This window comes from Lactuca serriola, chromosome 5 (assembly GCF_051521515.1).
Source record: "Lactuca serriola cultivar US96UC23 chromosome 5, Lser_US96UC23_V15, whole genome shotgun sequence".
In the NCBI taxonomy this organism is placed as follows: Eukaryota; Viridiplantae; Streptophyta; class Magnoliopsida; order Asterales; family Asteraceae; genus Lactuca; species Lactuca serriola.
In genome coordinates this window covers 349140982-349212581 of record NC_136412.1, presented here as the reverse complement: position 1 = coordinate 349212581, position 71600 = coordinate 349140982, and the positions used below count along the sequence as shown (strand labels likewise).

Sequence of the window (71600 nt, the reverse complement as noted above, 5' to 3'; positions counted from 1 at the left end):
ACAAAAACGCATTGGTAACTCGATGTTATAAAACGTGTTTTTGTGTATAATTCAACAAGTAGTAGAGCAAACATATGAGTCGAAGTTTATCTGTTCCTTCTTGGATTAGAAGCTGATATCTGGGCCCCTCGATGATTTTGTTTTGACCTATGTACCGGGACCGGTCAGAACTAAGTTGATGTGTTTAATTAAGTTCTTTGTCAAACAAATCGGAAATCGGGAAACAAACTGTTGGACAATAAGTAAAACATTGTTCCATGTATTTGTCCGGCTGATATCTAGAACAGAGGATTATATGATCACTTATCTTAAATGGTGTACCATCATCTTCTCAGTTCCGCAAGACCTTGAAAGAGCTACGATTGTTGATCGGTTCCTGAAGTCATACTTGCAGTCTATGCAGTCAATAGCGGTGCTATAGCGGTTAGCGGAGGTAAAGAAACGCTATTTCAAAATAGCGTTTTAGAATAGCGGTGGCGCTATTAGCGCCACGATTTACTTCTATTTACCACGATTTTGGTCACCGCTATAGTGGCGCTATAATCGTTATTTGAATAAATTCCATTTGGGCTATTTTACATCAAAAAAATAAATTTTTTTATGCCATTCCATTGAATAAGATTGTTTTTCCTTATCCCAAACCAAAACTTGTGTCATTACATTAAATAAAATTGTAATTTTGTGACTATCATGACTTCCATTGAAACCATGTATGTGTTGTGTTGCTAATTGTGTTGAAAACTTGAAGTACTACATTATGATTAACTATCAAGTTACTTAATCATTTTATTTGCTAACAGTAATTGTGTTAAACTATGATAAAATTATAAGTATCGCATATGTTTTCTTGATGATTGTGTTAAAGTATGATTAATTGTGACATTGGTAACCGGTTTATGAAGTATGATTAACTAATTATGATATGTGAGGTATGATTAACTAAATATGATATGTGAATTATGATTTACTGATTAACTAATGAACTGGATTAGGTTGAACTTTGATGTATGATTTACTGATTAAAACTCTAATATATATAAATTCTAAATAATATAGAAAAACGCTATAACACCGCTATACCGACGCGAGAACCACGATTTCAAATAGCGGTCGGTGACCGCTATTATATTTTTGACCGCGATAACTACTTAGCTTGTAGTTATAGTTATTAGACTTATCTAAGTGGGAGACTGTTGGATAAGATGTCTAAGTCCATAACTATTTCTGGTATGTACTTGACCCGACCCGCCATGGTCCATTTGGGTTGCATGACATCATGCATTTGGATAGACTAAATGAGAGAAATAACACTTGTGGTTTATTAATATATTATAAGTTCTAATATATTAATAGTATTATTTAATTAGTATTGATCAAGAATTAATTTGGAATTAATTAAGTGATCAAAAGATAACTAATTAAATATGTGGGTTGATTATGTAAATCATCCATAACTTGTATAGTGGGCTAGAAGGCTCCATGGATTATCAAGTTGGGTTAAACCCATAGGATGCTCCATGGATGCTCCATGGGAGTTACAAACACATGGGTCATGGAAATGAAGAGTCATGACACATTAGGGTTTACATGGTGTAACCCTAGATGTGTCAACACTATATAAGGAACATCTTCTCCACCAAAATCGGCTACACAAGAACAAGTGAGGGCTAGGTCGGTTTTAGAGTGTGTGTATTCTCTCAAAGGTCATTCCAAAAGCATTTGGTGTTGTGTGAAGCATTTGAGGCATCACGCTTGGGGTGCTAGGCTCACAAGGTTTCAAGGAATCAAAATCAACTACAATGTATGTATTTCTAGTCATCCTTTTAAGATAAACTTCCCCATGTATGCTAGATAGGATTATGAACCTTGGAAACCAAATTTTGCATGTATTTAGACAAACATAGATCCAATGTTTATTAGGGTTGCATGTACACTTAGGAAGTGCTAGAATGCTCAAAGCCCATCAGGATTCCAGGTGGAGAAGGGTGCAAGGGCAGCCAAATACTCAAAAATGGCTGACAGATGGCTTGTGTCCATAGAGAATCTCATATGGTGTTTTCATATGGGCTTTGTTGATCAGGACACGATTTTGAACGTAACAAGCTATGTTGATCGCCTCCGCCCAAAAGAAAACTAGAAGTTTAGAATCACAAAGCATCGTCCTTGCGGCGTCTTGTAATGTATGATTCCTCCGCTCAGCAACAACGTTCTGTTGTGGCGTCCGGACAGAGCTAAATTGACGCACGATCCCTTTCTCAGCGCAAAAATGATCAAGAACAGCGTTCTTGAACTCTGTTCCATTGTCTGTACGAAGCGCTTTCACTTGGTTGTTGGTCTGGTTCTCGATCATCACAATGAACTTCTTGATAAGATCGACAATCCCAACTTTGTTGGACAGAAAGAAGACCCACGTAAAACGAGAGAAATCGTCTATCACAACGAGACAATACGAATTTCGGTTGATGCTGAGGACGTTGACTGGACCAAACAAGTTCATATGCAACAATTGGAGCACCTGACTGATGGAGTTGACCTGCTTTGGCAGATGTGGTTTCCGATGGTGTTTGCCTTGAGCACAGGAAACACATTTTTCAAAGGTAATAAAATCTCTGACGGGTAGACCGCGGACCATTTAGTTCTTAGCAAGACGATTCAGATTCTTTCCATTTGCATGGCCAAGTCGACGATGCCACAACATTGCGTTTTGTTCTGAGACTTTGGAAAAGAGACAAGTGACTTCATCGGGTACATTGTTGTTCATGTCGATAATATAGGCATTCCCAACCCGCTTTGATTTTACGAGAATCCACTCCTCCGGGATGACAATGCCCGACTTTAAGACTAGACATTCTTTATCGGTGAAGTGTGTTGAGTAACCCTTGTCACATATTTGAGAGACGCTCAGTAGACCGTGCTTCAGCTCAGGAGCATAATTAACATTCTCAAAACTGAGCACTCCGTTGGCCACCGTTCCCTTCTGCGTTATCTTTCCACCTTCTTCGCCCGCGAAGGAGACATATCCCCCATTAAATGTCTGAATGTCGCGCAGTTGGGAGATATCTCCAGTCATGTGTCGGGAGAAGCCGTTGTCGACATACCAGGGTCTGACGACATTCCTCCGCAACTGTCCCTGCATGATGAGCGGAATCATTTAGATTTGGGGACCCAAGTCATTACAGTCCTGGATTGACCCTTAACTTTCACATATTCATCTTTCAATTTTTCTTTTGATTTTTCTTTTTCAACAGATACAGAGGAGGATGATGACTGATCAGATTTTAATTTTGGCATCCATTGATATTTAGGTTTTGAAACAATTTTCTTTTCAGTTTGCCTTGAGCAGCTGGATTTTCTACTCGAAGAGTTTGAAGATCCAGACCTACTCTTTGACGAAATCGACTTTGGCTTAGCTTGAATCGATTTTGGCAAACTGTTTGTGAATTTATTGAAAACCTGTTTGTTCTTTTGAAAACCTGCCATTTTCTTGTTTTGATTTGTTTTCTAGTCATCATCTCGAGAGCAGGTTCTGGAGGATTTTCTAATTAAAGATCGTCCTCTAGACTCATTCTCTCCCCTTTTTGACATGTGATGCACAAACCACTGGTTTAAACAATTTCTGGCAATATGACCAGCAGTACCACAATCGAAGCAAATTTGTTTATTATCATTGGATTGAGTACTACTGCTCTTGTCAGATTTCTGGTTTTTATTATATTTTCTAGCATTTTCACATTTGCAAGAACAAGCACTAGATTGTGCAGCAAACGTGGAAGATGTAGAAGCATTCAAATCAGATTTAGCAACTTTATCAGAAACAACACCATTATTTTCAAAATTATCAGTGTGAAGCAACACACCACCAGAAACAAAAACTTTAGTGTTTGAATTTAACACAGATTCATCACAAAAATCAACACCAAATTTGGACACAAAATTATTCGACTCAGACTTTTCAGCTTCTTGCTCCCTCTGAACTACTGACTTATCTGCACTTGAGGTAGAAATGTTACTATCCAAGGCTTTTTCATTAGATCGTGTTGCTTGTTCAGAAGTTGATTTCCGATAAACCATGAAAGGTTCTTTGTCAATTTCTTCTTGAGACAAGGGAATAGCAGTGTAATTATGATTGAAGGGAGGGGGACACTCTCAAATCCTAATCCTACTTTTATCTGATTACGACAAGTAATATCCTTCCACTGCATCTGTCCTTCTATCATTTTTGCAACTACTTCACTTGATCCATCGAATTTGTTAAAAATAAATTCAGCATTTTCAAGACGATTTTTCAATGTGTCAAGTTCAACGGTTACAGCAACAAATTTTCTTTTGAGATGATCATAGTTCTTGCATTTGTTGCTATAATCCTCTTGCAATTTCTTAAATTCCTTTGTTTTATTTTCTAATTGTGTCTTTAAAGGCTTTTGATTTTTCGTAAGTGTGTAACCCTCATATTTTAGGTCCTCGTTCTCTCTCTTAATTAATTCAATTTGGTCTCGCAAAAATTTCATAGTTTTAATACAAGATTGAGAGCAACCAAATTCACTAACCTCGGGTTTGGCAGGCTCTGGAGTGGTTTGCACCATGAATGCAAACTGAAGATTCATCATCTCTTTTTCAGGACCCTTCTCTGTTTCTTCTTCCACACCATTCTTGATCTGGGCAAGATGTGCATTTTCAGGTCCTGAAATATTCAGAGCCTGAATTTGGTCTTCCCAGTTAAAGGATTGGGCCACCATCGCCAAGTTAGCAGTCTGATTGCTTGAAGAAGATCCCTTGTTGACATAGGTCACCGACACCATGGTTCGTTTAGAATTCTCTCTTCAATCTGGCTTTGGACATTCCCTTACAAAATGCCCAGGCTCATGACAATTGTAACATCGCAATTTTCCTTTGTTGAATCTCACTTTCTTGTCATAATTCACACTCCAATTGTTCTTTCCTGTTTTCTTAGAGAACTGGTTTGCCCTGAAAACTGCCATGGCCATCTACCATGTAATGTCCATCTCTTCCACATCCTTAGGATGGATCTGGTCTAGGTCAGCAAATGAGAGTTGTGGGGAGAGTTCTCCGGCCACAAAAGCATTGTAGCAGTTTACCAAACCAGCGGCGAGGGCCAGATTTTCTTCCTTTTCATTTAAAGATGAAGCTTGAGGACTGATTCCATGAGATTGAACTGGTGCAGTTGTGGATGAACCAACACTAGAACCAACTTGTTGAGCTAAATTTTGAGGTTGAGGAACTTAAATGTGTTGCATTTGAGGTATAACGTATGAGGTGGGCTGATGAGTCACATAGGGTTGGACTTGAGGAACATGAACTTGAGGAGTAGAAAAACTTGAGAAAGCAATGTTGTTGGTGGTTTGGATCCCAAGATTTGTTGTGGAGTATGAATTGACATAGTTAATCTCCCTTTGCTTATCATTGAGATCACAAGCCTTGATGATCGCCATCATTTCATCCAAACTTAAACGGTTCAAATCTTTGGTCTTCTTAATCACTGAGACATTCATATCCTAGGATTTTGGCTGAGAGTTCAACAACTTTTTGTTGATCTCCGATCTTGTAACCATCACACCAGCATAGCTCATTTTTGTGGTGAGTGTGATAAACCTTTGCAACTGATTCTCAAGTGTTTCTCCTAAGACATAGTTAAACATATTGAAATTTTGTCGCAGCATGTCTTGGCAACTCTGTTTCATGTCTTCGTTGCCTTCATAGACTTTTACCAATGCTTCCCATAAGGCCTTTGCTGATGTATACTCACGGAAACCTTGAGCGATTTCCGGATATAATTCCATGGTAGGTTTAGCAAGAGCCTATTCCTGCTCCTCGACTCTCTCAAAATCATCATCGGTGTAGTTCTCAACTTGCTTATCAATTATTGTTCCATCTTCCAATGTAGTTGTAATGCGGATTGGACCTCTAAGAATGCCTTGCCATATCTTGAAATCCTTCATTTTGATGTACTTCTCGATCCGATATTTCCATTCTGGAAATCCTTCCGCAGATAACAGTCGTGGAATTCGAGAAGTGGTTCCCATAATCGCATCCAATTCATGGTGAGTTGACATGCTTTGAGATTCCATTTTTAAAAAAAAAAATTTGTTGCTTTTGAAATTTTTAATAAAAAATTAAATTGAAAAACAAATAAAAAGATCAAGTAAATAGGTTTTTTTGAGTGGTGATAATTGAAAAATAAGGTTTTCGGTTTCTGAAGTAAAAGGAGGTTTTCGGTTTCTGAATGATAAGGGGTTTTTGGTTTATGAAGGATCAAGGGTTTTTGGTTTCTGAAGATTCAAATGTTTTCAATTGAAGAACAGTTTTCGGTTTCTAAAGATTCAATAGATTTCGGTTGAAGAACAGTTGTCGGTTTCTGAAGATTGAACCGAAAACTAATAGTTTTCAATGAAAAACTTAAATTTTCGATCCGATTTTGATTTCCACACACTTGAAACCTCAAACACAGCTTCCAAATAGCTTAGATATTGAACAGAAATCAATTGAAGATATGTTTTCGGTTGATGAAAATCAAACCGAAAACAATAAGATTTCAACTGAAAAGCTGAAATCCAAGCAGATCTCGATTCCACACGATGCAAACTGTGATCTGATCTTCAAAAATCGAGCAAAAATAGGCTTCAAGATACCAATAACGTGAAGAGCACGACTGTGAAGCAGAAAACTGACTAAACACACTTGCTTGCCACCGGTTTGAGCTCTGATACCGACTGTAGGGTCCTAGATGGAAGGATCTTCACCAATGATCAATCAAGCATAAGAAAACAAAGAAGAAATGGAGTAAAAGATGAATGAAACTGAGCTTGCATATGATTAAACACTTGAAACCGTCTGATACAACTCAGGGATCGAAAACTAGCAAAGTACAACTGCTGCTCTACCCTGACAACCTGACATCTATATATACTGACAAGGACCGAAAACAGTTTTCGGTTAGCAGACCGAAAACTGGTTTTCGGTTACACCTTAACCAAAAGCTTCCTTGACCAAAAACATCAAACATACTCAAAACAACTCCAAAATACATTGACAAAATCCCTAACTTATCCATACATTGATGACTAGCCCAAACCATATATATTGGCCCTTCAGTGTACTCGATGATTTTTTATGGGATCTCAAACCAGGACACGGGGCATTCTTGCATGTTGCGTGTGGCGTAACTGTAACTTTTCCAAAACTTAAACTATGATTTAATCCTTTAAGTCAATTGCATCCAAACCTCGGAAAACCTTCAATATAAGTCCTTAACTAATAAAGTGGGCAACTTTATCAGTTTGCGTATCTTAATGGGACCCAACTTTCAAATATAACCATTCAAACCCATATAAAGCACCTTAACACATGTATGGTCCTTTCTTAAACATCAAGCAAGCATTTTTATGAACTAACAACATCATAAGGGGCCAGATTTATCACTTAAAGCTCCTGGAGTGGCTCAAACTCACAAAGAGAACTTAATACACCATAAAAGTCGTAATCTTGCCCTAAACTCAAACTAGCATAAGAAGAAGTCAAGATAAGAACTTTCTGAAGCTTCCCAAGAGTGTGAAGGTTCTGGATCCACAACCCTAAGGCCACACCAAGCTTGATCACCAAGATCCACTTGCTTGAAGTAACACCAAGAACCCTTCAAAATCACCTCCAAGCTCAAGAATACACCACCAAGGGAATTAGGGTTCGAATGAGGCTCTAAGATCAGTGGTGGCTAAGAAAATGAGAGAACTTTGAGCTTATAAGGATGTTTAAATAGTGCATAATCCTTGAAAATTAGGGTTTGGCACTCTGCCTGTTACGTTGGGCGTACACAACCAAACACGCGCCTTCATTCCTTGCATGCATGGGACCAACTTGCAAACCTTTTCCAATAAGGGCCATATCTGCCAATTATTTAAACAGCCATAACTCCCTCGTCTTAGGTTTGTTTCCTACGAACTTTATATCCACGAAAGGTGACAAGAAGCCCTACACTTCTGTCAACTCACCTTTGCCATAAAACTTCCCGAACAGAAACCCAAATTCATAAAAGCCCGAACTAACAAATTACGATCATACAATTGGGCTCTGAATCGTCATCGAACACTCGTATCACTTAAACTGTAGCATCTAACATCCAAAAGGGCCAAATCCTTTCTCCCATAAGGCCCTAAGCCTAATGACAACTGATGATTGGTCAGCAACCCCGGATAATGAAGTAACTCGAAACAAGTGTTACAATGGGTAATCCAGACTTTTACCTGTGGACCCATTGCATGCTGTTATTGTATACTTATGTTATTTAGATATGTGTTGGTATTTTGGGGGAACTCACTAAACGTTGGCTTACAGTTTTGGGTTATGTTTCAGGTACTTCATATGACCACGGGAAGGCGTGACCGTATACATCCTCATGTTTTGGACTTATGATTTTGGGGACTCTGATGGTGAAATGCTTTTAAAACTATGTTTGTAAACAATTTGTGAAGTTGGTTGTTTTTTTTTTAAGTTTGAATTTATCATGATTTTTATGGGTGTTACACTTGTGCTTTCAAAGCTTTTGACGATTGGTCCTTATTGCTAACTCTGTTAAGTTTTGTCCGTTAATTAAAGAGCATTTTTGTTATTTCACTACCACGGGGACCATTTATGATATTTTGTCTTATTAAAAAAAATTAAATATAATTATTTAATATATAACGGGTCTCGTCCTCTTTTTTTTCTCTCTATCTCTCTCCAAACTACCTTTCATCCCCCTTCTTTCAAACCTCAAATCCATGTAAAATCTGAGACCCAAAAAATCGTGATACACATATACACCCTCCAGAAAATCAAGGTCCCTCTCCCCACTTACAAGAACATGTCTATGTAAAAGGATCAAATCGAAGAACATGTGAGAGTTTTTCTTGAGTTTGATTCTTCGGGTGGGTCAATGAAGAATGCATGTATATGTTTCCATGTTGAAATAAATGGATTAAGAGCATATTTTATCTAAACAATAGGATGTATTTCAAATTTCTCTCATGTAAAGGTCTATCATTTGAATCAACATAAATAGAAGAAGTCACCGTGCTAAATCCACCACCCCACTGTACCCAGTCCCTACATGCTCAAAAACCGCCAGATCGATGTTGATTTCTACATCTCAGGTGAACATATTGTGGCGGTGGTTGATTCCTTCGAACATACCACAAAGAGATAGTGAAGGAACTGAACACTGGATCTTGTAGATCTGACTGCAAGGTGGAATCCGGGCGACCTTATAAATCTGACTAGACTGTGGAATCAACGTCATATACCTGTTGTTGTGTGTAGGGAAAAGTCGCTCATGATCCCCCTTTTCACGAAGGTTTACCTCGTTATGGAACAGAAGCAAGGATTAACCTGGTTAGTTCATCGACCTGGAACTATCTTCGTTTTTCGCCTTATAGCATGATGAACATAATCAATACTTTATGTACATACGCTACAATCTGTAAATACAAATGGATTCCATTGAAATTCCTAGGGACTAAGGAAGCTTGAAATCATTACTCTAATGTTTTAGATGTCGATTTCATAGTTGAGCAACATATATAGGTCGATGATGATGGACCGAAAGAAGAAAGGAATGAACAAAGGGGAAAGGAAGAAGGAGGCGTTGGGGTGAGGTTAGAGAGAGAGAGAGAGAGAGAAGTGTGAGACCCTTTATATATATATATATATATATATATATATATATATATATATATAGAGAGAGAGAGAGAGAGAGAAAGAGTTAGGTTTAAATGTTTTCACTATCTATTGTGTGCATGTATGGTTGATTCTGGACCAATCATTTTAGTTATTTTAAGAAAGTAATTAATGCATATTAAATGCTGAAGATATAATTAATATCCATTATATCTTCAACATGTAATACACATTAATTACTTTCTTAAAATAACTATATATATAACTATATATATATATATATATATATATATATATATATATATATATATAGGGAAAAGTGAATATACCCTTAAAGGTATATAAGATTAGGTACCCAAATTCACCATACAACGTCGTTTTGTATCATATATATATATATATATATATATATATATATATATATATATATATATATACATTGTAATTGTCTAATGTTCTTATAATTCATCTTCTAACTTGATTTCATTCAAAGATTTTTATAAATTTCACATTTATTTTTCTTTTACATAATTTTCATTTTCAACTATAATATATATAGCCTAATTGATGTTCGTAAAAAAGATGTGATGTAAGTGGAAGATAATAATGAAATTTTGAAAAATCTTGAAAGTAAATCAAGTTAAGGATTGAAGTTGAAGAACATTATAATAAATATATCAAACAAAATGACGTATTATGGTGAGTTCGGGTACCTAAGCTTATATACCCTTAAGGGTATATTCACTTTTCCCATATATATATATATATATATATATATATATATATATATATATATATAGGTTCAAATGTTTATAACAAATATTGTGTGCCTAAATGCACCAATCAAAAGTTAGCAAAATATTAAATAATTCTTTAATTCAATAAGAGTATTTTGGAGATTTTGTATTCTCAATTAATGGAAGCTTTTAAATGAAATCTTATAATTAAAGAAAGAAAATAAATATTTGACCTAATCTTCCTTTTATATTACTGGAACTTCTTATCATCATTGATACACGCCTCCCTCTTCCACCTCCAACATCAGATCATTGTCTTTACCCTCTCATCTATGTCGCTTTTGGATGGTGCTGCCTCCGCCCCCATCGTGTTTATTTCGTGGGTTTATATCAAGATCGTGTAGATGTCTCCTCTATTATGTGGTGTTATAAATTCAAAATTCAATTCAAGTACCTTCTAGTAAATGGAACCGACAATGAGGAAAAAATATTCAATCCATTTGGATGGTGGAGTTGTTGGTAATCGACAACATGGAAAGCATCCACACAGGTAAATTAATTTTTTTTCCTAATCGCATAAGCATTATCTTTATTTATTGTTTTGAAAATCTAGACATGTAATTTAGTATCTATTAAACAATCCCAAATCTCAATTTATTTCTCAGTTCAAGATTTCCATGGATGATTATTGGTTTATGTGAACTATCGATATTAATATCAAATATAAGTTGAAGTATAAAAAAATATTAGTTGTCGTATTAAATTCCATAATTTACAAAATGCAAAATACTAGAGTTGCATGGTTGCATGATACTTTTTTTATATATTATGTAATTCAATCTTATTGTTTGTCAATGTATTCTAACAGAATACTAATTTTTTTAGGAAAATTAAATAGACAATATAGTATATTCTATAAGAATATATAACGTTTTGTGAAGTGTATTCTCTTAGAATACACTAAATTTTTTCATATTTGAAAGTTGATTATGTTTTCTTTTTGGATTTAGGTTTTGAAGAAACTATCGTCGATGTAGAAAATGAAGAAAACATGGAGAATGAGAGTATTTTAGTATAATATATTATGCTAGAATGTATAAAGTGTTTCTTAATTATAATATTCTTTCAGAATGGATTAATATTTTTTTCTTTTTTAACCATTCTTAGTTTTAATCTTTAAGAATAAATGTAATTCTTAAACCATTATTAGTCATATTTTTTTTTTCAGAATGTATGTAATAATCGTTTTATAATCTTATTTTTTACGAATTTATGTAATTAGTGATTCTTAAAGAATAAAATCTGTATTCTTTAGAAAATATTATTTTTGATAATATGTTGTATAATTCTTTAAACATGTTAGTTATAAAAAAATATATTGGATGGAACTATATTCTGCAAGAATAAAGTCAAAATTATAAGGTAATTACTCAAAAATATCTGAATTGGAACTATATTCTGCAAGAATAAAATCAAAAATATGTTTACTACTTAATTGTTGGCATTTTATCATTCTGACAGAATAAATTCGCATTTTTAAATTTGAATTAATTTAAAAAGTTCATATTTTTAAAAAAGAATGGAAATAATTATCCCTTAAAAATCCGAAAATTTCCTTTTTTAATATAAGTTAATGGACCAAACTACCATTATGTTAAAAATTGTGTGATTATTGGTACATGTTACCCTATAGTAATATCATAGACTCTCAGATCATGACCACTAGTTCTAATCCATCCGTTGGTCCAGATTTGTGCATAAGGGCACACAATATATGCTATGAACAATTGAACCTAACCCTATATATATATATATATATATATATATATATATATATATATATATATATATATATATATATATATATAAGACAAAACATCATAAATGGTCCTTGTGTGTAGTGAAATGATGAAAATGTCATTCAATTAACGGATAAAACTTAACGGAGTTAGCAATAAGGACCAATTGTCAAAAGTTTTAAAAGCATATGGACCATCTATGATGTTTTTAAGCCACGGGTATATCCTTAACGATTAATTTTGATCTAACCATCCACCTTTAGTTATCGGGAAACTATAAGTTTTCAGCGGATCTCATATGTATATATATATATATACATATATATATATATATATATATATATATATATATATATATATACATACATACATACTAGCCGTAGACCTGCGCAAAGTGACGGAGAAAAATAGTTTTCTCATTCGGCAATAAGTTCTCTCTCTCTCTCTCTCTCTCTCTCTCTATATATATATATATATATATATATATATATATATATATATATATAAGTTCAATAAAGAACCATAATTATGGGTTCTTCAAAGAACCAAATCTTTTTTTCAATTTCTAGAGCTTATTCTTTATCGAAAAAAATCTAAAAATATCTAAATTCATATATTAACATTGTGAATGTGAAAAATATTTTTCGGATTCACCGTCTGAATCCGGATTCACGTTGTGAATTTCGAAGATTCACGTTGTGAATTTTCGAAGTTTCACATTGTGAAAATGACGTAAAAAAAATTCGAATTTTATATCATTGTAAAAATGATAAAAAGTTATGAATTTCTGTATTTTTAGTTTTTTTTATATAAAAAATAAGTTCTAAAAGTTGAAAAAAATATTGGTTCCTTGGTTCATTAGTTAATTATGGTTCTCTATTGAACCTCACCATATATGTAACACCCGCAGATCTGGGCTAGTCAAATTAGATGCAATAGGGGTCAAAAACGACTTTTCGACAAAAGATTATTTAGAATAAATAATCTTAACCAAGTTCTAGAGTATGTTACAAGGTTTTCGTACATATAAAGAACGCCGAAATCCGAGTTATAACGAAGAAGTTATGACCCGTTGAAGTTTTGCGACGGAACCGGCACGATACCGGGAAGCGTAAATAGTGAATTTATGATAGAGCGGGATTTAGCCTTAGCGATCTAAACGGAAGTCGTAGAATATGTTAAACTAAGAACATCGATAAAAAGAACGCCCAAATCTGACTTCGTATGAAGAAGTTATGATTTTTCGAAGTTTCGGTCTAGCAGTGTACAGCCCGAAATTTGAATATTTGATCGAGCGGTTTTTAGCCGACATGACCTAAAAGAGAATCGAAGATCTCGTTGAGAGTAGCGTAACGAGAAAAAGATGGGCGAAAACGGATGTCGGATGAAGAAGTTATGAGGATTTAACGGACCAATCGTGTCCCGGCTCGTTAATAATATAAAATTTAAAATCGAGCCAAAATTTGCCGACGAAGTCTAAACGAAAGTTGTAGAGTATGTTCCCACCTTCGCGTGGATATAAAGAACGTCGAAAACGGAGCTCGTATGCGAAAGTTATGATTTTTAGAAGTCGAGAATGCAATTTGCGAAGGCTATTAAGGAGCTGATGACGTGGCGCATTGTGGGCCGTCCATCGCTGATCAGATCTCGCTTCGGATGAAGAACACGTCGCCCTTCGCATACGCCCCGCGTCCGAGGTCAGTACGCCCCGCGTACCCTCGCCTTATCTCTTCCGATGTTGCGAGCCAGCTGGTGCGAAGCTGGCACCCTTATCCGAGTTACGCGCCGCGTCCGAGGCTACGCCCCGCGTAGTCCGAGGACCTCCGGCCTATAAATTGAATGCGAGATTTCCCGGATTTTCACACCTTTCTTCACTCACTCTCTCTAACTTCTTTCTCTGTCTAAGTGTTCTAAACACCCCCAAACCCTAGGGAACCTCCCTAGCACCCTAGGGAAGCCCCGAGGCTCCCGGAGTCCCGAGAAAAAGGAGTTTTTCGGTTTCGAAACGCTGCTCCAATTAAGTTCCGGGTTTCGATAAAATTCGCTGTAAGTATGCTACGCTTACGCAATTTTTAATATAGCTTTCAAATAATTATAGGAATGTTATTAGGTCCTTAAAATAATTATTTGGGCTATTATTATGAGTTATATTGAGCGTTATTAACGCTTAATAATAGTCAGACCATTAGTTTGTCGCGGTTATCATTAGACTAAACCCTAGTGGTATTGATACTAGGTTTTATCGAAGGAAAATCGTTTGAGAGTATCGAAGCGCTGTCCGAGTGCTAAGACACCACCTACTCAGGTGAGTGCATAGTCCCTTTCATCTTACACATAGATATGAAGTATTTTAATATAAATTACGTGCTATGTGTGCATATTGTTTGAATACTTGTTGTCTATGCTGGATGAATGATTTATACATGTTTTAAATGATTTAAAGTGTATATTTATTTTATATCTGCAAATGTGTTGGGATAAAACATGGGTAGATGAAATAGTTGGCGAGTGATGAAATAAAATAATGAGAGATAGGTGATGATAGGAAGGTGATGATAATTAGGTGAGGATAGATAGGTGATTATGAATCGGTGATGTAGGATACTACAACCTTGTCCGACAATTTGGAGATGTAGTCATCTACCAGAGTATAGATGGCGACCACGGACTATTATAGACAACCCCGTGGAAACACCAGCAGACTAGTAACCTGTAGGTGATGAATTACGAGCTCAGGCGATGTTGTAACTACGTATTCATGCGATGATAGTCTAACCCTTATTATGAATTACGAGTCCAGGCGATGTTGTGGCTACGTATTCATGCGATGATAGACTAACCTTTATCATGATTTACAAGTCCAGGCGATGTTGTGGCTTCGTAATCATGCGATGATACCCTAACTCTTGCTAGACACATATTGAGGGAGTAATCCCCGGATAGGTATTGTCTATGCAATGTAGGCGATGATCCTTAGGTAAAGTTCGTAGGAACAATCATATAAGGAAATACGATGTAAGGAGATGAGAAGTAAATATGATATAGGAGATGACCCTTGAGATAATATCTTTAGGGAAGACTAAAAGAAGATAATGGGGATGGGTAATTGGGTTGATTATTTGATTGTTTAAACATAATAACTATATTATTGTGGGTTGAAAACCCTATGTACTCACCAGGTTTCCCAACCTGACCCACTCAGTTTATTTACATCACAGGTGGCGATATGAAGTGACATAACACTGAGAGATTTAAAGAGATGTAGATCACTAGTGTAAATAATTGTAAGTTCTGTTTATGCTTATGTTTCTGTATTAACGATGACATCCCAAACGTTTTAAGATGAATAAAAATACGTTTCTTCGAAAATGTTTTAATAACGTATTTACCATGTTTTTCTGGGAACAAATTCCGCAACATTTTTATGAAAAGAAGTACTCTGGCTTTTACAAAGCATAAACAAAATCGGTCTTTTCTGGCCGTGATTTTAGGGATGTCACAGTTGGTATCAGAGCATTAGTTTAAGCGAACTAAGAATATGGATTTATTTCTAGACTTAAACTTAGAATGCTAAGCGATGATTGTGAGGTGTGATCACTAGCTTATTTTAGGAATTGTGCCTAAAATGCTTTTATGTGCTAAATACTTGTGCCTGATATGCTGTTAGTTGTTCGGATCTATGGTCTGTTGTCGACCGGATCTGGAAACCTTATGTGTTTAGGATTCTAAACGTATGACTACGATATTAGAACTAGCATGTAAATGTTTCGGAGTGATAAGGATGATTTAAACGTCAATCCTAAGTAAAGGTCTAGATTCACCTTATTCGGTGTATAGATCAAGATGGCAAGAACCCGTAGCGGAAACGTGAATGCAAATGGGAACCGAAACCAACCCCCAGTGATTGAGCAAATACCGGTTGTGGTAGCCGCTGCTAAGCCAATAACGATGGCCGGAGTGCAAGCGATGATCCAGGCAATGTTGGATCGTCAAATGGAGGAAACCAGACGTTTGATCCAGCAAAATCAAGAGGAAGCGACTATTCAGATCGAACGGCCCGAGTTGAATGAAGGGCTGACTGAGGAGGAGAACTACAGTGGGACTGTTGGTCAAGTCAACCCACCAATAGTTCGACAAAACAACCAAGATGACGAAGTCGAGAGGAATGGATGCAAGTATAAGGATTTTCTGACTTGCAAGCCATCGACTTTCACTGGAAAAGAGGATCCGATCGGGGTCATGGATTGGATCTCGGAGATGGAATTAGCTTTCATGATGAGCGGTTGCAAGGGAAAGCAACAGACCACATTTGCGGTGCGTCAGTTTCGAGGAGGCGCTGTACGTTGGTGGAATACCTTGGGGAAGACTCTGAGCCCCAATGAGCCCCTGCAACTGACATGGGCAGAATTTTTGGTGCAATTCAAACGAAAGTACTGCTCAGCTCAAAACCTACTTGAGCTAGAGAACCAGTTTCTAACCCTGAAGAAGGGAAGCATGTCAATCGATGAATACACCAACAACTTCACAGAGAAGATGGAGTTTTCCTTGCGCCTTGTTCCGGATGAGATGACGAAAATCGACAAGTACGCAAAGGGACTTCCATGGGAGTACGCGGTGCCAGTGCGTCAGGCACCTACTCTGGAGGCAGCTATATGGGCTGCCAAGTCTGTGGAAGATATGATTAAGGGAAGAGATGCCAACAAGATTGATGTTGGTGAAAAGAGGAAGTTTGAGGAATCTACGAGGCCCAATAAGAAGATCAAGTCTGGTTCAAAGGAGTCTAGCGGATGAGGAAACAAAGTGAAATGGTGCGAGAAGTGCAAGAAGAATCACTTTGGGAAATGTAGCGAAGAAGTGACTTGCTACAAGTGTGGGAAGACCGGACATTACGCCAACGAGTGCAAAAGGGTGTGTTATGAATGCCGTGAAGAAGGGGATGTTGCTAAGGATTGCCCGAAAAAGAAAGAGGCGGCAAAACCAAACATTCCGCCAAAACCAAAGGCAAGAGCATTCCATATGATCCTAGACGAAGCAGATGACAATGTGAGGATTTAGGAATGACGGCTTGACATCCATGGATCGAGTTATAAAGTAGCCATAGAATCATATGATGTAGCCTGTTAGAGGCATAGTCTAGGGTGAACTTGAACACCTATGTAATCGTTTCAAGAAATAATATAAAACCTTTGTTTTGTTATCTGATGTGTTAAGTTGTTGTGTGGTTTTCTTGTATGGTGACTTGGAAAAACTGTGGGACAATACTTGGGACGAGTATGAGTAGGTGTGAATGGTAGTAGAGGCCTATACTACCGGAAGCACAGGACTCACACTTGGATCAGGGAAAGTCACAATGTTACCAAGAAGCTAGTAATTGATTTCGTTTTATTCAAGTGTGTTGTTACCATCGTTTCGGTAATGACTAAGAAGATTGTTGATATTCCGACCCTAGTGGTTATATCGAATCGAGTCCGGCAACGATGAGTATGTTGTGTGGTTCAGAGAACCAAGTTTGATGTAGCGTCCGACTTAAACCAAACGGTTGAAATCAAAGCGATCAATAGAAGTATCGCACTGGTTGTTAAATAAGTTGGTAGCTAGAAATGCCAAATGTTAAAGTGTGATTATATTACATTAGAACATGAAGGAAGGCATAGTCTGTTTTAGAGTTTAACTCTAAGAGACTTAAGTCTAAGTGTTGCAACGTATGATGATAGGTCATTAGAATATGACACATCGATCCATAGTAGTAGTAAAAGAAATCATCTCAAGTTCGTATCCAGTAAGGATCAATATTGTGACTTGAAGGTCATAATTGGGAGTCTAGCCTGAGGTGGAGAGCAGGTGCACGATCAAGTACTACTTACAGTCAATGAGTCTAAAAGGTAGACTTGGAGGAATATAGAAGTTATAATTATTACCTAGGATGAAGAGATGACGTATGGAGTCATTATACGACCCTGATTCGTTGATGATTCCGGGACGTAATCATCCTAAGGGGGAGATAATTGTAACGCCCGCAGATCTGGGCTAGTCAAATTAGAGGCAATAGGGGTCAAAAACGACTTTTCAACAAAAGATTATTTTGAATAAGTAATCTTAACCAAGTTGTAGAGTATGTTACAAGGTTTTCGTACATATAAAGAACGCCGAAATCCGAGTTATAACGAAGAAGTTATGACCCGTTGAAGTTTCGCGACGGAACCGGCACGATACCGGGAAGCGTAAATAGTGAATTTACGATAGAGCGAGATTTAGCCTTAGTGATCTAAACGGAATTCGTAGAATATGTTAAACTAAGAACATCGATAAAAAGAACGCCCAAATCTGACATCGTATGAAGAAGTTATGATTTTTCGAAGTTTCGGTCTAGCAATGTACAGCCCGAAATTTGAATATTTGATCGAGCGGTTTTTAGCCGACATGACCTAAAAGAGAATCGAAGATCTCGTTGAGAGTAGCGTAACGAGAAAAAGATGGGCGAAAATGGATGTCAGATGAAGAAGTTATGAGGATTTAACGGACCAATCGTGTCCCGGCTCGTTAATAATATAAAATTTAAAATCGAGCCAAAATTTGCCGACGAAGTCTAAACGAAAGTTGTAGAGTATGTTCCCACCTTCGCGTGGATATAAAGAACGTCGAAAACGGAGCTCGTATGCGAAAGTTATGATTTTTAGAAGTCGAGAATGCAATTTGCGAAGGCTATTAAGGAGCTGATGACGTGGCGCATTGTGGGCCGTCCATCGCTGATCAGATCTCGCTTCGGATGAAGAACACGTCGCCCTTCGCATACGCCCCGCGTCCGAGGTCAGTACGCCCCGCGTACCCTCGCCTTATCTCTTCCGATGTTGCGAGCCAGCTGGTGCGAAGCTGGCACCCTTATCCGAGTTACGCGCCGCATCCGAGGCTACGCCCCGCGTAGTCCGAGGACCTCCGGCCTATAAATTGAATGCGAGATTTCCCGGATTTTCACACCTTTCTTCACTCACTCTCTCTAACTTCTTTCTCTGTCTAAGTGTTCTAAACACCCCCAAACCCTAGGGAACCTCCCTAGCACCCTAGGGAAGCCCCGAGGCTCCCGGAGTCCCGAGAAAAAGGAGTGTTTCGGTTTCGAAACGCTGCTCCAATTAAGTTCCGGGTTTCGATAAAATTCGCTGTAAGTATGCTACGCTTACGCAATTTTTAATATAGCTTTCAAATAATTATAGGAATGTTATTAGGTCCTTAAAATAATTATTTGGGCTATTATTATGAGTTATATTGAGCGTTATTAACGCTTAATAATAGTCAGACCATTAGTTTGTCGCGGTTATCATTAGACTAAACCCTAGTGGTATTGATACTAGGTTTTATCGAAGGAAAATCGTTTGAGAGTATCGAAGCGCTGTCCGAGTGCTAAGACACCACCTACTCAGGTGAGTGCATAGTCCCTTTCATCTTACACATAGATATGAAGTATTTTAATATAAATTACGTGCTATGTGTGCATATTGTTTGAATACTTGTTGTCTATGCTGGATGAATGATTTATACATGTTTTAAATGATTTAAAGTGTATATTTATTTTATATCTGCAAATATGTTGGGATAAAACATGGGTAGATGAAATAGTTGGCGAGTGATGAAATAAAATAATGAGAGATAGGTGATGATAGGAAGGTGATGATAATTAGGTGAGGATAGATAGGTGATTATGAATCGGTGATGTAGGATACTACAACCTTGTCCGACAATTTGGAGATGTAGTCATCTACCAGAGTATAGATGGCGACCACGGACTATTATAGACAACCCCGTGGAAACACCAGCAGACTAGTAACCTGTAGGTGATGAATTACGAGCTCAGGCGATGTTGTAACTACGTATTCATGCGATGATAGTCTAACCCTTATTATGAATTACGAGTCCAGGCGATGTTGTGGCTACGTATTCATGCGATGATAGACTAACCTTTATCATGATTTACAAGTCCAGGCGATGTTGTGGCTTCGTAATCATGCGATGATACCCTAACTCTTGCTAGACACATATTGAGGGAGTAATCCCCGGATAGGTATTGTCTATGCAATGTAGGCGATGATCCTTAGGTAAAGTTCGTAGGAACAATCATATAAGGAAATACGATGTAAGGAGATGAGAAGTAAATATGATATAGGAGATGACCCTTGAGATAATATCTTTAGGGAAGACTAAAAGAAGATAATGGGGATGGGTAATTGGGTTGATTATTTGATTGTTTAAACATAATAACTATATTATTGTGGGTTGAAAACCCTATGTACTCACCAGGTTTCCCAACCTGACCCACTCAGTTTATTTACATCACAGGTGGCGATATGAAGTGACATAACACTGAGAGATTTAAAGAGATGTAGATCACTGGTGTAAATAATTGTAAGTTCTGTTTATGCTTATGTTTCTGTATTAACGATGACATCCCAAACGTTTTAAGATGAATAAAAATACGTTTCTTCGAAAATATTTTAATAACGTATTTACCATGTTTTTCTGGGAACAAATTCCGCAACATTTTTATGAAAAGAAGTACTCTGGCTTTTACAAAGCATAAACAAAATCGGTCTTTTCTGGCCGTGATTTTGGGGATGTCACAGTTGGTATCAGAGCATTAGTTTAAGCGAACTAAGAATATGGATTTATTTCTAGACTTAAACTTAGAATGCTAAGCGATGATTGTGAGGTGTGATCACTAGCTTATTTTAGGAATTGTGCCTAAAATGCTTTTATGTGCTAAATACTTGTGCCTGATATGCTGTTAGTTGTTCGGATCTATGGTCTGTTGTCGACCGGATCTGGAAACCTTATGTGTTTAGGATTCTAAACGTATGACTACGATATTAGAACTAGCATGTAAATGTTTCGGAGTGATAAGGATGATTTAAACGTCAATCCTAAGTAAAGGTCTAGATTCACCTTATTCGGTGTATAGATCAAGATGGCAAGAACCCGTAGCGGAAACGTGAATGCAAATGGGAACCGAAACCAACCCCCAGTGATTGAGCAAATACCGGTTGTGGTAGCCGCTGCTAAGCCAATAACGATGGCCGGAGTGCAAGCGATGATCCAGGCAATGTTGGATCGTCAAATGGAGGAAACCAGACGTTTGATCCAGCAAAATCAAGAGGAAGCGACTATTCAGATCGAACGGCCCGAGTTGAATGAAGGGCTGACTGAGGAGGAGAACTACAGTGGGACTGTTGGTCAAGTCAACCCACCAATAGTTCGACAAAACAACCAAGATGACGAAGTCGAGAGGAATGGATGCAAGTATAAGGATTTTCTGACTTGCAAGCCATCGACTTTCACTGGAAAAGAGGATCCGATCGGGGTCATGGATTGGATCTCGGAGATGGAATTAGCTTTCATGATGAGCGGTTGCAAGGGAAAGCAACAGACCACATTTGCGGTGCGTCAGTTTCGAGGAGGCGCTGTACGTTGGTGGAATACCTTGGGGAAGACTCTGAGCCCCAATGAGCCCCTGCAACTGACATGGGCAGAATTTTTGGTGCAATTCAAACGAAAGTACTGCTCAGCTCAAAACCTACTTGAGCTAGAGAACCAGTTTCTAACCCTGAAGAAGGGAAGCATGTCAATCGATGAATACACCAACAACTTCACAGAGAAGATGGAGTTTTCCTTGCGCCTTGTTCCGGATGAGATGACGAAAATCGACAAGTACGCAAAGGGACTTCCATGGGAGTACGCGGTGCCAGTGCGTCAGGCACCTACTCTGGAGGCAGCTATATGGGCTGCCAAGTCTGTGGAAGATATGATTAAGGGAAGAGATGCCAACAAGATTGATGTTGGTGAAAAGAGGAAGTTTGAGGAATCTACGAGGCCCAATAAGAAGATCAAGTCTGGTTCAAAGGAGTCTAGCGGATGAGGAAACAAAGTGAAATGGTGCGAGAAGTGCGAGAAGAATCACTTTGGGAAATGTAGCGAAGAAGTGACTTGCTACAAGTGTGGGAAGACCGGACATTACGCCAACGAGTGCAAAAGGGTGTGTTATGAATTCCGTGAAGAAGGGCATGTTGCTAAGGATTGCCCGAAAAAGAAAGAGGCGGCAAAACCAAACATTCCGCCAAAACCAAAGGCAAGAGCATTCCATATGATCCTAGACGAAGCAGATGACAATGCGAGGATTTAGGAATGACGGCTTGACATCCAAGGATCGAGTTATAAAGTAGCCATAGAATCATATGATGTAGCCTGTTAGAGGCATAGTCTAGGGTGAACTTGAACACCTATGTAATCGTTTCAAGAAATAATATAAAACCTTTGTTTTGTTATCTGATGTGTTAAGTTGTTGTGTGGTTTTCTTGTATGGTGACTTGGAAAAACTGTGGGACAATACTTGGGACGAGTATGAGTAGGTGTGAATGGTAGTAGAGGCCTATACTACCAGAAGCACAGGACTCACACTTGGATCAGGGAAAGTCACAATGTTACCAAGAAGCTAGTAATTGATTTCGTTTTATTCAAGTGTGTTGTTACCATCGTTTCGGTAATGACTAAGAAGATTGTTGATATTCCGACCCTAGTGGTCATATCGAATCGAGTCCGGCTACGATGAGTATGTTGTGTGGTTTAGAGAACCAAGTTTGATGTAGCGTCCGACTTAAACCAAACGGTTGAAATCAAAGCGATCAATAGAAGTATCGCACTGGTTGTTAAATAAGTTGGTAGCTAGAAATGCCAAATGTTAAAGTGTGATTATATTACATTAGAACATGAAGGAAGGCATAGTCTGTTTTAGAGTTTAACTCTAAGAGACTTAAGTCTATGTGTTGCAACGTACGATGATAGGTCATTAGAATATGACACATCGATCCATAGTAGTAGTAAAAGAAATCATCTCAAGTTCGTATCCAGTAAGGATCAATATTGTGACTTGAAGGTCATAATTGGGAGTCTAGCCTGAGGTGGAGAGCAGGTGCACGATCAAGTACTACTTACAGTCAATGAGTCTAAAAGGTAGACTTGGAGGAATATAGAAGTTATAATTATTACCTAGGATGAAGAGATGACGTATGGATTCATTATACGACCCTGTTTCGTTGATGATTCCGGGACGTAATCATCCTAAGGGGGAGATAATTGTAACGCCCGCAGATCTGGGCTAGTCAAATTAGAGGCAATAGGGGTCAAAAATGACTTTTCGACAAAAGATTATTTTGAATAAATAATCTTAACCAAGTTGTAGAGTATGTTACAAGGTTTTCGTACATATAAAGAACGCCGAAATCCGAGTTATAACGAAGAAGTTATGACCCGTTGAAGTTTCGCGACGGAACCGGCACGATACCGGGAAGCGTAAATAGTGAATTTACGATAGAGCGAGATTTAGCCTTAGCAATCTAAACGGAAGTCGTAGAATATGTTAAACTAAGAACATCGATAAAAAGAACGCCCAAATCTGACTTCGTATGAAGAAGTTATGATTTTTCGAAGTTTCGGTCTAGCAATGTACAACCCGAAATTTGAATATTTGATCGAGCGGTTTTTAGCCGACATGACCTAAAAGAGAATCGAAGATCTCGTTGAGAGTAGCGTAACGAGAAAAAGATGGGCGAAAACGGATGTCGGATGAAGAAGTTATGAGGATTTAACGGACCAATCGTGTCCCGGCTCGTTAATAATATAAAATTTAAAATTGAGCCAAAATTTGCCGACGAAGTCTAAACGAAAGTTGTAGAGTATGTTCCCACCTTCGCGTGGATATAAAGAACGTCGAAAACGGAGCTCGTATGCGAAAGTTATGATTTTTGGAAGTCGAGAATGCAATTTGCGAAGGCTGATAAGGAGCTGATGACGTGGCGCATTGTGGGCCGTCCATCGCTGATCAGATCTCGCTTCGGATGAAGAACACGTCGCCCTTCGCATACGCCCCGCGTCCGAGGTCAGTACGCCCCGCGTACCCTCGCCTTATCTCTTCCGATGTTGCGAGCCAGCTGGTGCGAAGCTGGCACCCTTATCCGAGTTACGCGCCGCATCCGAGGCTACGCCCCGCGTAGTCCGAGGACCTCCGGCCTATAAATTGAATGCGAGATTTCCCGGATTTTCACACCTTTCTTCACTCACTCTCTCTAACTTCTTTCTCTGTCTAAGTGTTCTAAACACCCCCAAACCCTAGGGAACCTCCCTAGCACCCTAGGGAAGCCCCGAGGCTCCCGGAGTCTCGAGAAAAAGGAGTTTTTCGGTTTCGAAACGCTGCTCCAATTAAGTTCCGGGTTTCGATAAAATTCGCTGTAAGTATGCTACGCTTACGCAATTTTTAATATAGCTTTCAAATAATTATAGGAATGTTATTAGGTCCTTAAAATAATTATTTGGGCTATTATTATGAGTTATATTGAGCGTTATTAACGCTTAATAATAGTCAGACCATTAGTTTGTCGCGGTTATCATTAGACTAAACCCTAGTGGTATTGATACTAGGTTTTATCGAAGGAAAATCGTTTGAGAGTATCGAAGCGCTGTCCGAGTGCTAAGACACCACCTACTCAGATGAGTGCATAGTCTCTTTCATCTTACACATAGATATGAAGTATTTTAATATAAATTACGTGCTATGTGTGCATATTGTTTGAATACTTGTTGTCTATGCTGGATGAATGATTTATACATGTTTTAAATGATTTAAAGTGTATATTTATTTTATATCTACAAATATGTTGGGATAAAACATGGGTAGATGAAATAGTTGGCGAGTGATGAAATAAAATAATGAGAGATAGGTGATGATAGGAAGGTGATGATAATTAGGTGAGGATAGATAGGTGATTATGAATCGGTGATGTAGGATACTACAACCTTGTCCGACAATTTGGAGATGTAGTCATCTACCAGAGTATAGATGACGACCACGGACTATTATAGACAACCCCGTGGAAACACCATCAGACTAGTAACCTGTAGGTGATGAATTACGAGTTCAGGCGATGTTGTAACTACGTATTCATGCGATTATAGTCTAACCCTTATTATGAATTACGAGTCCAGGCGATGTTGTGGCTACGTATTCATGCGATGATAGACTAACCTTTATCATGATTTACAAGTCTAGGCGATGTTGTGGCTTCGTAATCATGCGATGATACCCTAACTCTTGCTAGACACATATTGAGGGAGTAATCCTCGGATTAGTATTGTCTATGCAATGTAGGCGATGATCCTTAGGTAAAGTTCGTAGGAACAATCATATAAGGAAATACGATGTAAGGAGATGAGAAGTAAATATGATATAGGAGATGACCCTTGAGATAATATCTTTAGGGAAGACTAAAAGAAGATAATGGGGATGGGTAATTGGGTTGATTATTTGATTGTTTAAACATAATAACTATATTATTGTGGGTTGAAAACCCTATGTACTCACCAGGTTTCCCAACCTGACCCACTCAGTTTATTTACATCACAGGTGGCGATATGAAGTGACATAACACTGAGAGATTTAAAGAGATGTAGATCACTAGTGTAAATAATTGTAAGTTCTGTTTATGCTTATGTTTCTGTATTAACAATGACATCCCAAACGTTTTAAGATGAATAAAAATACGTTTCTTCGAAAATGTTTTAATAACGTATTTACCATGTTTTTCTGAGAACAAATTCCGCAACATTTTTATGAAAAGAAGTACTCTGACTTTTACAAAGCATAAACAAAATCGGTCTTTTCTGGCCGTGATTTTGGGGATGTCACAATATATATATATATATATATATATATATATATATATATATATATATATATGTCAATAATCATTATTTATTTCTCAAATAAAAACATTATTATGACGCATGAATTCACTATTAAATAAATAAAAACTGCTATTATGTATCAAATTAAATAGTTATACTTTATTGGTATTGATAAAGTTAATAAAATGGGGAATCAAAGTTAATCTTAACAACCCGGTTTGCTTGATACATATAAGTCTAAACGGATATATCATATTATTCACTTTACTATCTAAAGTTTTAAACCGAAAGATAATAAAATTAATACAACCATATTTCATGGAACATGAATAACAAATGGAATACTAATTTTCTATTAGTCATAAATCATACATAGATATTTTTTCTTAATATTGAACAAAGTATTTGATTTTACAACTGACTGGTCAATTTCGATTAGAGGACATAAATAATAAATAAAGCTTAAAAAATTACAAATAAAAGGGCCTATATAATGGATTATTTGTTTTATTTTCATTAGATAAGAGATCGGGTCAAATATTTGGAAGAGATAAGATTTCAAAGGTAATCAAATTAAAATTTAATATTATTTTATTCATAATTAGTTGTACTTTACGTTTAGAGAGTTGAACGTCTTAAAAAAATAATATTATTTTATTGGATCTATTTATAGAAATAGTAGGATTTCTTTTATAAGTTAGTATATATATATATATATATATATATATATATATATATATATAACTGTTGGTGGAAGTTAAAAGATTGAAAAAAGTCAAAAACTATAACTTTTCAAAATTATTTGTAGTAGTTTTTAAATTATAAATCTTCTATTTAAAATAACAGTTTTAGTTTTGTACTCGTGAACAATTTTTTTTACTTTCATTTTTAGAAGCCAACAACTTTTAAGAAAACTCTTCACCAAACACACCTACAATGAATGATATTTTATGATAATTTCCTAAAAATGTCATGAGACTTTCCATTTTGTTATTTTAGTGGTGATTCTATCAAAATCTCTATTGTTTGGAGAGGAAGACCGTAATTAGAAAAGAAAGGGTAGACAAATAAAAGCATAGAGACAAAAAGTAAAAATAAAAGGGAAAGGACAGAGGAAAAAGCAAAACATTGACGCCCTGCTTTTCTTTCTTCTTCAACATCCTCCTTACATATCCATCGTTCCTTTTTCACCTCTCTCTCTCCCCTCATTCTTCTTCCGTTTCACGTTTCTTGAATCTTTACACACATACACACATTATAGTCATATAAAAATACCATTTTTTTTTATATAATTCTGTTTCTCTCTCATCGCATTTTTACTCTCTGCATCACAAATCAATCGTATTATTATTTCATAAAATCTTGGTTTTTTTTTTCCCCGTTATCTAATTCCTCAATCTTCGTTCGTTCGTCATCCCAAGAAAACACAGCGAATAGGGTGAACCCCTGTAATTCTTGATTGCCAAACGTTGATGATGGTGCCAAATTTTAGCGGGTGTTAAAGAATTAGGGCTCGCAGATTGATAATGTAGCTTTCATTGCAATTACGATTAGGGTTTGTTCGTTTTATTGTTTATATAATTCGGAATCTTCATTTTTTGGTGCATGGGATGATAATCGGCTATTGATTTGGCGAATTTTGTGGAAATTGTTAAGTTGGGTAACTTTTCTTGGACCCTAATTAAGGTCTTGTTACGTATATATAGATCTGAGTGGGGATTGAAAGTTAATTTGAAGAAACAATTATGGATCATATTGTTGGTGGAAAGTTTAAGCTTGGTCGGAAAATTGGCAGTGGATCCTTTGGTGAACTTTTTTTAGGTATAATCATAATTGGGAGATTGATTTTAGGCGTTATCTCCATATACATATATACGAGCATACACGTATACATATGCGTGCATGTTTCCTTTGTTGATAATCTTCTTGTTTGATGATATTGCAGGTGTTAATATTCAAACTGGCGAAGAAGTAGCTGTTAAACTGGTATTAACTTCCATCTGTGATGATTTCTTTAGTGTTTATGATTGCTCTTATCATAATTTCTGTTACAAAAATTAAAATACATTTTGACGTATAGGAATCTGTCAAGACAAGGCATCCACAGCTTCATTATGAATCAAAAATATATAGGCTTCTCCAAGGAGGAAGTGAGTTTTTCTCTAAAGTTTATACATTTATCTCAATAATCACTTTTTCTAATAACTTATAATGAATTGGTGTATTCTTGCGAATTAATCGGTTAAATTCATTTATTTGTGCTGTGAATGAAGCGGGAGTACCAAACCTGAAATGGTTTGGTGTTGAGGGGGAGTATAACATCATGGTTATTGACCTTCTTGGACCAAGTCTTGAAGACCTTTTCAACTATTGTAATAGAAAATTTTCCTTGAAAACTGTCCTAATGCTTGCAGATCAACTAGTAAGTGTTCAAAAAAGCTATTCCCTTTTCTTATAAATGATAAATCGTTTCTCATTCAATCATGTCAACAATCTTACACAGTTAAATAGAGTTGAGTACATGCATGCAAGGGGTTTCCTTCATCGTGACCTAAAGCCTGACAATTTTCTTATGGGCCTTGGTCGTAAAGCCAATCAGGTAATTTAATAATTTTTGTCCCATTGACATCAGGCTCAGTCTCGCTTCAATGAATGAAAATTTAATAATCTTTTAATGCTCCTTTTTATGACAGGTGTACGCGATTGATTTTGGACTCGCGAAAAAATATAGGGATCTTCAAACTCATAAACACATACCATACAGGTAACGTCTATTTTCCTCTCATGAAAGTTGCAATGTTTGATTGGCAAAATGGGTGGGTCGGGTCGGGTACACAGGCGGGTCTAATCTTGATTGGGAACTCATTTGTTAGGGAAAACAAGAATCTCACGGGTACAGCTCGTTATGCAAGTGTCAACACACACCTTGGAGTTGGTGAGCGGTTTATATTTTATAACTTCAATGTTTTGAGTATAAAAATTTGATCTTTTTGATAGTTTATAAAAATTGAAACATTTTGTGGATTTTGTAGAACAAAGTAGGCGGGATGATTTGGAATCTCTTGGTTACGTTCTTATGTATTTTATAAGAGGAAGGTGAGCACAAATAAAATGTTGGATTTTTGTAAGTTGTTTAATTTTAGTTGTATTTTACATTTTTACCCTTTAATTTTAATGATTGTCTTTGTGTTAGCCTTCCATGGCAAGGACTGAAAGCGGGAAACAAGAAGCAGAAATATGACAAGATTAGTGAAAAGAAAATGTTGACTCCAATTGAGGTACTGTGGTATATGTATAGTGCTAAGTGCAAGAAATAGCAACGTATTTTCATTCAAAGCAATTTTCATTTCTATGATATAGTAAAATCTTCTTAGTATAATGTATGAATAACAAAACAATAGAAGTACAATGCTATAATTGGGTAGATTTTTCAAAATACAGCGCCTTGGTAAGAAAAGTTTTGAAAGTACAATGTTGTAATAGAAAAAAATTGAAAGTACAATGTTATAATACACAAATAAATGTAAGTATGTTGTGCTTTTCAATATTTTGTCCTTGAAATTTACAAAAAAAATGTTTGATAGGTGCTATGCAAATCATATCCATCGGAGTTTATATCATACTTTCACTATTGTCGATCATTGAGATTCGAGGATAAACCAGACTATTCATACCTCAAGAGGCTTTTCAGAGACTTATTTATTCGTGAAGGTTGTCCCTTCAAATCTCTATATACTCACTCATCTTCAAGAACCCAATCGATCAAAGTTTGTTGATCATTTTCTTTCTGTTTTATGTTGGTTATGCAGGCTATCAGTTTGACTATGTCTTTGATTGGACGGTATTGAAGTATCCTCAAATCAGTGCCAGCTCCAGAGCACGGGTAAGTATAGTGTGTGTGTGTGTGTGTGTGTATATATATATATATATATATATATGTTGGTTTTGAAGAGTGTGTAGTGATATATGGCGTTGTTTTTGCAGCTTCCGGGTAACACGGGGATAAATGCTGGAACATCTATGGAAAAGCAGGGAAGAACGTCGGGTATTACTTTTAGCCAGATAACTTTTACATTTTGTCTCATTCAGACGGTTTATTCAGTCCCTTTATGTATACATTTTGTCTCATTCAGACGGTTTATTCAGTCCCTTTATGTATACATTTTGTCTCATTCAGACGGTTTATTCAGTCCCTTTATGTATACATTTTGTCTCATTCAGACGGTTTATTTAGCCAGATATACTTGTCGGTATACATTACACGCGTACATGACATGTTTAAATTGTTTGTGTTGTTAAACAGGTGGTCAAGATTCCCGTGCACTAGATGCATTCCCAAGAAGAAATATAGCAACCGGCGGCCGCTACGACTTTTCAAGACACCGGACTCCCGATGATATGACTTCCTCAAAGGATGTGGTAAGATTATATCTTCATGGTGAATCCACATTGAAATTGAAATTGCTACACTGTAGCTGCGGAGACTCGAACCATTGACCGTTTTCTTGTTTACAGCAACCTGATTCTGACAAATTGCGATCTTCTCGAAACGGGAGCTCGTCAAAATATGCTGCAGCCTCAGGCACAAGACCAAGTTCATCGGGCGAACAAACACCAACTGAAGGGCAATCATCGAGCCGTATCATGTCAAGTGCTGGGGGACGCACGTCTACTACTCAAAGAGCATCGTTTGGTTTAGGTTATGATGCCAAGTCATCGGGTTTTTCTCGTCCAGCTAAAGGTGGTCGTGAAGATCCGCTCAGGAGCTTTGAGTTCCTTCAAATCAGGAAGTGAAAGGTAAAAAGATTACCGTTATTGTAAAAAAAAAACAGGAGGATTTCTGTTTTTCGGTTTTCTACTTTTGTATTTTTAGGAGATTTGATTTGGATGGGTCTGTGTATTTGTAATGGTTATAAACACTAAGGTTATACTTGAATGCTATGGTGTCGGTGGTTATTTCTTCGATTATTTTGCTTATTGCGATTGATGATTATGAGAGCGATTGTTGTGTTGTTTGATGTGAATGTTGGTCACCTTCAAAGATTTTATCCCATCCATGATCAACAACGGGGATAATGGTGGTTGTTGAACACGAAAGCATTCCTAGCTTTCAATGTGGTAATGATCCAAAGGGAAGAATAGAATATCCAATTGCGTCCCTATAATTTGTGCTTCAAGTCTCAAGGTGGAGGCATACGCATGACTCAAGGAGAGATGTTGGAACTTGGAAGTAGGGATGTGCTTTGAGCTGGAACCAACCCGAAACCCGAATTCAATGAAAAGTTGGAACCGAAACCCGGATCGATTATTACTAATACGGGACCGGTTCGGTTTAGACAATACAAGTTTTGGTTCGGTTATTAACCCGAAATGACCGAAATAACATGTACACTATGCTTTTGAATCGAAATAACCCGAATAATCCAAATAAACTTGAAATAACCCGAATGTCCAAAATAAGGAACTTTTATATCTAGTTCAAGAAAAAAATATTAAACATTGATAGGGCAACGACTTTAGTAGTTTTTTTTTTTTTTTTTTTTTTGTAAACTTCGATCGGTGGGTACGACAATAAACAATACGCAAGAGATAAGAGGGATCGGTCAAGTGACATTAGTTTCTGGGCGGTCATTTTAGCCCGATTAAACCTTTATTCGGGTAACCCGGACTGAAGAACCCGAGAACCGATTTGGGCTAAAATAGATACCCGAGAACCGACTCAAATAACTTATTCATACCTAATTCGGGTCGGTCCGGTCCGAATTCGGTGGTTCAGATACCAGGTCCAAATGCACATCCCTACTTGGAAGTCTACAACCGAACCTAAACTTGATAAGCATCATCTGACCAGTACCGAAGAGAAAAAGGGCATGTCGAAATTAGAATGTCACACTAAGGTTGTGTTTGTCATGCCACAACTAGCTTATAAGTTAGTTTATTTTTCGAATTTTTTTAAACTGTCATATTTGACAACTCAAAAAGTAGTTTATATGCTAGTTTTTAAAAAAATTAATTAGACTAGCTTTTCAGGATTTATAAAAAAAAATCCAAATATACCTTTAATTAGTTATAGAATCTACCAATGAGGTCCAGTTCAACCGGGCGTATGGACACTCCAGTTTTCCCCTCCCAGGAGGTTTGGGGTTTCTGGAAGAATGGTGTCGAGTTCTATCTGTATCCAAAGGGAAGCTCCTTAATGGGAAACTTAGTTGCTAAGGATGATGTTGTTATCTCTTCGAAGAGGGATCGAACCCAAATTTGTTAGGTGTTATAGCATACTGCCCTATCGGATGTCACCATCCGCTGCACCAAACCGTTGTTCAAAAAAAGTTATAGAATCTCATCATCTTAAACGCTTTTTTATCTCATTTTATATCATCCAGTTAGCTTATCAACTTATCCGAAGTCATTTTTTATTAGATAGTTTTTCAGTTAGTATGTCAAACATAACCTAAAAACTAAAAATATTAAATATAAAATCATTTTATTTATGTTCGTAAATAGTAACATTAGTAAACTATGTTTTTTGTTGTTCCTTTTTGATGGTTTTTGTTTTATACGCCGACTTAAACTAAATAAATAATGTAAGGACACTAGTATAAAAAAACACAAATTGCAAAGATACTTGTATTATTCACATTTTTATCAGATTTATAAACAAATACATATATACATACATTCATACGCACACCGTATCTATATGCATGCCAACATCGTATTTAGGTGTCTGAGTTCCAATTTTATTCATATGTACAAGTTCAAAAAGTGAAAAGGCCTAGCAATAAATATTGTATGTTTGCCTTCTATCTTGTTGTAATTATCTTTAATCTATGTTTTGAGAAATAAAAGAAATTATCATACTTATGATCGAGTTCTTCGTTAAGAATCCTAACAAACATTGTTAAAGATCGACTAAGCGATGAGGCCAGGTGGTGGATTGTGGTGGGAGTAAGAAAAGATGAGAGATTACTAAGAGTTGTTAATTTTGATGTTCTAAGAAAAGAAACAATTTACATTTTATTTTTCAAGAACTATCCAATGAAGTTCTTTTAAAAATGATATCATAATTGCCATAAATACTTTGTACAACACTCTTGTTTTCATATTTAAAAAAGATTGAAAAAACAATCAATCAAATGATGGTTGTTAAGTTCTCAATCATGATCTTGAGGTCTTATAAGCGAAAAACGATATCGGTCATGCAACAAGATTTATAATTGAATCTTAAGAACTCAACTACGTAAGATCTTCTCCTGATTTGATCCTATATTTTTAGTCTTTATTCCATACATCATATTTCGAGTCTCATAAATTTCATTCATGGACTAAAAAACGTCAATTCAACTTGAAACCGTGCCTTAGATCGCAAGAAACCTCATAGTGCATCATAACTTTATCCATTCATCTTGAATTATGTAAAACATCAAACAACACACAATTAATTCATTTGTAATATTGTGTTTTTAGTTGCGATCACAGTGATCTTAATTATTTTTTATACTTAAGATGTATTCATTCTAAATGTTGTGGTTTGTAGTTACAAAAATTATGGTTACCGGTAAAGAAATTAAAATTGATTTCACCATGGATGTTTTAATTAAGAGAAATTAAATATCATCATTCCTTTTTTTTTTTTCTACTCATCCATACCCATATTAAATGCTGACATGTGTATATTTAATAGAATAGATAATATTTTAATATATTTGTGTCATATTTAATAGAATTAATAATATTTTAATATATTTGTCATCATTTAACATAAATATAGTGATAGATAGAGAAAATATAGAAACATTTAGGGTGCATTTTCATTGAAAATTGAAAATGAAAACTCAACCCTATTTTCTGAAAACATTTTCATAGAAAATGTTTTTATAAAATAGAGTTGAGTTTTCGTTTTCAAATTTCAATGAAAATTTTAGAAAACGCGTTTAGTTGAAACCGGGAGAGTTTTCATTTTCCATCTTAAAAATTTGGAAAACTTTGAAAAACTGTAAAAATCACTTTTCTAATTTACATACAATTTGGAAAACTGAAAATTTTCATTTTCTTGGAAAATTTTGGAAAACTGAACGAACCAAACACGTTTTCAAAATTTCCGTTTTTCTTGAAATTTTTTTTCTAGAAAACTGGAAAATTTTCCACAACCAAACGCATCCTTAATTTCTCTTTAATTAATATCACACTTTAACTAATGCTACACAAATAAAATTTTACAAGTAATTTAAAAACTAATTAATTTTAGCTGTATCTTTAAATCCCGATCCACATTTACAATCACAATCTTATACATGAAACAATTATTTATACCTTTACACAACTTGGTGGGTGATCTGCATGTTTATTCGAAAAGGCCTAAAGCTTGATAGTTCGGGCCGGGCTGGTTTGGACAAGGCTTAAATATATCAAGTAGGACTTATAGGTGTCCGGCCCAAAGAATAGCCCTAACTATAAAAGGGACTCTCCGTCAAAAACCCTAATTTTCATCGTATTCATCCACACCGTCTCTGCTCTCCTAGGCGCTGAGCAACTGGTCGCCTGAAAAATGGTAGAATGTGACCCCCATTTTTATCTCTTTGTGTGTTTTATTGATTGATCTTTGCCTGATAATGTCTATAATTTGATTTTTGTAGCCGTTCAAGAGGTACGTGGAGATTGGAAGAGTAGCCCTCGTCAACTACGGAAAGGATTATGGAAAGCTCGTTGTGATCGTCGATGTCATCGATCAAAACAGGGTATCTCGATCTCACTACAAGCATCTTGTTACTAGCTCAAGTTATTGCTATGATATGATAACTGGAAACAATGCATTCTTCTAGATATCGTAATTATATTTCTTTTAGGTTTTGAAATGATCTTAAGTATAGGAAAATCATTAGAAGTTTTTGGTCACGTGAATTTGTAAGAGTGTAGTTTGTAACATAGGATCGTATGTCATCGATTATGAGCTTGCGGCGATTTCTGCTTTATCTTTTGATCGAACATACTTCATCTAGTTTATTCGTTAAAGCTCCTTAAAAACATATAATGTTGCGACTAATTTGATTAATTTCTGTATGAGTATGCTGGAAACAATGTGCACTTGTTTTAATTTCCCCTTTTCGATTTGCAGGCTCTTGTTGATTCTCCTGACATGGTGAGGGGCCAAATGAACTTCAAGAGGCTAACACTCACAGATATCAAGATCGACATCAACAGAGTTCCAAACAAGAAAACTCTCATTGCTGCTTTGGAGGCTGCAGGTAGGTATCACTTTAATTGGATGGCAGTTGTTCATGGGATCTATGTTGTATGAAGTTTTTTGTCGTCTGCAGATGTTAAGAACAAGTGGGAAAGCAGTTCATGGGGAAGAAAGCTCATTGTTCAAAAGAAGAGAGCATCTCTTAATGATTTTGATAGGTTCAAGATTATGTTGGCAAAGATAAAGGTCAACATTACTCTTATGCTTAGTTTCTGTTATAATATTCTTTTTAACAATATGATCAGATGCTGTTTCTTTTAGGTTATAAAAATTTCCCCTCATTGTGTGTATTTGTTTTCTGATCTTGCAGAAGGCTGGTGTTGTTAGGCAAGAACTAGCCAAGCTTAAGAAGGAGACTGCATGATCTTGTCATTTGTGCTCAAGATTTTGCCACAGTTTATTTGAATTGTTGTTGAGTTGACCAGTTTTGGATTCTAGGTGCTTATGTTTGACCTTTTACAAATGATTGTTAGAAACTTTTTCCAATTCAATTTTGAACTTCTATATTTGCTTCATGGTTTTTTTTTTTTTTTTTTTTTTTTTTTTTTTTTTTTTTGCAAATTGCCAAGTCAAAATAGTTAAATATGGATAGGAGGTTGGTCGTCTAGGTCATATTTCAAACACCGTTCATATTCTGAAAGAAAACATAACATAAGTCAAATATGAATATGAAACACACTTTTTTCCTGAATGCAATCCTAAAAACCAAGTTTATTATACAACGGAACAAAATATAAAAACCATCAATATATTGATTTTTATTGTCTATGTTTCAACTTTTGTCGTCATTAAAATTGATGATCAATATTAGATATATCAATAGAATATTATGATATTCTTATGGCAAAGTAGTAAAAATAGATACCAAATAATCTTTCGTATATTTTTGATTTTCATATTCATGGTCGGTTATGAAAGATTTTATAATATCCAGCAAAATGATTTGTCATACCATAATGGCATAAATATAATTGTGAAACCCTTTCCTTTGTTAAGATGGTTATTTAAAAAAATTGAAGTTTTTTTTTTGTTAAACCAAAAAAAAATTATCGGGAATATTAAACCAAAACGTTCGAAACTATAATGGTTTATCTACGATTCAAAGTTTTTTATAATTAAGCAAAATTACTACGAAACCCATTATATCCGGTTATGACGATTGTTTATAAAAATCGAAGTCTCGGTTATTGAATCAAAAAAATATTATTTAGATATTTAAACCGATAAAATCCAAACAACGTTGTTACTTATGAGAATTTATAAAACTTTCAGAATATCTTTTAGAAAAAAGAAAATAATTTGCAAATTTGATGTATGGACTAAGACTTATACAAGTTCAAGATAAATACAAACATGACGAATACACAAGGTGGGTATTAACTATTAAGTACAAGACAAATATTGGTCAACTTCGAGAGCAACGAACAATTCTGTCGTCTCATCGTGTGGTTATTATATTTTCTCCTATTAAGAAAAAGTAAATAGGGATACAATATGGTCTTTGTATAAAAAGTTTGATATGCCATCCAAAACTATAATACATCAATAGGGCAACTGACCTTTTCAAAAGACGATAGACCGACATATATATATATATATATATATATATATATATATATATATATATATATATATATATATATATATATATATATATATATATATATATATATATATATATATATATATCCATTTAAAGTTAAAAGCTATGAAATCTAATATAATATATAATATAAAGTATAAAGTGATATATTTTCAAAACTTAAAAAAGTTAGTTTTTGAGTTTGTAATTTGTTGATTGACTACTTATACTATACACGTTTATGATGTAACAAATTTGTCGTATGTTTCTTTTTTCCTAATTCAATTTTTTTTTTTTTAAGTTTTAAACATTATATCTTTAATACATTATGTTTAGTCATCCAACACTCTGTAATTATTGTATTTAAGGGATATTTTTTTTCTTTTAAAAGAATTCAATGCAAATGATACGATTATATAGCTTAAAGGGTTCGACTTGGTTTTATACATAGTTGAGGGGTTCAATTCAAAGACAGATAAAACACAAAAAAACCAGCAATAACTTTTAATTTTTTATTCAAACCACCATATGCAAGCAGGTTCAAATCATTCGAATATACAAATTGATTTGCATTTTGATCATTTTGGTCGCCTAATTCTCATGTTTCTGGTCCATCAATCGCTGTTGAGATCCAAGAAAATTTCGTCTCATCGGAAATTTTGTTATATATCCCCGGATTCGGTATTTCATCACAATTCCCAATAAAGTTTTTGAAACAAGGTGCGCGAATCCTTTCATATCTAAGAATTTTCTACAGAAATTAAGTCTATTTGCATCCTTGTTGCTTCTCTCTGTCATGAATTGATAAGTTATGTGATAATCTTGGTGGTAAGTGGATTGAAATTACACAATTTGTAAGCTTGAGTTGTTAGTATAGATACTGGAAACTAAAAAGAAATCATTGATTAGGGTTTTTAAGCTTATGTATGGGTTTATGAATTGGGTAGGGTGATTGATTTTTGGCGTCTAATCGGGTGTGATTTCTGTGCGTGTTAGCTGCAGCTCTGTCTTATGTTGAAGAGAATTTATAGTTCTAATGCAAATGGCGATATGGAAGATTTTTTTCCGGTTAGGCCAGAGTGCCAAGAACTTGTTCCGAAGACCCGCTTCAAACCCAAGGTTTGTTCAAAATTCATCGCTTGCTTTTTTGTTAATTTTTTCGTTTGTTGTGCAATTTCTGTATCTGGATTCTTCTACTTTTAGATATGCTTTTTAAAATCTCATTTTTACTAATCCTGTCACAATGTTTAAAGCTTGGTGATTGTTTAACTGTTTCAGGTTGGGAAAACTTTAAGTGAAAGAAGATGGAATGCTGCATTTGATAAAGATGGTCATTTGGATATAGCTGGTGTTCTTAGGAGGATACAAAGAGGGGTACTGTTTTTCTTGTAGATTTACAATTTTCTACTTCAAAAAGAATGAAATTTTTGAAAACCTATAATAGACAATCAAATTCCCAATTTTTTATTGAACTTTCAAAATATGGATATATTCTTAGGAGGATACAAATAGGGGTAGAGACATAGTAATCTTTTTTCTTCTTTTATATCATTCCAGGGCATTCATCCATCAATTAAAGGGGTAGTATGGGAATTTTTGTTGGGGTGTTATGATCCCAACAGTACGTCTGAGGAACGAGGAGCCCTCAGGGCAAAGAGGAGGTAGTAGTCTCTTCACTTAACACGTAAAGTACATTAATTACATATGCCATTTATCTCTAATCTTTTCTATGTTTTACTCTTCTGATAATCAAATTGTACACTGACATTTTAGTAAAAATGTTATTTTTGTTTTTAGGGAACAATATGCTTCATGGAAAGAGGAATGCAAAAAGATGGCACCCATTGTTGGTAGTGGGAAGTTTGTGATGTCACCAATAGTCAATGATGATGGAAAACCAATAGAAGACAATGGAATGGAATTGGCAGATTCTGATGCCGATTCCGACAAGAAAGTGACTCAGTGGAAACAGAGCTTGCATCAGATAGGTTTGGATGTAGTACGCACAGATCGTTCTCTTGTTTATTATGAGAATGAAGCTAATCAAGCCAAGTTATGGGATGTTCTTGCTATATATACTTGGGTAGATGATGATATTGGTTATGTTCAAGGTGAGAACCACTATATATATACCCTTCTGTCACAACAACTGTAGGACATAAAACTCATGTGATTTTTAATTTTAAACAGGAATGAATGATATATGTTCCCCAATGGTTATTCTTTTGGAAGAAGAAGCAGATGCATTTTGGTGCTTTGAGCATGCAATGCGTAGAGTGGTGTGTATGAGTATGCGTTTATTTTATATACATATTTTATATTTTCTTTATGTGGAATGATTAATCTCTGGTTTCCTTTATAAAGAGGGAAAATTTCAGGTCTAATGCAACTTCTATGGGAGTGCAATCACAACTCAGCATACTTTCACAAGTTATGAGAGTTGTTGACCCAAAGCTTCATCAACACCTTGGTAAGTACTATCATGTTTCAACTTTCATCTGCTATTTATTGTAAAAGCTTTTTTTAAGTTTTAAATAAATCGACAACATTTTTTTTTATTTAATTTACTTGAATCAGAGGGGTTGGATGGTGGAGAATATTTGTTTGCAATTCGTATGCTAATGGTGCTTTTCAGAAGGGAATTTTCTTTTGTAGATGCGTTATATCTATGGGAGGTAAAAGAGATCTATATTAGTATTATTATTACTCATTTGTTTTTTTGTATGAAGTTGGAAAGATGAAAGATGATGTTTTTGTTTAAAAATGTGAAATCAGGTTATGTGGGCCATGGAGTATAATCCAAACATGTTTGCTCATTATGCTTCAAATGGTTCGAGTGAAGTTGTTGTAACAACAAAATTAAGCAAGAAAATGCTTCAACAGTATGGAAAATATGAGAGAAAAAACGTGAAGAATGGACGCACAGATCAAAAAAGTCTTCTTGCTGTTTTCTTGGTTGCAGGTGTTCTAGAAACCAAAAACAAGAAACTTTTGAATGAGGCTAAGGGCCTAGATGATGTTGCTCAGGTTCTCTTTAAATCATATAAGTATTTGTTAGAATTTTTTGCCAAATAAAAAAATAAAGTATATTGGTTGAAATTTGGCCTAGAATTTAAGACCATTTATGACTTTTATGATTCCAGATCATGGGTGATATAACGGGAAGCTTGGATGCTAAAAAAGCTTTGTCAGAAGCACTGAAAATTCACAAAAAGTATCTAAACAAGGCAAGCATCACATCCTTACATACACTCATACATATATACACATATGCAGTTTCGGTTTATATATTATGATTCTAATGCTGGACTAATTATGGTTTCAGGCTAGAATTCCTGAAAGTTAAAGAGTTTCAAGGCAGCTAAGATATAGGTCACGAATTTAAATTTTTGTATTTGTTGTGTGATTATTGATTTTTATATTTGTCCATTAGAGATAAATGTATTTTTTGTGCTAAGTTTTCCCAGGTTTAGCATAATTTAGCAGGACTGACATCACATGTACCCACGTGGGTCTCATTGTGTTCGTGAGAGAATGTGTGTAATGTTATGTAATGTAAAGAGATCGTGTATGTGTATGGGTTGTATATTTGTATCATTAAGATGCAGCTCAAATGGATGAACGTGTCCATAACCCTCGCCCCACAATCATAATTTTTTTTTCTAACATGATATGTTATATTAATGGGTTAACTTGGGTTGACCCATATGAAGTTCACACTCTACAGTTTACATGTATGATAAAAAAAAAGTTAAGACTTATCAAATAAGTTACAAACTCAGTAATTGGTACGATTTAGAAAGAACATGACTATCAATTAATAGGTTTAGGATTCTATAAATGCCAAATTAAAGAATAGAATCTAAAATGAAAATAAATATATACATTTATATGTGTTGTCATATTGTTATAATTAATTCTAACCTAAACTTTTTAATTAAATGTATTGAACTGTTAAATTTTGGTTTGGGTTTATGATTAGGTCGACATGTTCGATCGATTTTGCGGGATCTAGTTTCAACTAATTGTGTAGGAAAACCAAAAACAAAAAATTGAAAGTCCAAGAGGGAGGGAGGAAAGAGAGGATAGCACATTCCAAGTAAAATAAAAATGATAACCAAACAAGACTAATTACGCAGTCTGATTATTTCATTAAATTTATGACCACAACCAAAGCCAAACAAGGGAAATATCTTTAATTGTGAAAGAATAGAGAAAAAAAATCGTTTTCAAAAAATTAATAATGGATGCACTTGAATTTCGAACAGTTCTTCATTATAAATTTCCATAGTCAGCAAAAATAAAGGGGGTGTAAACTGTAAACTGTAATTATGTAAGTGTCAAAAGAACTAAGCTATTTAAAATTTAAGGGTGTGAATGTCACAGATAATAACTTAGGGGATTAATTTGAAAATTTCTTTCTATGATCGGTTTCCGCGTGAAGCTTATTAGTAAAATCGTTATTGACTGTCAACGAGACTTCAAAGAGAAAAAAACTGCGTCTGTTGTAGGCGAACTTGAAGCTAAACTATCTGCAAGCAAAAGGTTCTTCGAATCTTCAGATCTCTGTACTTAATTTCTTTTCACGATGATGATCTATACATTTGTATTTGTGTTGATTAATCAATTGTGCTCAGATCTACTTGCATTCTTCTGAAAATATTGAACTTGAGTTCCATGATAATATGAATCTAGGGTTTGTGGATCGAATTTCTTTCTCTACGTATATGTTTCTCTTGATTTATGCAAGTTTTTTCTGATATTACGTTTGCCAATTGTGCTCTAGATTGTCTGTGCTGTTGTTCTGCTTCTGCATGCGTTTTGCCTCAATTTTGTAGTAATTCGTTTGTGCTCTAGATTGTCTGTGCTGTTTTTCTGCATGTGTTTGACCTCATTTCTGTAATTCGTTTGGTGATATGGCTAGAATTAAACGTAAACCCTCTGATCTATGGGGTTAATGATTCGTTTGGTCATATAGCTAGATTTGAATGTAAATCCTCTGATCAGCTGAGTTATTGAAGCATTTGGTCATACGGCTTTTATAAAGTGTGAATTGGATGATCCAAATTGTTGCACACTGTTTCAAGTAAGGATCAAATAGTATCCTGATCTGTAACTGGTGTTTACTTAATTTTGTAGCTGTGCTTATCTTTGTTGCTGGTAGGGATTGTGGTTTTACAGTCTTCACATAGAGTTTTTGTGCTCCTAATTGCAACACGGGGACTAATGATAATCTAGACTTTTAGACTTATAATTATGGTTTGTGATATACATCAACTTCATTTTCTAGAATTTAGTTGACTATTTTCTTCTTGTATTACTATCCTCTACTCAGGTGAATTATGTGGCTTTTCATAAGCATTTAAGTTGAAACTTAAAACTTGTGTGGTATAAGGATTGTGCTGTGCTTTGTTGCTTACATTTTACATTTTCTGCTTTTCATCTCCAACTGTCTACAGTAAAAAGAAGCAAATTTAAGCATTTGATCTAACCCATATCAATTACTGTTGCAGTCATTTCAATTTTGAAGATGGAAGGGACAGTATTTACTCCTGCTTTAGAAGGAATGAAACATGTCAAGTCTGAAGAAGGCGAAATGCTTTCTAAACCTTTCTTGGAAGTCTGCAAACAGATATTACCTGTTATTGGTAAGGTTTTGCTTTATAAGTAACAACTACTTTGTCATGATGTTTTCTCCTTCATTCTAATTCTCTTATCATCTGCTGCTAGACAATTTCGGAGCAGCTATGGCACTTGTCAAAACTGATGTTGGTGGTAACATAACAGTAAGTGTTAACCCTTTCCCTTTCCCTTCATTTTGATTTATATATTAATATATTATTTTCCACTTATATATATTTGGTTATTTGTTTCTCTTCCACCAGAGGTTAGAGAACAAGTATCTATCCAACCCATCTGAATTTGAGAAACTATACAGTATGGTTCGGGTTGAGGTTGAAGCTAAGAAAGCAGATGGTTCATCCAGCTGCACCAATGGTCTATTGTGGCTAACTAGGTGAGTTTACGATTCTACCCTCACAGTTATATATTATCACAAATAATTAAAAACCCCAAAATACCCTTCAGAGCAATGGACTTCATAGTAGCTTTATTCCGTAACTTGATGGAGCACAAGGATTGGAGCATGTCACAAGTTTGTTCTGAAGCCTACACTAAGACACTCAAGAAATACCATGGCTGGTTAGCCAGTTCAACTTTCACGGTATCTATTTACTTCTTTACATTATTATAATTTAATAATAATAAATTAATCTTATTCCAATTTCTTATTCCAAAATGGATTCATAGGTGGCAATGAAGCTTGCTCCAGATAGGAAGAAGTTCATGGATGTTGTGGGTGGGAAAGGTGACATCAATTCTGATATTGAAAAATTTTGTGCAACTTTCACACCTCTTCTTGAAGAGAACCACAAGTTCTTGGTGAGATCATCTTATTATAAAACTTAATTTTTTTTTTTTGTAATTTATTCCATGAAAATTATGGTTTTAATTTGTTTGATTTTCATTTTATCATGCAGGCTAGCGTTGGTCTGGATGATATGAAAGCAAAGTAATGACATTGACTGATGATAAAGTTGTTGGTTCTCACTTGTTGAACCTGATTGAGGAAGAAGAGACTATGATATATGCTTTTATGAATGTGTACCATTTTCAGTTAATGATCTGTTAAAGACTTATAATCAACATCTATATAAAACGTATTTTTTTTTTTGTTACTTGACATAAAATTGGTGCAAGTTGCAACTATAGATGCACAGAGTACAAGCCAATGAGAAGGATATTTATTTTCTCTCTCCCTCTATCTATCTATCTATCTATCTCAATTCTCAACCACCTCTCATTTACATCTAAATTTTGTCCACTAGTTTGAATTGGTATAAATTAATGATAAGGTAATTTTTTATGCTTCATGCATGCATACGTCGATCCCAAGCTTCTTCCTATTTTCTTCTCATTGATTGTAATACCCAATTACATCTGTTTGTTTTGTTTTCTGGGTTCCCCAATCACCCTGGTTATTATATCTGAATCCATTATATTTTTGGTATTGTATTGTATTGTATATATCTGAGTTGGGTTTTGACATTTTATGGGGTCAGCCGACCCCATCCTGATAAAATTGAAGATCATCATAATTCCTCCAACGATGGGTAGTATGAAGGTGAAAGGGCTTCTTAAAGGCCTCAGATATATCTCTCAAGTTTTTGGTCAGTAGTCTCTTTCTCTCCTGCCTTTTAATTATAAATTATAAATTATTATAGGATTAGGATAATAACAGAATTTGAAAATTTTGCAGAGGAAGACAAAAAACAAGAAATACAAATTGGTGGTCCCACAGATGTAAAGCATTTGGCTCATGTAGGATGTGATGGACCCGCACAAGAATCCCCCAGCTGGGTATGTATGCATGTAAATTGTAAATATGTTTGGTGTGAATTATGAACATGAACAACCAATCCTTGTTTCTATCTTTTTGTATTATCTTTCATCCCCGTTTTTTTTTTGTTGTGGGTACAGATGAAGGGATATGGTACACCTGATCAATTCGCATCATCCGACCTAAGTGATGGCCCTGAATGGGTTTCTGAAGGTTATTTATTACCCTAACTCCTAATTCCCAATTCAATTTCTCAAATGTTACAAAATTAGCAGAGCTATTAATGGGACGATTATTGTTTTTTTTTTTACAGATTCAGGGCAAAAGGTGTCTCGAAGAGACAAAATAAAAGCAAGACATCGCCGGCATCGATCAGTGGAAAATATGAACTCGGAGAGCAAAGAGGCAACCAAAGCAAGGCAGCCCAGAAGACACCACACACGCGGTGCAGAAGGCCGACACGCCCGGGATGAGGCATTGCCCGAAGTCCCAAAAAGGACCCGGAAAAAGAAACCAAAGGATGGGTCAGGTGATGAGGCATCAAAAGTATCAAAGTCTAAAGCACCAGACGACATCACCGATCAAGAATAACAACAAAACAAGTCATCCAACTATGATGTATTTTGATATCTTAGATTTGTACAAAATTAATTAATTTCTGTATATTTTCTAATTTGGTCGTTTAATTTTCAAAATCACTACTAAACGAACTATATAATTAATATCGTGACAAACTATAATTACATTCTTCCCATTGCAATTTGCAAGTCACATAACAAAATGTGTTTGGTTTGATTTGGTTTGTTAGCTACATCAAAATCGTCTCTATCATAACAAATTAACAACCACCCAAACCAAAATCAATGCCCAACATGTACTATCACCAACTCTCCTTGAAGAGCTAATGCCATACCCATAGACAAGGGCAGATCTGGGATTTTCAACCGCGTTACATATCTTCACCTTGTAAAATGAATTAATTACGCCTTCATCCACACACAACTCTGAGTTCCCTTCTAACCTTAACTTCCCTCCGACTTTACTCATAAACCCTACAGAAAAGGGTATCTTCCCACTCAAATTGTTGTTGTTCAAATTCAACTCGCTCAATAACTCTAAATTCTCAAATTCCTTTGGGACTTCCCCTGTTAGCTTGTTGTTATCAAGACCCAAATAACTCAAATTTCCAAGAAATACCCCCATTGAAACTGGAATTCCCCCGACTAACCCTACTCTTGATAACCCAATTCCGTTAACACCCCGCAAGTTCTTCCATATGTCGGGAATCACCCCTCCTAATTCATTCCCACTCAAGTACACCCCCTTTAGTTTACTCATTTCGGACAGAAACAAAGGCACCCCACCACCCACCAATCCGTTATCACTCAAATCCAAAAACTCCAAAACCCTTAAACCCTTCATCGTCTCCGGGATTTCGCCGGAAAAATAATTGGAACTCAAATCGAGCTTCAACAGATTCTCTAATCCTCCTATTGTTCCCGGAACATTTCCACTGAACCCATTCTGGCTGAGGTCAAGAACTTTAAGTTTCTTCAAGTTTGATACATTTTCCGGAATTTCTCCGGTGAGACTGTTTCGTGAAAGTGTAGCTTCTTCTAGATTTGTTAACTCGCCAAACCCAACCGGGATTTTGCCGGAAACTTTCGTTCCGGTGATGATCAACCGGCGTAAGCTAGTCATGTTACCGATGTTGTCACTCAATGAACCAAAAAGGGTTGGGTTGTTGATGAATACAAGCTCTTCAAGAACCGAACCAACCCGTGAGAGATCAGGTAAAGAAACGGGCTGTTGGGTGAAGCATTTGTAGAAGAAGAGTTTACGTAAGTGGGGAAAAGAAGAGAAGAGAAACGGGTCAAGTAGAGTGGAGTTTGGTGAGCAGGTCGGGTTGGAGTTGAAATCGGAAACGTACCCGAAACTAAGCTCGACGATGTTTAGGGTTCCGGTGACGCTTGCGTAGTCGCAAACGACCCCGTGTGGGGCGGAGGAGCAGAGATCGTCAGGGAAGAGAGACCGCCATGGGACGTCAGAGTTGAGCGATTCAAGCACTCGGTACACTGATTCTTGCTCAACTGAGTTCAGCATGGGTTGTGAGTTACCAATTGTAAAACATGCCACTACAAACATCAAGAAACCGAAAGCATATCTTGAAAAAGAAAACGCCATTGAAAGCTGTGAAATTCTATGAGCACTGAAATGCATATGTTGTGTTTCTTTGTATAAATTTATATGGGTATAATTTTTTCACAACCCATCTATTTTCCAAATAGAACCTATGTTGCAGACTATTTTTTACTGAAGGTTTTTTTTTTTTTTTTTTTTTTTTTTTTTTTTTTTTTTAATTCTAAAATTCTTTGAAGATTAAGTTGTTGTTTGATTTTTGTTTTGGTCGTGTGCAGATCACGTGTGAGGTTTTATAGACTGTTTGTTTTTTTGAAGACTGTAGACCTAAAAATGTTTGGGCGTCCTCTTCTTGGCACAGCCATGGACCGGAGTCTTTAAACATCTTCTAACCTAAAACAACATATACTTTTTTTTAACTTAGATTTATTTTAACTTTATTTATGATAAATAAATTAGAAAAAAAATTACAATACTTAAAAGAAAAAAATGTTTGATAACACAATCATGGTCTTTGTGATAAATTTATAAATAAATATCTAATTACAATAATACTTTGTGGAGGTGTTTATATAGATATGAAAAAAAAAAATCATAATATTGTTTTATATTTTTTTGTACCAAATTTTATAAAACATTATTTAATGCAACATCGTTCATTTCTTGAAAAAAATATTTATGGTCGGTTTTTAATTGATGTAATTGAATAGGTAAAATAAAAACTTTGAAAATTTTCATTTAAAATCAAAGTTTATTTTCATGTGTTAAGTTTTTTTATCCATAATTACAATATTTAGATATAACTTTACGACCAAAGTTTGTTGGTTTTTTTATCAAATATATAAAATAATTACCATTTTATTTTCACTTTTTATACAATAATGCATAAAAATTAATCTATATTTGTTAATATCTATAATGAAGTCATAAAATTATCAAAAAAAAAAATCTTTTAAGTTTTTTTAAAAAAAAAAAAAACAATTTAAGATTTTAATTTATTCTAATACTCTGCAGATGTTAAAAAACAAACAGTCTTCTTCTTTTAGACTGCAGACGTTTGGTTCACCTCTTCCACTATAGAGGTTTGCAGATATGGTCCGCAGACTGCAAACATTTTGTCTCAGAAAAACAAACAACACCAAATTATGATTAGAGTATCTCCCACTCTTATTTTCATTTTTCCTCTATTCTTTTTCAATCTTCGATAGTTTATTCCCTTATTTTGAAGGATATGAATAAGATTACACCATATATGGTGTTATCCTATTCATTTTTCTCAAATGAGGATAAACTTTACGTTGTCGGTTTTAGTTATTATGTGTATATATTTATACATTTTTAGTTTATTTTTATCTACTAATTATAATTTAAATGTAATATTTAATATTTATAATATTTTGTTATATATTAAATTATATTACTTAATTATAAATATAAAGTTTGTTTTTTGTTCATCAAATTCATATAAAAAGTTAAATACATATTGGAAATTTTAAAAACGATAACGTATTTTATAAAAGTTATAAGTGTGTTATAAATATAATCTTATTTATTTAATATTATGATAATGAAAAAAAATATAGATTATATATTTGTTAAAACCAAATTAATAAAATGAGTGTGTTTGACAATCTATGTAAGTTGGAAGAATGAAATATCCTAGGAATATAACTTTTGGGTAAAAAATAGAGTATGATTGGACTAAAACTATTTTCTCACTCAAAATGATATTCCAATACTAGACGTACACTCAAAAATATTGGATATGTTTTGCTACACTCTTGGTAATGTTTTCTTAAACAACATTTCCCCTGATTTTCTCACAAGATTATATGGTCCCGTTATTACCTTGCACCATAAAATTCTTTTTTTTTAATACACCACACCTTTTCGTAATTAGGGCGATGTTTTGAGCCTTAAGGGAACCCACCCCTAGACCACCATCTTTTTTTTTTAAGCAAGCACCTTGTCCCACAAGATCCAGTGGGTTTTTTTCTTATATCCTGTCGTGCCTCCCCATACAAAACCTCTTTCTCATCTTCTCAAGTTCATCCAAAATACAAGATGGAACCAAGAATAATGAGAAATAGTATGCAGCAATGCTTCCATTTATTGATTTCAATAAGGTCACTCTATCCCAAATGAAAGAGATCTTGCTTTCCAACTCGAAAAATTTGAGTGAAATTTGTCTATGATAGGCTTCCAATGTTTTCTTACAATTCATATTTGCAATGCTCGATATGTCATGTAAACTCTTAGCATCTTATTTTCTTTATTTTGGCTTAAGGACCCTAGTACGCTAAGCGTACATAAGGTACGTCGGGTGTACTTCGATGGATGCATGAGACGAGGTATCTGTCACAACTAGGAATTCTATACCATGTAACAACAACAATGATAACATTTGTGAACCAAAAATGTGAAAGCACGTATGATGCTTATTCAATAACAACAAAGTTTCCATCAAATGCTCTATGCAAGCACTTCAAATAGTCAACAAAGAATTGGAAACCCTAGAAATCCCGGTTTAAGTCCATTATGGACTAGGATTTCCTTATTGGGCCTAATGGGCCAATAAGCTTCCAATTTGACTATTTTGGGCTTAGAACTCTTAAATGGGCTCTAATTGGACCCACTTCCATTTATTTTAACATTTGGACCATATTGGGCCTAGAATGAAATAAAATACCCTAATGGACCATCTTGGGCCATAACTAACCTAATTAGCCTTAATGGGCCATAAAACCCATACTTGATGAACATTTGGCCCTGAATGTCTTTAAGAGGGCCAATGGGCCAAAAACCATTAAATTGGGCCCATATTATGGACTTAAACTCAAAAAGGCCCAACACATTCCTCTCTTTAGCCCATTCTCGGCCAACATATAAAAAAAAGGGGAAATGGAGGTTGACTTTGGAGGTGCCACCTCCATATTACATAATAAATAATAAAACAATTACATCCCATACTACCATGCAAGACTCATGTATCCATGCAACTCTCTCTCTTCTCCCCTCTCTTTTTCTTCTTCGGCCGAGAACACAAGGAGAACACACCCACACAACTTCAAACTCTCATTCCAAGTTCTCTCAAGAACACTTTCCTTTCCTCCACCAAAATTTCGAGATCTAGGGCTTTTCAAGAAGCTTATTCCACAATAATCATCATCATTGGTAAGTTATCGTGTCTTGTGGGCCAATCTAGGGTGACAAAATCTTAAGATCAATTATGTCACACTCCAAAACCGGAACGGCGGAAACGTTCTGGGGTGGATGACGTCACGTCAAGTATCACAACATATGTAGTATAGTAATCAAAGTACAACAACCATTGCATTAATAGTAATAATTTTACATCGGTTACATGTTATAGTAATATCAAAATAGTTATAGAACATAACATAGATGCAGATCGGTACTAGGTTGTCTCCACAAAAGCTCCTGGGATGTACCTGTCTATCACTGACCTGAGAATACAAGTTATTTTGAAAGCGAGTATCAGCATTTTATAATGCTGGTGAGTCCATAAGTATTTAGTGTCATTTGTATAAATACGCATTTATATTCAAAATAACTGTATTAAAGATAGTAGTTTAGAATCTACGGTGTATTAGCGTCCTTTCCTGAAAATCCTATATTTTCTAAATAATAACAGTCTTCTACCAAGACTCGACAAACTTATGTTTTAAAGAGTAACTTTCCCCAAAATACTATTATTATTAGAATACAGTATTGACTTTCAAAGGAATAATGAGAAAATCACAAGTAAAATGACAGGGGAAAATAACATATGTCTCAGCAGTGATACTGCTGACTAAGGAGAAAGAAAATCATAGACTCCAGGAGAGTATCGATTGAATGATACGCCTAGTTCAGTCTAAAAAAAGGAAGCACAGACTTCAGACAATATCGAATGAACGACACAGCTAGCAAAGTCTAAAACAAGAAAAATACAGACTCCAACCAGTATCAAATGAACGATACAACTAGCAAAGTCTAAAACAAGAAAATACAGACTCCAGACAGTATCAAATGAACGATACAGCTAGCATAGTCTAAAAAAAGAAAATACAGAATCCACACAGTATCAAATGAACGATACAGCTAGCAAAGTCTAAAATAAGAAAAATACAGACTCCAGCCAGTATCAAATGAACGATACAGGTAGCAAAGTCTAAAACAAGAAAATACAAACTCCAGACAGTATCAAATGAACGATACAACTAGCAAAGTCTAAAACAAGAAAATACAGACTCCAGACAGTATCAAATGAACGATACAGCTAGCAAAGTCTAAAATATCTGGTAATCCTAAGTGGGTTGTTTCGAAGACATCGTGTTAAATCTTGTTACCTTAAGGCCATGAATTATAAGGTAAACATGGAGATACTCGTAACCATACCGATTGACACTAGAGTACTTGACGCCCTGCAAGCGTCGGAATAAATGTGACATTTGTCACCCCTTGGCTTGGTCGGTCGGGGACTGTAGCTAGCAGTCAGGGTGTAGGAGTGTCAGTCCCGTATAGATATATACACACAGTGCCCGCTCTCTCTTCAGGAGACTCTGGTTACCAACTTGATAACGGGGAAATCTGTGTCCTGAAGATGCATCTCGTATTCTGAATTCTATTAGAGGTGCTGGACTAATGATGTAGACTCACGAATGAACTGACTCCTGGGAATTCTCGTACTAGAAAGAGTAAATAGAATCTCCTAACTATTCCTATAATCGTTACTAGTGTCTCTGGTCTATGAACGGCGACTGGAAGCATGCCCTTGCTACCCAAGGGAAATGAATTGGTTGATGGAAACCTTTATGTCTATACATGTATACACAATATATAACTAATGTTTGAACGACCTTCGGACGGATAACCGATACCCACCAGACCACATCCCAACGAGGAAAAGGAAATAGGGCGAACTAGCCTTCCTAAGTCTTTCAAACATTATTTATATAACTATACAAATACAGGCATGCATTTAACGAAATAAAAAGCATAGAAGAAAACTCTGAAGAAAACTTTGGAAAAACTTTACACATAAGAAATTTACGACTTGATGTCAGTTTGTAAAACAAGTTTGAAAATCTTTGGAATCCTTTGAAAAACCTTTCATAACAACTTTGAAAATGATTTTTATAAAACAGATTAAGTGAAGAAAACCTTTGGAAAACCTTTAACAAGAGTTGAAAGCGAGATTGGAACATCTCAAGCTGATTAAAACAGTTATCATGTAAAAATCTATTTTGCTATACAGTTATTAATCACATGTGATTTATATAATAACTGTATAGATCAACTTGTATTCCCCCCCTATAAAAGCAGTTAAAATCATTTAAAGGTTAATTCAGGGGTATGAACTCACCTGCTGTAAATGGATCGGATGGAGGTGCCGGTTGGGTGTTTGGTGTCAAGTAAAAACTTGAACACACTTAGTGACCTAGTAACATATGAAGGCATATGTTTACATACAATTAGTAATTATAATACAAATTAAACACGTATAAGCATCCTAATGTGCGGAAAACACTTTGGTCAAGTGCTAGGAGGCTATGGGGTTGAAGTAAGGGGGTGTATGGCCTAGTTAGGGAGTTTACTCTTCAAGAATAAACTCTTTATGGAGATTTCGGCCCTAAGACCATCATGGGTGGTGTGCTATTGGATGCTAAAGGGTCTTAAATCACTTGTAGATTTTGGCTAGGTTCACATTTAGGGCATAGGAAAGGGTTAAGGCTCCAAATGAACCACTTAAAGGAGTTCACGGCTGTAAACTCTCACTTGGTCATTCCATTCATGAAATAAGGTCTTAAATGAAAGGTTATAAAGTCCTATGCATTTTTCCAAGTCAAATGGGGAAGTTAGGGCATCACTTGGCTTCATTATGGGAGTTTACGGCCCATGGACCAATCCTTTGGGGGTTTACGGCCGTAAACTCCTAGGTCCTTGGTTTCTTTGATGTTCAAAACCCCTACTTCATTTGTGGTTGATTCTAGACATTTACCCAAGCCTTAAGAGGTGTTTAAGGGCAAATTTAACACCTTAATAGGTGTTCACGGCTCATGAAGAGGGGTTTACGGTCAAAGAGTGTTCTTGGGCTGTAAACTCATGTTTACTCTCCATATGATAAGGTTTTGGTGTTCTAAGCTCATATGTGTAAGTCCACAAGTCATATCTAAGCCCTAGGAGTGATTTAGAAGGGTTTTGGGGATTCAAAACCCCACTTATAGGTGTTTGCGGTCCAAGAGTGTTCTTGGGCCGTAAACACAAGATTTTGTGTCTTTTGGATGATTTAAACACGGATTTGCATGGTAAATGAGCTAAACAACAAGTTAGGGTAGATCACTTACTAGTTTGGGGCTTGAAAGAGGCGTTTTTGGATCGAAGGCAACTTGTAGAGAGAGAGTAGAGAGAGGGTGGAAAGGTTCCAAATGGAGTCCACACACCTTTATATAGGGGTTGAGTTTGTGGCTCAGTGTAAATCTACCCGATACTGACGTTAAACGGAGCTTTTTGTCGCACCCGATTAAATGGTCATAATTTGACTTGGTTGAAACTAAAAATTTTCAAGGGAATATTGAGGGCGTTTCTAATTTGTTCCAACCCTTATGAAGTCATAATAAAAGTCCCAATTTAATTAACCTAATCCAAAAGGTTAACGGACAATTTAATAAAGCGAGTTTTATTAACGGAAGAAGAGGTAAAAATGACGGGATAAATTTCGGGTTGTCACAAATTCCGGCGTTCACCAGAGTGCCAAGACAGACGAACTAGTCATTATCATGCATGGTTATAACGACTCACATAAATAAATCCAATATTAATCAAGTAATCAAGGTAAATCAAAATCATTCACGGGATGGGATAACAATTCGAACAGTTATATGATATTTTTTTTTTTCGGAAAACATTGGGTTTTCCGGGGAAGTTCAATGTTTTTCACTGGTACTTTTAATACGAAGTTTTTCAACTATACACGTTTTGAAATCATCATGCATATATTTACGATTCTTCACACTTTTATATAAACAATGGTCATTTCAAAAAATATCGGATTTTATGGGTTGTTTTCTTACAAACTACACAAAACATTTTCATATCAAACCTGCTTATGAACTCACCAACATTCCATATGTTGACCGTATTTAAAATAACTTGTATTCTCAAGTAACAGGTAAGCTGAGGAGTAGTACCAAGTATGTTAGGGTGTTGTGCTTTTGAAAACTATCAAACATTTTATGTTATGGATTTGTAAGGTTAAAACAATGTACTTGATATGAACAATGTCAATTGTAATATATTGATGCATGGTGATGTTTATGTTATGATTCATGTATATTCATTGTGATGATATTCATATTTAGTCACGTGAGCCCTCAGACGTTTCCGCCGTCTGGTTCGGGGGTGTGACAATATCTCCCTAGTACGTTGGGCGTACGTTAGTCAGCGGCAAACCCTAATTTTTAGAGTTTGCACCTTATTTAAACACCTTATAACCCCAAAGCTTTCTCCTTATCAGCCTCCATTTCTTCTTTTGAGCAATATCTCGAAACCCTAACTCATTTCTCATGAGATTGACCCTTATGTATGTTTTGGTGTGTATCTGTGGTGCACTTTGAAGAAGAAGGAGCTTGGTGTTTAAGTATTGGTTGGAATGGAGCTTGTAGATCCAAAGTCTTCATCAATTTTTCTAGTATCTGAAGGTATAAAACTTCTATCTTGATAAATCTATGTGTTAGATCTAGTCTATGTCATTGTTTGAGCATTTTATAGTCCCTTGAGTCATACTTGTGAGTATGAGTTACTCCAGGAGCTTAGAATGTTAGATCCTAGTAATTCTGATGTTGTTAGTGAAAAAAATGTCATCTTGATGGGTTTTGATGAACCATGCAAGAGTTGGTGATCATATTATGGACTTAGATGGATAAAAACGGGTATCGGGTCCCATTAAATCATGCAAAAGAGTAAAGTTGCCAACTTTATTGTTAAGACGTCCCTAGAAAGCTAGATCTGAAAGTTAGACTTTGGGCATAAAACATTAAGTGCTTAATGAACATTTTGGCCAACAAGAGCAGTCGGGCGTACTAAGGCATACGTTGAGCGTACGCATCTGGGATCTCGATCCTTGTGTAGCAATCGAGTAGGTCGGGCATACTTGTGGTACGCATAGCGAACTCACCATGGAGCTTGTTGGGTTTTAGGGTGTTAGGTCATTAGTGGATTTTATGCCTGTTTGGGCATGGTGGACTTTAGGTCTCTTGGGTCCCTTTTTGGTCTCCCGGCTAATTGGATTTGAGCCATGATATGTTAGGCCTAATAAGGGAAGGTTAAAGCGGCCGCTTTACCCTAGGAGTCAGGATTTAGGATTTGAACTCTCGGTTTGGTGTTAATGACCTAATTGTTAATTAGGGTTCTATTATTTATGATTTAGTGTGAGGATTCTACGATTTAGCAACCCAAGTGTGATTTGGTTTATCTTCAGATTGAGGTGAGTTTATTCACTATACTCGTGGGTCGAAGACACCAATGGTGGCCTACTAAATTATGTTTATGTGAGAATAGTGACTTCGTGACAATTTCATGTTATGTCTGTTTATGCTTGTTGTCTCTGTGACTCTTGCTGTTATGATTGTATGCTAGTTGTAGGGGGTGAAATAGACCCAATATTGGTTGAAATAGACCGAAGGAGATGAAATATACCCAATACCAGTTGAAAGAAACCGAAGAGGGTGAAATAGACCTAGTGCCGGTTGAAAGAGACCTAAGGGGGTGAAATATACATAATACCGGTGGAAAAAGACCGAAGGCGGTGAAATAGACTCAATTATGTTTTGCTATTATGTATATATGGTATGGGTATTTTTGAGGGAGCTCACTAAGCTTTTTGCTTACGGTTTTTAGTTTATGTTTCAGATACTTCCAACTCGAAAGGGAAGGGACCGACATGATCGCACCACATTCGCCCAATGTATTCCGCGTCATGTGATTTTGAGATTTTGTACTCTGATGATATTTTCACTATGATACATTTTTGGTTGATTTGACATGATTATCGAATGTTTGGTAATGATTTAAAAACCAAATTTTATCTGAATGTTTTGGGATGTTACGATATTTGCTCCAACCGGTGCTCCAAAGTGAATAAAGGGGAGAGAATCTACAAACATCTAACGGAGGCATCCCTTCTTTGAATCTCCATATTATCCACTTCGATTCCAAGAACTCTTGACTTATGAAAGTTTACTTTAAACACGGCCCGACGAAACTTGGAAGCATCACAAGATCCGAGCAATATTCCTGATGTTGGATTGGGATCAATCGCCCACAAAGATAGTGTCATTGGCGTAAAATAGGCGAGATATGGTGGGGCCGTAATTAGGGATCTCCACCCATTGGAAAATAGACTTATAACGAGCTATTTTCATATCTAAATTCATGCTCTTCATCGCTATGATAAATAAGAAGGGAGATAATGGGTCACCTTGACGAACACCTTTAGTTATCCGAAATTCAAGAGTGGGATCATCATTTACGAACATTGAAGCCCTAGCGGAAGACAGATAGTCCCAAATCCACGATCTCTACTTGTTTTCAAATTTCATCTGCTCCATAACAAAGTTAAGGAAGCCCCAGTTAATCGAATCAAATGCTTTTTCGAAATCTAGTTTAAATAGGAGCACCTTCTGTTTGACCTTTTTTGCCCATGAGTAAATTTCATTTATGATGAGGGGTCCATCAAGTATATTCCGACCCTCCACATATGTCGTGTACTTTGCCACCATCGTCCTAATCACTTTTTTTTAGCCTGGTTGCATGCGCCTTAGCAATTATTTTATACATGCATCCGATAAGACTGATCAGACTGCAGTCTCCTAGGTTGATAATATCTTTGATCTTTGGCACTAGAGTGATGAAGGACGAATTGCAACCCTTGGAGATCCTTCCGGTTGACTCAAAGTATTTAACAAAACTCATTACATCCTCCTTAATGTGTTCCCATTGGGACTTTAACGGTTTAAAAGTAAATTCATCTGGTCCTGGTGCTTTCTCACTGCCAGAGTCAAAGATTGCCCTTTTAATTTCATGATAACTAATGCTATTTTCTAGCATCACGTTGTCTTCACTAGAGAGCTTCCTGAAAGATTTATTTATGAACTTGGGATTGGGACAAATAGGCCAATTGTCATGAAACTTGGAACCAAAAAAAATAGTGAGCTTCTTTAAAGATTTATGAATTGAACCAGACAATATGTGAGATTCGGCTTCTAGCTCCAACCTATTAATCTTCTATTTCAAATCGTCTAACTCCAAGTTTTTCTTATTATTAATACAAAGTTCTCCAGGTTTTCAAGGATGTTTTCAAATACCTCAATTTGGCAGCAAAGACTATATTTAGCACCAGTGAGTAAAAAATTATTCTTTAATAATTAATTAATATACATGTCTATTTGTTTATTGGCAGCAAAGACTATATTTAACACCAATGAGTAAAAAATTATTCTTTAATAATTAATTAATATACATGTCTATTTGTTTTGTTACCCCGGTACTTGTACTGAACAAAAAAAAACAAACTTTAGTTTAAAAAAAGTATATATATATATCTATACTAATAAAAGAGTAGCTCTTTTTCCATGTGTCACCATATTATGCATTTTAATTAATGTGTTGCCACTTGTCAATCTATTAGTTTTCCATTTTAAATTTATTAGACCTCCTCATTAATGTGATTCTATTTTAAATTTTAAATTTTAAATTTTAAATTATTGTTTTCATTAATTCACAAATAAAAAATATCTAATATCTATTAAAAATTAATTGTATATATTTATTTGAATCAATGATTATAATTTCACATAACTAATAAAAAATATCTCTTAAATTAATAATTTATTTAAAATAACTTATTAATAATTTTGAGTTTTTATTATAAAAGTTTGATTAATTTTATAGAGCTGGTTTAAACCGTCACATAAACAAAATTGGTCTTATCTTGGTATATAATAAAACGTTAGTGTATATCAACTTTATCATTAAATTAATTTATATGTTATAAAAAATATATAAAATAAGAATGTTTTTTAAAAAAATAAAAAAATGTTAAATAAGTCGTTGCTAGAATTATATAAGCAGTTCAAACTAGAGGTGTACAAAAATAGCTGCATCCGAAAATCTGATATGAATATCCGAAAATCCGATACAAAATTATCCGAATTTTCAGATATTTTGGATATCCGATCTCCGAAATATTTAATTTTACAATTATTTTATTAATATTCTTTCTTTCAAAATGGAATATGTGGGGAGCGTTGGGTATTTGGGTATTGTTTATTAACTTTAATCAATAATATGTTTTTAATAATCGTATTCTATAAGAATGAGAATAAATAAATAACGATGCATGAGAACAATAATGAATGAGAAATAGTGATAATACATAATAATGACAATAATTATGTGAGATTGAATGTCTACACATTACCAAATAAGTAAACATCCTATTCTCTTAGTCATTTTTACAGAATAATACTGTCAATACACGTCTGCACATCAGATGTCATCCACATTTAAACCTACCATATATATATATATATATATATATATATATATATATATATATATATATATATATATATATATATATATATATATATATATATAAGTTTATAACCCGTGGAACCACAGTTATAAAATTAATCAAACTTTTATAATAAAAACTCAAAATTATTAATAAGTTATTTTAAATAAATTATTAATTTAAGAGATATTTTTTTATTAGTTATGTGAAATTATAATCATTGATTCAAATAAATATATAAAATTAATTTTTAATAGATATTAGATATTTTTTTATTTGTGAATTAATGAAAACAATAATTTAAAATTTAAAATTTAAAATTTAAAATAGAATCACATTAATGAGGAGGTCTAATAAATTTAAAATGGAAAACTAATAGATTGACAAGTGGCAACACATTAATTAAAATGCATAATATGGTGACACATGACAAAAGAGCTACTCTTTTATTAGTATATATATATATATATATATATATATATATATATATATATATATATATATATACATATATGTATATATATACTAGTTTATAACTCGTGGAAACCACGGTTATAAAATTAATTGAAATTTTATAGTAAAACCTCAAAATTAATAATTAGTTATTTTAAATAAATTATTAAGTACGATATATTTTTATTAGTTTTGTGAAATTATAATCGTTGATTCAAATAAATATATATCATTAATTTTTAATATATATTAGACATTTTTTATTTGTGAATTAATGAAAACAATAATTCTCCATAAAATTTAAAATTTAAAATGAAGAATAAATAGATTGACAAATAACATCACATTAATTAGGAGGTTTAATAAATTTAAAATGAAGAACTAATAGAATGACAAGTGACATCATATTAATTAAGAGGTCTAATTTAGTGACACATGGCAAAATGACTACTCTTTTATATGAAATCCTACTAAACATAAAATTTCATAGAAAATAATTTTTTTTTCAGGTTTACATAATAATTGTATTATAGGATAAAAAAATAGTATTAAAAAGAAAAGATCTAATATTTTTTACTTGGATTCATTTCAGTTATCTTTTAAAAAGAAAAAAATAAGTATATTTGGCAAAGAATTTTAGCTTTTAAGAAAATGATCCAATTAAAAAAATAAGCATGAGAGTACAAGCAAAAAGTATTTATTTTAAAAAAAAGAACTAATATTTAAAAGTTATTTCAAGTCGTTTTTAGTAGATTTTAATTTTTCACCTATTAATAATCAACTTTCAACTATAGTTTTTTGTAATTTTGTTAAATATACACATTATTTTGAATTTCAAGAAGTAACTTTCAAGATATAGAGATTTACTGCATTTTTTTTAACTTTTATTTCATTTAATTCAACGGCATACTCATTCAAACTGATCGACGATCACTTACAAATCATAAAGGTTCAATACGACTAAAAGCAAACGGATAGCAAGCTGTGCTGCTAACGATGACAAAACGATTTAATATAAAAACTTTTATGTCGGCTTAACATGTAAACCAACAATGCAGCTAATAATAGAATATTATTAATTTTCTTCAATTAGAATATCATAACCTTTTCAATAAACGGTTTCTACAAAAATGACATATTAGAATAAGATCGTTTTTATATATATATATATCCTATCCTATATGTGTTTTATAAAGAGGAGTTGAAGTCCAATTATTCCGAACCTAAAGGCCGCTGTGGGCTTTAATTAAAAGTGGATCGGCGGCGTAATTAGCAACATGGGAGACAGTCAGAGCTGTGGGAACAAAAAACAAACTTTCATCGTTCCGACAACTGCCACCGGCGCCGCCGACCAGGCTGGCATTCTTTTCCTGCCAATAACAAATCGCCATTGGAGGCAGCGAAAACGACGTTTCAGTGAATAAGGGTAAACGTACAGTAACAGACACACATTTAGTAGCACGTAGCATTCTATTATTTGATAAAAAATTATTGGGTGTGGGGTGAGACTTGAAACTTGAGAGTGAAAAAGAATAGCCAAAAGAATATCCCGTTTTGGTAGCAAATTATGAGCCGGGTGAATTCCTTTGAACCACTATACCTCTCATTCCTGAATATATTTTACCTTTTTTGTGACTCTTTTCTATAAATAATTATTTATAAAATTGTTCATTCTGAAAAGTTAAAGATGTTACAAATATTAAATATATTTTTGAAGCAGCTTTAGTATCACACAGGTATCTGAAAAGGTTTGTTCGTTGGAATTTGGAATGTTAACTTAAATGTATTTTTATAAAATGGAATGTTAACTAAACTAGATTATAGTCCGCATTAAATGCAGGAAACGCATAAAAAACATATAATCGTTTATAGATATTGTATGATAATTATAAAAAAATATATGGTTATTGGTATTATTGAAATGTATAGAAAATACATTGAAAACGATAAATATATATAATCATTGAAAGATCTCTTTGTAGACATCATTTTTTGTTTTATTAATTAAACGACTTTCCTCGTCTTATATAGTTATGATATTTATATATTTATAAGCATTTTATTTAGACGTTCCTTGCATAATAATGTTACCTAATTTAAACATATATTGACAACCAATATACCGTGTTTTGTATTGCATTAAATATTGTCAACTATTTCATTTATTCAAATAAAATTATGTAATATAATTTATAAAATGTTAAATGTTATATAGATTTAATTTTAGTTTATCATCAATGGATATTCTTTTCTAAATCATGATTGATTTATTCTAAATTGATTATTAATATAAATGCTAACTTTTATGTTTGTTCTTATTTATTTGGTGTTCGCAAGAACTTTGTATTAGTTTTGGTGCAACTTTGAATAATTTTAGTATATCATTAATGTAATTTGATATATCTTTCAATTATATGAAATATCAAATAATGACATTTCATTACTATTGTGATAATTTAGTTTATATATTGTATTTTCACTAATCTTAACGGTCTTATTTTTTCTAATAACCGTAACGCTTTTACTAAATGTACTTTTTACAAATCTCTTAATATCTTATAATTTTTATCTTACTTTATAATTTTTCATAACTATGTTATTTTTCAAGATTGACTGTTTTAATAGTGTTTTTTTTTCAGTCCATTCAATTTTATATTTCATTGTACAACATCATCGTTTGTATGTATTCTAAAATTTCAATTTAAAAATGCTTAATGTTTACACCTTGATATTAATTTTTTTTTAATAAACTCATGTAATAATTATGGAATATATATCTCATTTTAATCAACATTCACTTCCTTTATTATATCAAATTCCTCATTAAACGGATATATTTTTGGAAAATAATAATTATAATAGGGAAGCATTATCTAAGACGTAAATGTTTGATATACTTTTGGAGAAAAAAAATCTGGATCATTAAAAAAAGTTATATAAAGAAAATACAAATTTAAATTTGTTGAAATTATGGATGAAATTACTGACGAAAATTTATTTTGGAGGGAGTTGTATTTTGTAAGGTATAATAATATTACAAAATTTGAAATATCTATATTTGCTGTGTAAATTAATAAAATTTATTGTTATTATATAAAGATAAAAAAAAAAGTGGGTTGATATGATATACAAAAACATAATAATTTCAATGATATTTTATAATCATGCCAAAATTAACCGGATTCTTATGACATAAAAATTAAAAAAAAAATCATAATTATCTCTAATATATAAAAGTAACATTTTCGTAATTAATGTCAGTTCCCAATATAGTTAATTTTTGTTTTGTTAAAGGTACCTAATATCTTTTCATGTTTATTTGAAAAGTTTTAGAAAAGTAGTTAACTGATTTAATGTAATTTGTGATAATGAAAATCGAAATATATGAATACATACATTTGATATGGGAACAAAAAATGATCGAAAAAAATATAAAAAACGAAAGAAGGTACTGACCTTCTAGCGCACAAGAGCGAATGTTTATAGCAGAGAATGATGATGGAAGTTATAAGCAATATTAACGATGTTGTAGGAGAAGGTTTGAAGAAAAGAAACGATTGAAAATAAATGTGAATCGCGGATTCAATGATGAATCGTATATGTATGTGATAATGTTGAATATGATTTTTCGGTATTAATGATTTCCTAATAAAAAAAGATTTTATATTAATGGTTTACTAATATAAACGGATTAATATTAATGGTTGATATTAAGGCCTTGATTGAAATGATTTGTTAGTAATATGTTTTTAAAACTGACCATATTAAAATCTTCATAACTGAAAATTCAAGATGGAAAATATGGAAAACTTTTATTGGAATTAAATACATTTCATTTCAACGGATGTAAGTTATTGATTGATGATTCGAAAGCATTTATTGGAATTAAATACATTCCATATGGGGAAGATGATGTCAGCAATTTGATCTAAGGGTGAAAAAATAAGATTGAAATGCAATCAATGGTCCAGATTATTTAAGATGATATCATAAGGTTTCTCTTTTAGTAATATTTAAGATGTTTTTTTTCTCTGTTTAAAAAATAAAAGAAAAAGAAAAAAAAACTAAATGTATTTTTATTTCTATTATAAGCCTATAAGGCTATGACATATGGGATTAACCCGTAAAACCTTAGAAAATAACACTGAATAAATATTTATCTTAAAAAATATCCATTTACCATCTCAAAAACACTTCTAATTTTGTAATATAAAAGACACACAAGTTATAGATTGTTACCGGCTTAACAAACATAATATACCATAAGACTGGAGGGAGTGGACTCGGCAACCCACTCGACGAGTTCGGCGAACTCTGGGCCGAGGACTCGGTATGCTGAGCTCAGCTCGGCAACTCGGCGGAAATCCACCGATGAGTGAGAAAAGGTGGTTGACAAAACTCTTTTTTTTTTTAATTAACTTTGGAGGTGGTTTTTTAACCATTTTTAAAAAAAATTAAAAAATAAAAAAAAAAATCTCATTTTTTACCCTATACACACCTTTAGATACCATATTTCATCCCACTTCATCTTCTTCATTTTTTCACTCAAACAACATAATTTTTATAAAAAAAATGATTTCTCCTTCCAACCCAAAAGCTTACAAAAATATCAAAAGAAACACCCAAAACACAAACTTAATCTCACATTTTTCACCAAATTTTGTTCAAAGTCAAAGCGATCGACCTATTTATTCACCTCCAAATTTACACTATGATGGTGTTCACTACCTATTTCAAAGACAACTTCAATTTCAAAACCAACCTCAAATGAACTTCTCATCTGAAGTCTCACCCCAAATGGAGAATGACTTCAACCTATTTGATGATCTTCCCGACTCCCCAATGAATTTCCAAACTCAAGGGGAACCTGAAATCGTCCCCGATACGGAATCTGAGCCGGAAGAGAATCGACCACAACCCAAAAAAAGTGGAAGGGCGGATCCAAAGCAATGGACATCGGCCGAAGAAAATACATTAGCTCGTGCGTGGGTGGATGTTTCTGAAGGTCCGATGGTCAGAAACAACTAAGACTGTTCACTTTTTTTCGGAAAATTACACAATATTTTCTCATGGAGATGAATCTTGGAGACTATCGAAAAAAAGACCAAATTTATTCGAAGTGAAAAACTGTCAACAAAGTGGTGATGGAGTTTAATGGTGTGTTTTTTAGTGTCAAACGACAATGATAAAGTGGTGTAAACGACGAAACTCAAAAGCTCTTGAAATGTAATGGAATCAGAAAGGGGTCAATTTCAAATTTCTTCATGCTTGGAATATTTTTGAAATTGTCAAAAAAAATGGCAAGAGGTTGACGATTTTTAAACCTTTACGGGTGGTTCTTCTAAATGAACCAAAACATCCGAAACGACGCATAGTCAATCATTCAATATGCATGTTGGGATTAACCTCAATGACGATAAACCTTTTGAGGTTCCAAGAGCCACTTGTCCCATGGGAAAAGACCAAGCCAAGCAAAAAGGGAAAAGTGGCGGCAAGTGGTCCGGGATGTGCTTCGGGTGACATCGACAAACTAACAACCAAAATGGACAACTTGAAGTCGTATTTAGAACAATATTTGGCGGTCGCACAAGAGAAACAAAAAAATTGTGTCATGAAAATCTTAACGAGAGACACTAGCGCTCTCACCGGACATGAAAAAAATGACGATAAAAGCAAAAGAGGGAATCACGAAATAATACAACATCTAGGTTTTGTTATTTAAATTCCTATGGTTTTTTTTTTTTTTTTTTTTTTTTTTTTTTTTTTTTTTTTTGTGGTTTCTAGGTTCTAGGTTCGTAATTTAAAATTCTATGTTTTTTTGGTATTGTAATTTTATTTTCTAGTTTAATGAAATTTTAGTTTTTTTTTTTTTTTTTTTTTAAAATAGTATGTTTGAAATGTTTATTTTTTAAATTAATTACTTTTTTTAAATATCATGGTAAGTGTCACAACCCATGCCATGTAAATGACAAAATTTTGAAGAAATGTGGCAAAGCTGACGTGGTACCTATGTGAACCGTGACAAATTTGACATTACTCCCTTCAGCCTAACAAAGAAGACAAGATGGTGTTTATTTTTTTGTAATATCTACCACATATACATAACACACTTTATGGTAGTTATGTTAGGTTGCTCGGTGTGGATTCAGGAAAGAGCTCGACGACCTCGACGAACAGCGAGCCGATGCCTCGACTCTTTTTCCATTTAATGTATGTCGAGTTTGATGCCTTGGGAATGACCAATGGGAGGGGGACACCGACTCTTTTTCTATTTAATGTTCCTTTTTTTAAAAAAAAAAAAAATCCTATAAATACAACCTAACTTATTCATTTTACCACATCAAAACCATATTCTACATCTCAATTACTCTCTCAAAATGTCATCTTCATTGTGCATGTTTGATGTGTAGCTTGAAACGACCATAGAGGTCATTCAGGAGGCGGAACAAAAGATTGAAGAACTACGACAGCAAAATACGGAGAATGCACGCCGAATGAAGAGAAGATACATACAAAGACATCGTGAGACGGCTAATGAACGAATCATGCATGATTACTTTGTTGAAGACGCCATGTTTCAAGGATATTATTTTCGTCGCCTATTTCGTATGCATAAAGCTCTATTTTTACATATCGTCAACGACGTCACGGCAGCGTGTCCATTTTTTCAACAACGTCGGGATGCTAGATGTACAGTTGGTTTTACTCCTATATAAAAATGCATCGCTGCACTTCGTCAATTAGCGTATGCTACTTGCCCCGATGCACTAGATGAGAATCTTAGGATGTCCGGATGTACTGTATGAAAAAGCCTTCACAAATTTTGTAAGTTTGTCATGAAATTATATTGTCCACGATATCTGCGCAAACCTACTTGTAGTGACATCCAACATTTGTATGCTTATCATTCAAATGTACACGAATTCCGTGGAATGTTGGGAAACCTAAATTGCCTCCACTAGGAATGAGGTTGTTGTCCGAACGACCATAAAGGCCAATACACCCGAGGCAATCATGGTTATCCAACCATTATACTTGAAGTGGTGGCTTCACATGATTTGTGGATATGTCATGCATTCTTTGGTTCTGCTGATTTCTTCAATGACACCACTGTTGACATCAGATTCGGAAGGAGACTCGGTTGATCAAACTCTATGTCAATCCATGATTGGTTCTCTGATGTATCTGACCACTAGCAGACCAGAAATACTTTTTGTAGTATGTCAATGCGCGCGCCATCAGGCTAATCCTAAACTTTCTCATTTAATTGTTGTCAAACGAATTTTTAGGTACCTTAAAGGGAGACCTAAATTGGGTCTTTGGTATCCTAAAAATCATTAGTTTGATCTTTATGCTTTTACTGACAGCAACTATGGAGGTTGTGACATTGACAGGAAATCTACAAGTGTTGGTTGTCAATTCTTGGGAGACAAACTGATCTCGTGGCAGTGCAAGAAACAACAAACTGTGTCCACTTCAACAACTGAGGCTGAATACGTTGTTGCATCTGCTTACTGTTCTCAGGTCATTTGGATGCAATATTAACTGGAAGATTATTGTTTGAATTTTCTTGACACTCCTATCTTCTGTGATAATGATGCTGCTATTCAAATTGTTAAAAATCTAATTCGGCATTCTAAAACCAAGCACATAGATATTAAATTCCATTTTATACGAGACTATTTTGAGCGTAAACTCATCCATTTGGAACAAATCCACAATGATAATAATGTGGCCGATTTGTTTACAAAACCTTTTGTGCTTGTGAGTTTTCTTAAAATGATTTGTTTTAAAGATTAAAAGCTTTTTTTATTGTTTTGTACACTTTGTATTTTATTTTTGTTTTTGTTAAATTTGTTCATATTTTCCCTCTATGCACAAATTTAGGGGGAGAATTACAACCAAACAAAAATTATAAAATTTAAAAATCCAAAAATATGTTTATTTTATTTCTGTTTTTGTTTATTTTTCAGAAAAATAAAAAATCCAAAAATATTTTTATTGTTTTTTAGCGTATTTTAATTTTATTTTTATTCTTAGTTATTTGTATTGCGTGCTAAGTTTATTTTATTTTATTTTTATCTCAAAAATTTAATTTGACTTAAAACGCGAATTCAAAACAAGAAGAGACTCAAGGAGAATGTGTCGGAATTTTCTATGCAAAAAGAGATCTTGAAAGGAATTGACAGAATTTCACTTCACACTACTTTCGCAAGAAATTAAAGGCATGAAACCGTACAAATTGTCAGTTAGGCGGTTTCTCTCTAAGAACTGTCATATTCGAGGAATTGAAGACATGAAACTGTACAAACTGTCAGTTAGGTAGTATCTTTCCAAGAACTTGTCTTATTTAAGGAATTAGAAGTTTAAAACTGTATAGATTGTCAAAATTAGTCTTGTCAGTTATCTTTACCTGAGAACTGTCACGACACTAGGGCAATTCACCCAACCGGGAAATATTTATATATAGCTGAACATCCCACCCATGGTCTTGACATTCTTTTTGTCATGCAAAACTGTGGTGACTCAAATGTATTCTCGGATACATTTTCCGTAGGTAAGGAATTAACGGTTATTGGCACTAGGGCGATGCACCTCGCAAGGCACGATTATCGTTGAATGTCCCGCCAAAGGGACTTGACCTCGTGTCATGCTAAACTATGGAAATATATCTTCAGATATTTTGTCACATGATGGTTTTGTGAGTTATTCCTAATTAACTCTCACTGGCACTAGAATGGTACACTCAACTGAGATTCAGAAACAATTGAACGTCTCACCAAGGGCCAAGTTCACTTGTTAACTTGAAAAACTGTATTGAGATCTTTGATCGAGGATATGTAGGGGATAACATAAAAATAGCCATGAGTAGTTCTCCGATACTCAACAAATCGCAGTGCGCTCCTCCGTGTTCACACAGGTACTGCGCGTAGTCTCTATCTGAGCTAAGGTTGGGTCCTTGAACAATTGTGGTGAGAAGGGTTTTTATGACTCTATGATCCACATGGACTTTTAGTCATGGTTACTTTTCAAGACGCATATGTGATCGAAAAAGAATATTCATTCGAAGGAACAAAAAGTGAAGATTATTTTTCAACACACAACCTTTCAACCCCAGAAGCAAGGTGAAGCTGTATTTAAAGTTATGTGTCGAATTGCATTGAATCCTCCTCAATCAATTTGCTGCTATCTATGAACTTGCTGAAGTGATCCAGAAGAATCTGTCTCTCTGTAATTATCTCAGAAGTTTTTTCAAAGCTAAAAGTGCTAATTTTCAAGAACCTATAAAATAAGCCTCTATACCCAATGTGCGGTCAAAGTCAAATTTTAAAGGAAGTATAATTGTTCAAGATAAAGTCATTCATGTAGAAATTCATATGTTCATCTTGAAGTTGTGAAGAAATCGAAGACAACGGTTGAAAGTCAAGATCAAAGAGAATATTGAAAAGAAAAGAAAGCTATAAACCAAGAGGGAGATTGTTAGGACATAATTTGTGGTTTATACTTTACTTTTGATAACTTTTAGAATTCTCGGTCTAGGACTGAAAACACCTTGATTTCAGTGGTGTTTGGACCGAAATCACCATGTGATTTCAGTAGGCTTAATGATGCTTTCAGTTGGGTTTTTGAGCTAGGCCTTTATAATTAGGTTTAAGTATATATATAGTGTTATTTCATCCGTGTTTAGGGTCGATCATCCTAAGAAGCTGATTTTGAGTTTAGAGAGAAAGAGAGAATCGAGAAACATAGAGATCTTATGTACTAGACTATTGAGAAATATAGTGTGCATTGAAGATTCGATAATTGTGTTCTTAATTCGTTTTAACTGTTTTGCATTAATCACTTGATTGGGATTCCACACCAATTCTAGTGACTTCGATTGATACATTAGATCGATTTTTACACTCAAAGACGAAGGAAATGCAATATGTAAGTATAACGAAAACGAGATCGTTCCACCGATACAAGATTTTGAGGTTGGAAGCGGGGGTTCTTGGCAAGGAGGGCAATAGTTCATGATGTTGAGACGTACCAGGTTCTTCGTAGGGACTTGATGGAACATATTTGGATCGTCAACCACATCGATCTTAATGCGGAACCCATTGATAATTTGGGCGGTCAATTTTTTAATTCTCACCATTCTATTTTTAAATTCTAAGTTTTATTATTATTATTATTATTATTATTATTATTATTATTATTATTATTATTACTATTATTATTATTATTATTATTATTATTTGTAATTTTCTTTGCAGTTTAATGAAATTTTAGTTTTAAATTAAGTTGGTTGAATAGATTATTTTTAATAAATTGATTAAAAAAAAGTTGCATGACAAGTGTGGCAATCCATGTCATGAAAATGACAAAATTTTGAAGCAGTGTGGCAAATCTGATGTGTCGCTGACGTAGACTGTAACAAGTGTGGCACCACTCCCACCAGCCTTATAAATATACCTATAAGTTATAACCGAGGTGAACGATGAGGTCGTCGATTGTTGCACACACACAGAGAGAGAGAGAGAGTTCTTGAAAAAAGGCCTAGGTAGAGTGGTCCTTGCGATTTTGTGAAATGCACTTTTGAAAAAATTATAAAGCAACATCTATTTTTATACGACACTCATTTTTTAATAAGTGTAATCCGTGTTTGTAATTTTTTTTGTTGGACACAAACTTTAGGGTGTGCACAAATGTGTGTCCTTTATTCTTCAAATTTTGGAAGACTGACATTTTTTTATGATACACAAAAAATGTGTATCGTAAATCAATGTGTGTCATTGTTCGCGTATCATTAAATGACTATTTTCTAGTAGTGACGATGACGCCGACAACAACAACAACCAACAACAACAGTAGCAACAACATAATAGTACCATTATAACGAAAATAATTATAAGGCTAACAGAAGCAATCAAAGATTTATCTAAGTGTACATGCACCTAAGATCTATATTTTTTTTACTAGTTATGCAGGGGCGGTTTAGTAGGTGTCCCGGTGTGGCACCGACAACGCCTACTTTTTATGTATGCAGTGGAAAAAAATTCGATTTTTTAACCTATTTTTCCTACACCAGCAACACCTATTTTAACCTTCACAACACTTATTATGTATTCCTGCATCCGCCCGTGTAGTTATAGCAACGCAACAAAACAAAATGAGAAATTAAAAGAAATACCTATGTGTACATACAAGTTTTGAAAATGTCAATCGATTCATATAAAGATAATTTATTTTAAATAATTAAATAATTAATTAGATTAGACGAATCGTCCCTTGTACAGGTGTCAATAGTGCCTAATTTCAAAAATTAATTTGGACCGTCCCTCTTTTGTTTAAATTTTGCATGATTCGTCCATGCCAACATGAAATGACTATATTGCCCTTACCAATTTATTTTTCATTTATTTTTTTATTTGTTATAATTTGTCCATTATTATTTATTAATTATAATTTTTAGAAGATAAAATCGGCCCTCTCTCTCTTTTTAATTTACTGGAAAATATCTTTCCTCTTTCTCCTCTTAACCCTCTAGAAACCACCAAATATCATTGTCAATCTCTTCCACCACCATCATCATTGATGAAACCTATATCTAATTATCAAACATCAAATGTCAAACCCAAAACCTACATGCGGATCTGAAACTCAAACCCTTTATGAATCGCGGACCTATTCAGATTTGAAACTTGAACCCATAGGGCGCCAAAATAGGAGTTACTAGAGAGAAGGACATCAGAGAAGAAGCAGATTCAGATTGGGAGCTCGAACCCAACAATCACCATTAGTCTCCACCACCACCACTATCTCTAAAACCTAAACACATATTTGAGGGTGGTGATGTTATTACTTGATATATAACGATATAAGAGAGAGATTAGGGTGGTTGAGCCAAGTAGCTTAAGGACCGTTGGGAAGAAGAAAGATGGAATATTATTGGTAGAATTTATAGGTTAACAAAATCATATTTTGGAGGAAAAACTTAAACCCTAAGTTTTTATGCAACCTAAAGGATATATGTTCTCACTATTGAATGCAATAGCCAATTGAATATCAAGAACCCTGAGAGAACCCTAATATTTTCAAAAATAACAAAAGAGTTTAGGGTTACATACCTTTTGATTAAACTAGTAGATAATTGTTGATGAAAAAGCATACTCGCAAGTATACGAGGTTGTGCAAGTAATATAGTCGTAAGACCAGATATCGAACCCACATGGACTATCCTATTCTAAGGTAGAATGAACTAGGCAATTGATTGCAAAAGTGGTTGATTTTATTAAACTAAGGAAACAATTAAAATCAAACTAAACTAAATTCACCAAGGTAAAAATTAAAACTAAAATAATCAAACAAACAAAGAAAACAATTGAACAATTTAACAATTATGAGAAAAACGTGATTCAGTTGACTTATACGGGTTCAATGGTTCTTCTAATGCAACTAGTTTGTCAAACCAATTATATAGAAACGAATAACTTAACACCAACAAAAGTTATCAATTACCTCTCGGTCTCATGATTCGATTTAAAAAAAAACATTCACTCATATCTCTATGTAGTTCATAATTTTAAAAAGCATTAAGTCCAATGGTTTTGTTAAAAATGCCCTAACACACGTCTATGTTAAGTTTAAGCGAGATAACAAAACCGCACATTCATATTCAAACGATGTCACAAATAAAGTTTCTCTCGAAGTCAATATAAGCATGTAAATATTAAATTTAAACCAAGAAAATTAACCCTAACTAACGTTGACCAAGTGCTAGCCAAAATCAAAGTTACCCTAACATTTGAATATGCTATTCGATTTCAACAAAATTGGTTCAAACAAAATCAACTACATTAAAATTACTATCTCACTATAGTCAACCAAACCCTAATAAAAATTACTCCATAAAATTAAAATAATTTAAACAACCGCAACAAATGAAACGAAAATAAATAAATTAACAAAACTGTTAGAAATTCTAGAGAGAGACTAAATTGATTTACTTATGTTGTATGCTTACGTAGCCACTCAAACAAAAGAAAGCTCATGTCTACCTCTTCAATCGCAACAATCGTGGTGGCTGAAGGAATGGCGGCCATCTTATCTTCGTAGGTATCTTCCATGCGTAAGTATTTTTTTTTATTGGTTGATCACGTAACAAGTATATATAGATCATAATTACATGAATGATCCTCTAACTTTCAAGCATTGCACAACTTTATCTCTTTGCTTTCAACTTTCAGCATGGTACAACTTTAGCCCTTGATCTTTCAACTTTATTTCAATTTTCTATTT

The 71600-nt window shown here is 34.4% G+C and overlaps 6 protein-coding genes across 10 annotated transcripts; 5 read left to right on the top strand and 1 right to left on the bottom strand.

The window, feature by feature from the left end:
- The first annotated feature begins 27047 nt into the window (after positions 1-27047).
- LOC145055548 (casein kinase 1-like protein 9) lies at positions 27048-30914 on the top strand. Of its 2 annotated transcripts, none has more exons than XM_079003907.1 (15): positions 27048-27449; positions 27628-27742; positions 27867-27907; positions 28002-28071; positions 28195-28343; positions 28425-28520; positions 28615-28685; positions 28795-28856; positions 28954-29017; positions 29115-29199; positions 29506-29632; positions 29731-29804; positions 29906-29966; positions 30225-30340; positions 30437-30914. In XM_079003907.1, exons 2-15 carry the CDS (start codon positions 27667-27669, stop codon positions 30713-30715), a joined length of 1371 nt encoding a protein of 456 aa, XP_078860033.1. In that variant the 5' UTR covers positions 27048-27449; positions 27628-27666; the 3' UTR covers positions 30716-30914. The 2 variants fall into 2 exon arrangements, with proteins under 2 accessions (XP_078860033.1, XP_078860032.1); XM_079003906.1 differs by having other exon boundaries at positions 27048-27476.
- Positions 30915-34367: 3453 nt separating this feature from the next.
- On the top strand, positions 34368-35680 carry LOC145055547 (large ribosomal subunit protein eL14y-like). The gene is made up of 5 exons (XM_079003905.1): positions 34368-34472; positions 34558-34659; positions 35037-35166; positions 35239-35351; positions 35476-35680. The coding sequence occupies exons 1-5, from the start codon at positions 34470-34472 to the stop codon at positions 35527-35529; spliced, it is 402 nt and encodes a 133-aa protein (XP_078860031.1). The 5' UTR covers positions 34368-34469; the 3' UTR covers positions 35530-35680.
- Positions 35681-37247: 1567 nt separating this feature from the next.
- LOC145055545 (rab GTPase-activating protein 22-like) lies at positions 37248-40380 on the top strand. Of its 3 annotated transcripts, none has more exons than XM_079003902.1 (11): positions 37248-37467; positions 37750-37866; positions 38026-38121; positions 38305-38408; positions 38545-38858; positions 38938-39026; positions 39112-39217; positions 39325-39422; positions 39523-39774; positions 39891-39974; positions 40073-40380. In XM_079003902.1, the coding sequence occupies exons 2-11, from the start codon at positions 37759-37761 to the stop codon at positions 40091-40093; spliced, it is 1272 nt and encodes a 423-aa protein (XP_078860028.1). In that variant the 5' UTR covers positions 37248-37467; positions 37750-37758; the 3' UTR covers positions 40094-40380. The 3 variants fall into 3 exon arrangements, with proteins under 3 accessions (XP_078860028.1, XP_078860029.1, XP_078860030.1); XM_079003903.1 differs by having other exon boundaries at positions 37744-37866; XM_079003904.1 differs by lacking the exon at positions 37248-37467 and adding an exon at positions 37475-37575 and having other exon boundaries at positions 37744-37866.
- A 776-nt stretch (positions 40381-41156) lies between these two features.
- Positions 41157-43484, top strand: GLTP1 (glycolipid transfer protein 1). 2 transcript variants are annotated; one of them, XM_079003900.1, is made up of 7 exons: positions 41157-41292; positions 42261-42395; positions 42478-42533; positions 42633-42763; positions 42835-42970; positions 43057-43188; positions 43287-43484. In XM_079003900.1, exons 2-7 carry the CDS (start codon positions 42278-42280, stop codon positions 43320-43322), a joined length of 609 nt encoding a protein of 202 aa, XP_078860026.1. In that variant the 5' UTR covers positions 41157-41292; positions 42261-42277; the 3' UTR covers positions 43323-43484. The 2 variants fall into 2 exon arrangements, with proteins under 2 accessions (XP_078860026.1, XP_078860025.1); XM_079003899.1 differs by lacking the exon at positions 41157-41292 and adding an exon at positions 41296-41315.
- Positions 43485-43635: 151 nt separating this feature from the next.
- On the top strand, positions 43636-44830 carry LOC145055544 (uncharacterized). Its single transcript, XM_079003901.1, has 4 exons — positions 43636-43976; positions 44066-44166; positions 44287-44359; positions 44460-44830. Exons 1-4 carry the CDS (start codon positions 43859-43861, stop codon positions 44735-44737), a joined length of 570 nt encoding a protein of 189 aa, XP_078860027.1. The 5' UTR covers positions 43636-43858; the 3' UTR covers positions 44738-44830.
- Positions 44831-44878: 48 nt separating this feature from the next.
- Positions 44879-46345, bottom strand: RIC7 (ROP-interactive CRIB motif-containing protein 7). Its single transcript, XM_079003898.1, has one exon. The coding sequence runs from the start codon at positions 46328-46330 to the stop codon at positions 44975-44977; it is 1356 nt and encodes a 451-aa protein (XP_078860024.1). The 5' UTR covers positions 46331-46345; the 3' UTR covers positions 44879-44974.
- Positions 46346-71600: the final 25255 nt, after the last annotated feature.

What these genes read in the sequence shown, in the direction of transcription:
- LOC145055548 (XM_079003907.1), top strand. Translation starts at nt 27,667, where the DNA reads ATGGATCATATTGTTGGTGGAAAGTTTAAGCTTGGTCGGAAAATTGGC. An exon ending in CTTTGGTGAACTTTTTTTAG is followed by an intron (nt 27,743 to 27,866) that starts GTATAATCATAA and finishes ATGATATTGCAG; the next exon opens with GTGTTAATATTCAAACTGGC. An exon ending in AGACTTATTTATTCGTGAAG is followed by an intron (nt 29,633 to 29,730) that starts GTTGTCCCTTCA and finishes TTGGTTATGCAG; the next exon opens with GCTATCAGTTTGACTATGTC.
- LOC145055547 (XM_079003905.1), top strand. An exon ending in TGCTGCTTTGGAGGCTGCAG is followed by an intron (nt 35,167 to 35,238) that starts GTAGGTATCACT and finishes TGTCGTCTGCAG; the next exon opens with ATGTTAAGAACAAGTGGGAA. An exon ending in TTATGTTGGCAAAGATAAAG is followed by an intron (nt 35,352 to 35,475) that starts GTCAACATTACT and finishes CTGATCTTGCAG; the next exon opens with AAGGCTGGTGTTGTTAGGCA.
- LOC145055545 (XM_079003902.1), top strand. Translation starts at nt 37,759, where the DNA reads ATGTTGAAGAGAATTTATAGTTCTAATGCAAATGGCGATATGGAAGAT. An exon ending in AGACCCGCTTCAAACCCAAG is followed by an intron (nt 37,867 to 38,025) that starts GTTTGTTCAAAA and finishes TAACTGTTTCAG; the next exon opens with GTTGGGAAAACTTTAAGTGA. An exon ending in TTAGGAGGATACAAAGAGGG is followed by an intron (nt 38,122 to 38,304) that starts GTACTGTTTTTC and finishes ATATCATTCCAG; the next exon opens with GGCATTCATCCATCAATTAA.
- GLTP1 (XM_079003900.1), top strand. Translation starts at nt 42,278, where the DNA reads ATGGAAGGGACAGTATTTACTCCTGCTTTAGAAGGAATGAAACATGTC. An exon ending in GGTCTATTGTGGCTAACTAG is followed by an intron (nt 42,764 to 42,834) that starts GTGAGTTTACGA and finishes AATACCCTTCAG; the next exon opens with AGCAATGGACTTCATAGTAG. An exon ending in AAGAGAACCACAAGTTCTTG is followed by an intron (nt 43,189 to 43,286) that starts GTGAGATCATCT and finishes TTTATCATGCAG; the next exon opens with GCTAGCGTTGGTCTGGATGA.
- LOC145055544 (XM_079003901.1), top strand. Translation starts at nt 43,859, where the DNA reads ATGGGGTCAGCCGACCCCATCCTGATAAAATTGAAGATCATCATAATT. An exon ending in ATATATCTCTCAAGTTTTTG is followed by an intron (nt 43,977 to 44,065) that starts GTCAGTAGTCTC and finishes AAAATTTTGCAG; the next exon opens with AGGAAGACAAAAAACAAGAA. An exon ending in CACAAGAATCCCCCAGCTGG is followed by an intron (nt 44,167 to 44,286) that starts GTATGTATGCAT and finishes TTGTGGGTACAG; the next exon opens with ATGAAGGGATATGGTACACC.
- RIC7 (XM_079003898.1), bottom strand. Translation starts at nt 46,330, where the DNA reads ATGGCGTTTTCTTTTTCAAGATATGCTTTCGGTTTCTTGATGTTTGTA.